This window comes from Papaver somniferum, chromosome 5, assembly GCF_003573695.1.
Source record: "Papaver somniferum cultivar HN1 chromosome 5, ASM357369v1, whole genome shotgun sequence".
Classification (NCBI taxonomy): Eukaryota; Viridiplantae; Streptophyta; class Magnoliopsida; order Ranunculales; family Papaveraceae; genus Papaver; species Papaver somniferum.
In genome coordinates this window covers 82,710,412-82,771,363 of record NC_039362.1, presented here as the reverse complement: position 1 = coordinate 82,771,363, position 60,952 = coordinate 82,710,412, and the positions used below count along the sequence as shown (strand labels likewise).

At 36.0% G+C, this 60,952-nt stretch overlaps 2 protein-coding genes across 2 annotated transcripts; one reads left to right on the top strand and one right to left on the bottom strand.

Annotated features, from left to right (window-relative positions):
• Positions 1-1,323: 1,323 nt before the first annotated feature.
• LOC113282040 lies at positions 1,324-14,685 on the bottom strand. The gene is made up of 42 exons (XM_026530967.1): positions 14,337-14,685; positions 13,775-13,850; positions 13,586-13,654; positions 13,424-13,504; positions 12,970-13,046; positions 12,830-12,884; positions 12,661-12,709; positions 12,241-12,378; positions 11,964-12,045; positions 11,167-11,245; positions 11,036-11,076; positions 10,733-10,927; positions 10,117-10,192; positions 9,899-9,979; positions 9,741-9,821; positions 9,256-9,332; positions 8,970-9,024; positions 8,822-8,870; positions 8,552-8,689; positions 8,032-8,113; positions 7,869-7,947; positions 7,686-7,732; positions 7,163-7,374; positions 6,836-6,923; positions 6,581-6,700; positions 6,360-6,478; positions 5,847-5,919; positions 5,632-5,751; positions 5,413-5,481; positions 5,158-5,328; positions 5,027-5,074; positions 4,717-4,858; positions 4,296-4,393; positions 3,743-3,887; positions 3,559-3,647; positions 3,341-3,451; positions 3,060-3,134; positions 2,746-2,811; positions 2,405-2,593; positions 2,193-2,303; positions 1,903-1,983; positions 1,324-1,689 (listed from the first exon to the last, which is right to left on the bottom strand). The coding sequence occupies exons 1-42, from the start codon at positions 14,433-14,435 to the stop codon at positions 1,507-1,509; spliced, it is 4,116 nt and encodes a 1,371-aa protein (XP_026386752.1). The 5' UTR covers positions 14,436-14,685; the 3' UTR covers positions 1,324-1,506.
• An 8,730-nt stretch (positions 14,686-23,415) lies between these two features.
• LOC113279237 lies at positions 23,416-24,237 on the top strand. Its single transcript, XM_026527938.1, has one exon. It carries the CDS (start codon positions 23,416-23,418, stop codon positions 24,235-24,237), a length of 822 nt encoding a protein of 273 aa, XP_026383723.1.
• Positions 24,238-60,952: the final 36,715 nt, after the last annotated feature.

Below are 60,952 nucleotides of genomic sequence, written 5' to 3'. Positions count from 1 at the left end.
TTTTCTATTTTTTTTTTTTGAAGCATTCAAAACTTCATTCATGTTCCCATCTTACTTCACCTGATCTAAAAAAAATAAAAAGCCGATTTCTTTTTGTCCAAAAAAAATATTTAACAATAAAATAAATATTCTGGCTTTAATCTTTTTGGCCTTTTTCTTCCGTTTAGGAAAAGAAAATTTTAAATTCAGATAAGAAACAAAGTTTTTACCGCCTTTTTTTCATTTTTATTTGAAGTTTGGCGCCTTCTTTTTTTAAAACCTGTGTGAAAATGTGATGGACAGCACATGGCATCTTCTCTGATGTTATTAAAGAAGAATTTGTAGGCACTGGGGAACTGGGAATCGCAGAGTCGCAGACACGCCAATTTTGGTGAGACAAAATCTACGGAAAATGGAAACCAAGATTCCCGGCTTGGTTTTACTAATTGTAATTGCAATAATGTAACACACCCAGAGCCAAAAGAATAAAAATGACATACGACGGACAGCCGAAAGATGCTTGCAGAGTAGGGATGGTTTTCGCGAACTGCATCTGGCTCTCTTCTAAACTGATGTAAACATAAGAGGCCTAATCCAGAAATGTATACAATTGGGGGGTAGTTGCGCTGCCGCTGTTTCAGGGGGCATTGGGATGGAACCAGTAGTTACCGATGGAGTTCTCTCGATAATGGTTTATTTTATGCCAGTTAGGGTCGTTCTTCTCTTGTATCATTATAATACATGTTTCTGATGTTCATTTCCATTTTCAAGGATTATACTGTCCAAGAATGGCTGGGATGACGGTTCAAAATCCCCCAGCTGTAGGATAACTGTTTCAGCGCACGTACCTCATGACCACACTTGGGAAACCGGTATGGAAGTTGTGTTTGGTACTTTTGATGCTCATAAAGAATATGAAGCGAATATGGTGGAACAGGAACATGAAGTTGGTAGTTGTTAAGATTATAATGACTAAAGAACAAAATATGGATAAACTTATGAAGTTTAGTTCCTCGCTTTGTCTTCCTCGCCTAAGAAAATCCTTGGAGGCATTGTAGATACTTTCAGTTCCATGAAACAATCAAGGATTTGGGTCCTAGCAAAGAGGTTTGGGTAGAGGGAAACGAACCCCTGTACTCAAGAAGAAATTCTAAGAACTGGACTGTCTGCGGGTGTTAGGCTGGTCCTCCTGTTGTGAGCAGTTGTTCTCCTATTTGTTATTCTTGCAGCTTGTGTTTTGGGTCGGCTTTTCGCCTTCTCTTGTTATGCTTAGGCGCCCCTCATCTTGTACTTCTTTTTCCCTTTTTAATAAATTTTTTAATCTTTTAAGAGTCAAAAAGAATGTGGTGGAACAGAACAAGAAGGGAACATCTTATTATTGGAATTATCATTGTTATTGACAGATTGAAGAATTAAACACAAGAATAAATTGCAGAAGGCTAAAGGAATGGAGCCACACAATGATACAGCGGCTATAGAAACGATAAAGTATGCTCAATTCAGTTTTGGTTCTTCAGAAATCTCAGATCACCATGCTTTTCCTGATGAACCAAATAACTGCATCTTCTCTGCAACAACAGCTTTCATAGCTTGCTTAGAAGATTCCATAACATGGACAAGATCTTTCTTAGGGGTAAGAAGAGACTCCATGTAAGCTTTCCTTACTTCCGTGTTAACATTGAATTTTCTAATACCGAGCTCTATGCACTCCTGTTCAAAATTCAACATCGGGTCAAGGCAAGGTCACTCACTTGGTAAGTCTAGTGTGAGCTTATTGACTATAAAATCAGGTCAAACCTGGTTTCTACCTCAGTTGATCCATGTGATGTGGCAGCTTATGTATATACATGCCTAACCAAGAAATATTTTCTGGAAAGTAAAAAACATGATGATTCTGAAATTCTTGAAGATGAGTAGATGTACCTTTATTAGTTTCTCAGGCACTCCTGAGGCTCCATGCAGAACCAAGACAACCCCTTTTTCTGAACACACTGCGTGCAGTTCCTGGGAGGAATAAAAGAACAATTTCGTATTTGAGTCGTTTTGAAACAAAAATGAATTCCTTTTATTTTAGTTTACAGGATACTTAAATTTTTTTCTGATTTTTAGAGGGAGTACTAGTGTCAGATGCGCGAAAGCCATTTATTTCTACTGATATATACGTGCATTCAAGAATCAAAGTTCAGTATTATTTTCTACTCTGTATACTCGACCTTAAGCAAATCCAGTCTGAGATTTGGGCCACTTGCTGGGTATTTTCCATGGACATTCCCGATACACACTGCTAAGGCATCAATTTGCGTCTTATCGATAAATTCTCCAGCCTGATGTCCATAGGTGAAAATAGAAAAACTAAATCAGTGAAACCTTGGAACTCAACAACTAAAACAGATATCAGTTTCAAACGGGTATGATTGAAAATTACTTGAGTAATGTCGGTTAACTTTGCTTCATAGTCTTCAACAGTCAAATCATCTTCAGTTCCTGACAGTCTTCCTAGTTCGGCTTCCACCAACATCATTTTTGAGCGCGCCAAATACCCTATGTGCTTTGTAAATGCAATGTTTTCCTCAAAAGAAAGATGTGAACCATCTACCATGAGTGAGTCAAATCCCTGTACCAGGTGTTTCAAATTAAATATTTGGCGGATAAATTATATTTGGAAGTAACTGTTTAATTAGTATAGTTTGCGCGCACATTAGATTCATTCAATAATTTAGCAATTGGACAGTGGCAGAATAAAAGAGCAAGGGTAAAAAATAATACCATCTCAAGAGCTCCCAATAATTCATTTTTGTCATTTCCATGATCAAAATGAACAGTGATTGGCACCTGTAATTCATGTGTGCAACTTAAAACCATCAGACAGAAGATTATGTTGCAAAGAAAGAGAAACATTTTGTATGAACTGGGACACTTCCTTGCTAAAGAAACTACAGTTTTCGTGTTCACATGCACATGAGAGATTACAAAATATTCCATGCTCCAGACTTCAATAGGATTTAAAGAAATTAATCTGTTACTGGAATATATCAAGTCGAAATGAAGTATGATCTGTTCTAACCGTGTTCACCACTTACGTTGGACTGTTCCGCAGCGGCGATGCAACAAGCAATCAGGGGAGCTCCTCCGTGCTTTAAGGAACTAGGATGGATCTGGAAATAGGATCAAACATATTATATTCATGAACTATGTGGAATTTTCATCTAAGATACTTAGGGAGATCTTCTAGCACCTATGCATCCCTAAGCAAGTGTCCCACAGCGGAAGCTAACACAAGCAGTTGCAAAATAATTTAAGCATTCCACTAAATAGTAAGTAAGAGACATGATACTCCAAACCAGGACTAACTTCACTTTACCTGCAAAATGGCAGGACTTTTTTCTTCCTCTGCAGCAGCAACAACGGCTTCAACTCCTTCCAGATTATAAACGTTGAAGGCTCCAACAGCATATCCACCCTTTTCCGCATTCTACAAAATGAACTCTTGTTATGGTGATACCATTTAGGTGACGAAAAATAAACTTTTCTGCCACATGCAGAAGAATTAGTTATATAATATCAGCAACAAGGTCTTACAAGCAGGAGATCCTTCGTGGAAGCTAGTTTAACAGGACAAGCCCACCTTTTTACCACTTCAGCGACCGCACTACTATCACCAACATTACCTAAGAAAGGCAAGAAAAAAGGTCTCAAGTCTAAACTGAAGTATGTTTTCCCACTAAAACTCGAAAAACAGAACCATATATTAGTAATCACTTACCTGGAAAAACAATGTAGGGAACACCTGGATGCCGACTTTCAGGCCCTAGTTGCCACAAGGGGACACCAGCCAAGGCTTGACCAACAACTTTCGCATGCCGTGCTTCCAAGGCTTTTGTAGCAAGATCAGATGAGGTGATGCCTCCCTGGATAATTGATCACATGTTATATGGATAAATACATATTTGATCTTACGGACAGCAGAATCAGATATAGAAATTATAAGTGACTAAAAAAAAATAGCCAAGTCAACACACCCAAGATAAAGCTGAATAATCATAAATATCATGGTATATTTTAACAAGATCATATGAGATATACAATTCTACAATGCCAACTTTAGCTTTCCAGTTATGAACATTTGCTGAGTGAACACATTATCGGAGAAATTAATTCAGATGGGGATATAGTTTTCCCAGCCAAAAAGAAAAAAACAAGCAGAGTAGAGGAAAGGAGTGACATGTCTTCTATCATCTCCACATTAACTGGGACGAAACAACACTTAATTATTTAACTTAATAGTAATACCGGGAAAAAAAAGAAGTAAAGAGTACCTTCGCAAGAATATATCTAGGACGAGTAGTTATCCGTCTAACAATTTCCACCAAGGCAGAGCTAACTTTGAAATTTATTTCTAAACTTTCTGAAGGCGCTGAAAATGAAAAGGGCAAGTTTTTTAATTATAACTTATTAACAGCGACAGAGTTGAGGAACCCCTCCAGAACTTAGATCAAATTATAATACCTCCATAAAGCCAAAAGTTAAATATCTATTTATTTTCTCCTTCAGATTTAAAAATTGCATATTTAAATAATATAGGTACCCATTGACTAGATAATACTAAGAAAATCAATTTAGATGCTTATCTTCCAAACTAGTTCGATGTGCCCATACTGGTAACAGAAAGCCTTTGTAAAATAAAACATTCATCTAAGCATGCTAAAAGAAAGCTGAGTGAAGGAAAAGAAGACTGACAGCTTCCTGTTATGAGCTCTCTACTGGTCATTATTAAAGTGTCTTTACGAGATCTGAGAAACACATCTGCCATTTCAGCTGCCTGACTGATCTCCTGCTCTCGCTCATCTAACGACCTCATTGCAAGTTTAACAACAGATATCTAATGAACAGAGCAAAGAAAAAATAGAGTTTAGTTTCAGTAGGTAACGCTTTTTGAGTGCCAAATGGTGGAGAAACTACCACCAAAAACTGATCATTTGTGGACTTCAGTACAAAATTGCCGAATATCTGTAAAAAAAAAGGGAAATATAAGTGATAGTAGTATCACCTCTATGGTTCTTATTACGTGCCCCGGTTGTGCTTTAAGCTCTTCAACCTGCAGAAATTCTGACAACTTAGCGAACCGGAAAAAAAATAGGAAAAAGAGGGATGAAAAAAATTTAAATTACAACTTCATACCTGCTTTGTGGTCTTGGGAACATATGATCCTACAACAATGAGACCACCATTCCTTTCTGTATTTGTTCCTAAATCTTTTGGCACGATTGGAGCCTTTGGTCTTATTCCGATACGAGCAGACACAAAACTTGCAGCAGTTCGACATAAGAATCGCTTACCCTTCAGTTCTGCCTGTCAGTTAGATAAAGACTATAAATTGGATTACCTGTGTCAGAAGAAAATTAATGGCAGAAAAAGGTTAAAATCGTATCATGCCTGAATCATTCCTGCTGCAAATACTGCCATATCCCTTTCGCTGGCTGCATTGACTATACATGTTGATCCCTATTGACAGCACAAAAAAGAAAACTATTAAGACTTCTCTAGTCTTTATACCATCTATTTTATGTTGCAGATAGTAATAGTGATGCCCAGTACAGAATTTAGAAGTTTGGACAAATGTCAGCTTTTTTCTTAATATAAAAAAGAACTCACCTTTGGCAAACTGCAGAGATGGTCACAAACAGCAGTAGGTCCTCCTTTTCGCAAAAGCTGGATAGAAATGGATGCTACACTACTAGAAGATACCCGACCTTTAGTCTTCTCCTCTATCCACTAAAAATTCAAATAACACACATACGGTCAATCAAATCCCCTCTGGAGTGTTGGCCAAAGATAACACCACATCATTCCCATGTTAAAAGACAAACCTCGCGGAGATTCGAAGACTTATATCCGAAGGAAGCATCTTTAGCAAACTCAGTCTCCCCAGCTGGAACAAGCCTAGAAAAAACACCAAGTTTTATAAGTGGAGTGTAATCAACAACTCCGTACTTTGATATCTTAATATCAACTAGTAAGCTACTTCTGCTGTGTAAATATTGGCATGCCTTCAGACAAAGCTATCAAACAAGACCAGACATCAGAAATTTGGATTCAGGTAGAGACCCAATATGTTGAGCATACCTTAAAACTAAATTTTCGGCAGAAACAGTCTGGAATTAAGCCTAAATAAGTATCTAACAAGATTGTAAGGGACAATACTTTATCTTTGACAAACGACTTATCAAATCCGAGTTTGTGGGGCTAGAATAATTTGACAAATAAATATAGTAAGCTTAGTTTCTCATTGTGGCATTTTTAATCGATGACCTTCTGGAGAAGGTAGCCTAGGCACATGAATCAGTAGAGCATAAAAAGTTATTAAGAATGGACAAACATACTTATCAGAATCTGCAACGTAGTGTATATCTTCAATTGTGTAGCGTCCTCCTTGAAGAAAGAAAGGGCATATGATCCATGCATCCATTTCACCAAGTACTGAAACAGCTGCATCGGCTTCCTAGATATGTGAAGCACCCGAATTTGAGTCGTGGTCACAAGTCTGGATCTAGTAGGATACGAGAAACTTAACAGTAAACGTCTGGAGGGTTCATATACTTGCCTCTGGAAAGTGGCCGCGTAGTGTTGAATCACCCCTTAGAACAACTGTATAGCCAATGTTCTGAACTGACTTTGCAGCAGTGTCTATGTTTATGCAGATTTCTTTAGTCAACTCAATGGCCTAAATAAAACAAGGTTTTACTTAGGATATGGTTCTCAAACCAGTAGACCATAAGAACACAATTCTGTTTAATATTGAGCCAGTGTGGAGCTAAGCAGATATGAATTTGGTGTAGATGGCCTGAAAACTGTTTACCTTATCAGAACTCATTGAACGAGAATTAGTCAAAATAAAAAAGCAACTAGGCCTTCTGCTGAACTGGTCAACCAGAGACTCAACGCTCCTACACAGACAACATTATGCAATGAGTAATAGGATTATAAAGAAAACCGCAGAGTTCAACCTTGGTTGCATGGGAATTATTTTTAAGATAAACTCTGCCAATCGAAAATATATAAATAGTAGTAACAAATAGCAAAAGGTACAGGATACTGTCTGTAAGTTTTGATTAAAAAAGTAAGAAAATTTAAATGCACCGACCATGTGATGTAGAAGTCCAAACAGGAAGCATAAAAAACTCACCACTCTGTTAGCACATCTATGTCATGAACAGTTTGGGTTCCTGTCGGGTCATCATCCAGAACAACCAAGACTTTGGATGCACTCTGACTTAGTCTCTGAATATCTTCAATAGGATCCAATGGCCATTCAGAAGGAAGAGATTTCAAGACATCTTCCTTACTAGGAATTGGAAGTTTCCCTTCAACTTGTACTCCAGCAATGGTCTCATAAACCTGCAAACCAAACAAGAGTAAATATTTGTTTATTTGACACTAAACAGCTATCTGACTGACAAGACCCCGACGATTGAAAGGTAATGTGAACATGCAGAACTAATATATCCGGTTACAAGTGCATCCTTTGCACTTAAACTCAAGGATTATTCTTCTTATTTGATAAGTGGATGGTGCTTGAAGCCATTAGTAAAATTCAAGTTGAAATAGTATACACGCAGTCGGTCTTAGTAAATAACATCCTACGTGTGGATGACCATATACTTTCACTGTTAGATGGGAAAAATCAATAGGAACTTTTCTGTACATACCTTGACGACGGCAGAGTCATCCAACCTACCCCAACCAGCAGCAGATCCTGCAAAACGACACGTCATAAAGCCTTTTATGATATGAAACCAATATCAAAATAGCTATACAAAGCTATGAAATCCTTCAGTCAGATCCCACTAACAAGATGAAGAGTATGACTAAGAGGTATCATGCTACTGCACCTGATAGAAATTGCTGGTGAGCAACTGTAGAAATATGAAGTGGAAGTTTTCTTTCCGAGCACTCATGCGAAACAATACCCTGCAAAGAGTTACAACATGTATTGAAAGACCCAAGTTTTGTTCAATAAACTAAATGGCCCTAAGTCAAAGAAGTGTAACATACCAGATCCTTCACAAATATATCAAGTGCAGAGTATGGTGTGTAATCGTTGTCTAACATGTGTGGTACACGATTTCCAAACATCCTGCAAACAGTGAGTCTCTCTCAAATTATAAGTTACACTTCAAATGACCAATTTGTAGTTTTATGAGATAAATTTTCCTCAACTTCTAATAGATTGTAACTTAAAAAATGTTTCTGCAGCAGGCACTTTCTAAACTTTTTGTTTTTAAGCATCTCTTCATGAAGAAAAATCTTGGAGCTGAGTCAGCTGACAACTGAAACTATCTACCAAATATTAAGTGAATGATATAGTGGATATTCAGTCAGCTTCTTAAGTTACAATTACAAGATTCTACGAGCAGTTAACTTCTTCAAAAGATTAAAGAAAAAAATGGGTGGTTATTTGAAAAATGAAAATTTCAACGATCACCGGACAGTGATCAGTAACAAAATTTCAACATTGTAAACTGTAGAAGGATGAACGATATGACAAGATATAGTGATGCTATATGAGACATACCATGATGCTCCTTCACTGTTCATGATGACTTCAAATAACAATCTTGTATTAAGACCCAGCCGAGCCCCAAACGCCATTGCTTCAGCTGCCGAGGCTATGTGAACTCCGGCAAGCAGTTGATTGACCATTTTCACACAACTAGGGAACAAAAAACGCAAAATGCAGTTGAAACGTTTAAGAGTTGATAGAGTGAGCTGGAGATCCTGTAAGCCTAATTACACCCTTCACACTCCAAGGAAGAAAACAAAAAACAAAAACTTATTTATATACCTTCCAGCTCCACAGCCGCCTTTTATGATATAAAGCTTCTCACTTAATGCTATGACCATGTAAAGATGAAGCATCAGTCAGCTGATACAAAATTTTGCAAACCAAGAAAAACGATAGCAACTTAGTGTCTTTGTAGTGCATTCATTACCTGAGAGAACTGAACCAGTAGACATCAATGCATCATTTGTACCTGATGCCATTACCTAGTGTAATTCAATAGCAAAAAAGTTAGAAGACATTTAACAGTGCGTACCATTAGTAAAGAAGTTAGAGGATTACTAAAAGTCTAAAAGTGAAACTAAATTAATATTACTCAGAAATTTATGGGACAGTCAAAATATCTGAAAACCTCTCTTTAAATGGAAGGAAGTTCAAAGATTAACAATAATGGGAAAGAGAGAAACCAAGGGGGGATTAAAGAGTTCAGTGCATACTGTAAGTTCTCCAGATGCAGCTTTTTTAACACCACCAGATACAGGGGCATCCACCAACTTCAAATCCTTGTTTTCACCTATGACACATATACCAAGTCATATGATACGAAGCCATCATGAACAGTAAGCTACATAAATCATAGAATAACACATGAACACGTAAAAGAGCTAGAGTTTTCCAAACAGGCACACAATTAAGCAAATAACAATAGTAAGTAAGTGGCACAGTTGACTGTTTCTTGCTTTAGTATCTCCATGGCCAGACTTTGTGAATATTGAAATGTTTGATTCACTTATAAAAACAACTAGAGCTAATACAAAAGAGATTGAAAGTTTTGTGGTTATGCAGTAATGAATGAGCTGAAATCATATGGCCTAACAAGAGCCATTGAATGTGAAACAAGATTAAGGCTCCCAATATGGAGAAAGCTATATCCCTAATTCCCTATACGCTGCATGACAAGTGGAGATGATATAAGCAATACCTTTTAACCTTCCCTCTAACTGGGTAATGAATCCAGGAGAGACAGTTGATGAAAGGATAATCGATGCACCAGATGAAAGAGCTACAAGACAAACAGAAAATATAAGTATGAAATTGAGACAGAACAATAACGTGCTGTAGTGGAGATATTCAAGGTACCTGAAACTGCACCAAAGTTGCCATATAAAACACTTTCAGCTTGAGCTTCATTTGTAACCATGACAATAAGAACATCTACATCTGTAATCAAGCAAGTTCTAGAAATGATAAATTTTGCGCCTGAGCAGGAACCATTTTGCGTAAAAAATAGATGTTAAACCTATAGTCCTATTATCCAGCTCTAGTTTCAGTATTGGAGGAAAAAAGTACTGATTTACCACTTGCAACTTTTGCTGGAGAGTTCCCAACCAAGCCACTAGCACTCAAAAATCGTGCTAATGTGGGCTTATAAACCTGCAAGCAAAGCAAATTCACAATCATCACATAGAAAGGTTTTATAAAGCTATAAATTCGACTTCATTTCAAGGTACACTTAAAAATGGATCCTATTTTGAGAACTCCTACTTCCAGTACTAGACGTAAATTATAGGGAAAACAATAATGGTCATTCCTCTTTACTTCAAGCCCCATCTATCCCGCCCCAAAGAAAACACAAGATTCTTAATACCACAAGGACCTTTTTTTCAACACATGCTGGGTAGTTGATTCCTTGCACTTTCCACAATGACAAAGTCTTCAAACAAAAGCACAAACCAGTTCAGCAAGACCACATTTTCTATCAGCAGAAGACTGGTGGCCCTTGCCACATAAAAAAGCCATGTTGTAGCTTAGTGCAAACAAGGAAAAGGAAACTGACGAGGAGATTCACTCCAGGACCAAATTAGTGATTAAGCAGTGAAAAAACAACTCAGTAAGAGACATTTGTACATTATCAGATCTTTCTGTTCTTTTTCTATCTAGCAATTAGAACAAAGGTGCGTTTTGAAATCTTACATCAAAACCAATAACGCAAAAGTTTGACTTTATAAGATGAGTTGCCATCCCAAATCCCATTGCTCCAAGACCAATAAAACCAATTCGCTTCACACTAGATGATGTAGAAGTAATTTCATCTGCTAACTTCTCAGGACTGTAAATTTCTTCATTACTAGCATCTATTATACGCTTCCCAAGTACAACTTCTGTAATCTATCCAAGATAAACAATATAAAATGTTAAGAAACATGTGTTTAGTAACATCCATAAAACCCTACTTAAAGGAACTTTCATATGAGAGAACTTCAGACGGAAAATAACCTGTACTAGCGAAGCCTTATCATCATCTCTACGCGAACACCCTGGAACAAACATTGGAATAAAGGGGATAAATATAAGTCAATATGGATCTAAAAACTATATTCCTATAGCTTAGGCAGTAGATTCAGTACCATAAAGAAGTTGTTGATGAGCCACAGCCAAAAGAGGGAGAGGGAATGGAAGCGATTTTGCCACATCCAAAATGTACCTCTTATATTCAAACAAATCAGAAATAAAGAACAAGAAACCATAAGACGCAGGTAGATACAAATTATTTGATACAGATTATATTATATTATATTGTGTTACTATTCCCATGAGGTAACTAGAGAGCTTCGGCGTATGAAGGGAACACATAGTGAAGATGTGTTAATCTATTTGGTTCCAAAATAAAAGGCATAAAATGAAAATTTCTGTTTAAATACAAACGATAAGGATAACATCACATTTTAGCTTTAAATTGATATAGGATTAGAAGTCCACAAAGAAATTCTCTTAAACCCATCATTAGTCATTACAACTAAAAAGAAAGATGAAAAGCATTTCATGATCTATTAACTTTCAATTTCCCAGACCGACATACCCTTTCCTTACAACTCATGAATATGGTTATCATACATGGCAAATAAAACAAAAGAGTATGAGAATACTCCTGGAAAACCATGACGGGTTCAGAACCAGTTCAAAATTAACCAAAACACAAGAGTAAAAAAATACTTTGCGATTTTTAGGCAAGGCTCGTTAAGTGTAGGGAATGATTCTTAGAATCAGCTCTGACTTGTGTTATGGGTGTCTTTAGACAGATTGCTATGTGGATAAAAAATAAGAAAGTTCAAAGTTTCTTCTTGTGGCTAAACAGGATGAAAAGCATTTCTCACATGAGCAAGCTTAATATACAACAAAGAGATATCATATTAGTAGAAGTTACCAGATTCTGGACAAAACTATCCAGGGACAGATGTTTGGTTTGACCAGCCTTCAGTATTTGAGGAACATGATTTTTGAACACCCTGCATACATTGCAAATAAAGTAGCTGATACAACAAATTCATTTTAAGTATGACCTAAATTTATTTTTCTATGAAATCTGTTATGCTAAAAGAATGCTGCAGAGTAGTGGAAGCGAAAGAAGAGTTCTAGAAACATATTAAAGAAGAACTTTACATCAGAAGAGACTCGCAAACTGGTTATTTAACATATATTACCATGAGTTTCCAGCAGCATTGGAGATTATATCGTACAGTATCTGTGGATGAATCCCAGCTTGAACACCGAGGAGAATAGCCTCCATGGAGGCAACGAGATGAATGCCCTCAAGCAGTTCATCTACAATTTTAACTTTGCTGCAAATTATGCATGTGAAACTAGTAAGTAAAAAAATTTAAAATTACAATGACCTTTATTACTTGTTGGGAAATAATTAGTTCAAACATTCAGGTAAATAAACTGATTATAACACTTCATCAGTAGCTCATTCATTTCAAGACTTCAATTCCAAGCAGAAGCTTCTATTGAATCTATAGAAATATTCTTTTTTTACGCTCATATCATACCATTAAGACCAAAATAAAAATGAAAGCAAGAAAAATAAATAAATATAAATAAAACAGAACAAAAAAAAAGACCTTCCAGCACCAACTTTTCCGTCAAAAATGTAAAGCTTATCGCACATTGCTGTCAGAGAAGCACATCCGTTAGATTGAAAAAGCAAGTAATTTGGTAAAACTAACAGGCCTCCACAATCATCCATCACGAAAGTTTTCCCATCTGAGAAAATTTAAGTATAGATTTTACCAGAGAGAACAGGTCGCGCCTTTGCAATTGCCTCGGAACTTCCAGAGGAAGTAATCTAACCAAATAAAGAAAATCCAAATATTCAACCTTTATTGTAAGTGTTCAAAGAAATTTATGAAGGGTGTAGAACATAGTGTTACCATTATTTTTCCTTCTAAATCCTCAAATGTGCCTTTAGAGATATGTGCATCTACTAGAAAAACTGCCTTGTCGTTCTCTGCAACATAAGCATAAAGAATAGACTTCACTAAATATCCACATTTGAGATTAGTGAATTGTAATGATGCAGTGGTTAAATCTGGGGTTTCTAAAACTTTACAAGGCTATTTGAACATTGTAGGAATTTAGGATAATTAGGCTATTTTAGTTGGGATTTTAATTCAGCTTTAGACGTCGTTTTAAATGAAGTTATCAAGATATAGTAAGCATATGGCATATATAGACTAAGCAATGATTTAGTCAATATAGTAAGCAAATGGCATATATATTCGTACTCACAACTAGTATAAAGGTTACAAACACGGAAATGCTCCCACACATGTACAGAACAAAATATTGCATGTCAAGAAAGTAAATAGAAGAAAGTTAAGTTACCTGAGAGATGATTGTCTATCTTTTGGACCGTTGCTAGTGGTATAGTTGAGCGAAGTATGACAACTGCACCTTTTCCCAGCCCTACAAAGAAACACCACATTAATTTTCAACAAAGTGATGCTAGAATGCATTTATCAATTGCCTGAGACATAATATGAATACCTTTCAGAACACCCTCCTCTCCAAGAATTTCGTCTGCATTGGAACTCAACAAAATTGTAGCTGCAGTATCTGCAACCAGGTAGAAAAGCACAATGTTAATGATATTGATACTGAGTATGACCATCACCACTTTCCATAATTCGAGTTTTTAATAACAAGAGACAATCTCAATCAACAGCAGATTTTTACCTTGCCCGGCCTCCAACAGGTTGGAACATTTAACTCCACCTAATTTCAAAAACTCAATAATCAAAGGCTCGGAAACCTGCAGACATGATTCAAACAATTGAGCAGAAACATACAAATCCAGATAGGCAGAATACCGGTTGTCAAAGAATTACATATTATTTTGAAAACCAGTGTACATTTAATCGACACAGGATGCATAAACTGTGAGACAGTGAAGTCATTGCCGAACACTTGTACACTTTGTCAAAGAATTATAAATTGATTTCTGAATGAAGTTTGGTTGAAAATACTCAAAACTCTAACCTAAAAACAACTTAATCCTACTGCATAGAAAAAAAAATCGGATTAATTTTTCTTCGGATTTTAAGAATGTCAAACATGTATAGTTCTGTATTTGATCATTGGATTTTATTTATTTTTTCTTCTTTTCCTATCCATCAGAAAAAGAATGAATTGAAAAAAGCTGATCATGAAGAACTAAAATGAAACATAATGAGGATCAATTGATGAAGAGAAAAAAAAAAAAGTAAAAACTGAGTAGAAGAAGAAGGAATAAATATACCTCGAAAGCTTTGACATGAAATCCAGAGGTAATAAGAGAAGCAGCTAATTTCAAGCTCAGTTCATCCAACCCAACAAAACTAACTGTGATCGACGCCATTAATGAACCTTTTTTTGAGTAATCAATCCCTCACTACCTGAAAGTATTTCTTTTTAAGAGAGAAAGGGAGAGCGATTTCTTCGGAGTGGAAAAAGTGGCGGAAATATATACTACTATGAAATGGTTATCACACACGCGATATAATACGCGCGACGTTGACGTGAAATGATCATTTTATATTCAGCATATAGTCATTAATTTTGTACATCTTGGTTGGTACCAGCGGATAAAAAAAATTCATTCAGACGGGCAGAAATTGAGCAGCTTCTTCGAACTAACGTGGTGGTGGCCGGGCCGTGAGAGAGAGATTAAGTTGAGATCTAGTTGGCTTTATTGCTTGCCGGTGTTATCCACTACCGATTACGAAAAAATGACAGAACTAGTTTTGGAATGAGCGGCGTTCAGTGTACACTTTTGTTACCCGTTTTGGTAACTTTCGTTTAAGTGATATCCTTCTTTGTCTGCAGTACAAGTTGAGGTGAGCCACACAGTCATGATTTATAAAGAAGGTTATTATTGGGGCGTCACATTTCATTAGAGGGGCGTCATCTAATAAGATAAAAATGGGTCACCCACAAAAAATATTAAATATCCCTTATCTCAAATAATTTTGTAATGATCAAACAATCCCTATGTAGTTAATTTTAATTTAATTAGATAATAATTAATTAAGAAGATGAATTTTGTTAGATGGTAGAGAGGGTTTAACACAAAGTGATGATGAATCTCAATCAATTGAAGAAATAAATCAACAAAGTGAAGAACCAATGGTTGAAAATCAACAGGTACACCTCTAAACAATCTCCCATGAGTTCAGTTTCACTCAAAACTAGCTTAAGTACGTAAAAAGTTTGAGATTTTTAGACTTTCATGGAAAATTACGGTTGGGTTGAGCTTCGTTGCCAACCGTAATTCAATTTTACGTCTGGGTTTGGAAGAACTCCAAACTGTAACTGGTTTCCAATAGGACAAAACCTGAATTACGTCTAGGTTAGATTTGTCATCCAAACTCAGCCGTAAATAGTTTTTGCATGGGTATTTATTACTTATTTTATGTCTAGGTTAGGTTAGCGTCTGAAAAAAAACATTTAAAAAACCCAGACGTGGGAGAATACGTCTGAAAAAAAATTTCACGAACCTCGACGTAGTATATTACGTTTGGAAAATTTATTTTGCGAACTTGGACGTAGGAGGTTACGTCTGGAAAAGTTACTTAGCGAACCTAGACGTAGAAGATTACGTCTGGTAAAGTTGCACTACGAACCTAGACGTAATCCAATTTGAAACTTTTTCCATAAAACATACAGTAAGAATTACGTCCAGGTTGATCCTATAGAAATACAAACCGTAAAATTGAAATTACGTCTAGGTTTACAAAAGGAAAATTTAGTAAACTAACCTAGACGTAATACAACATTGGACGGTTTGATTCAATCAAAACCTAGACGTAAGACTACATGCAAATCATATTTTACGGTTGGATTGAATTCAACCTAGACGTAAGTTCTTCAATTTCAAATTTTACGTTTAAAAACCTAGACCCGAACCCAGACGTAACACGAGCAGATGAATAACTGAAACCTAATTTTACTCCGATTTCATTCAATCTAGCCTATTTTAAGCACAAAAAAGAGTAAACAAAGATGGGTTTGAACGATTATTACCTAACATACACCATGGGTTGTTGTTGTGGAGTTTGAAATTGTGATTCTTGAGATGCTTGGAGCAGAGGAAGAGAAGAAAGATGAAGAGGAGCAGTTTTTTTTTGTTGAATTAAAATAGAAAAGATTAGGTTTTTAAGTTTTTATTTTAGTTCAAGGGTAATCTAGACATTTTTTTTTGGTGTTAGGATAACCCATAACCACTTTTTTGGACACTAAGAATTCAAGTGAAGCCCCTCTATTGGAGTGTGACTCCCCAATAATAGTCTTCTTTATAAAGGGATACCAGTTTTACTAAATGTCGATACCGTTTCATATAGGATAAAAAGATCCCACCGATCCTGGTCGTTGGATCGATGATATGGTATCAGCACTTAGTAGGACTGGTATCCCCTTTATAAATCGTGCACACAGTGGACGAATAGTTTAATAGTACAATTTTTATCAAAAAAGATAAAAAGAAGAAGAATGGTCTAGTACACTTTCATTAGCTCACGGCTCATCGTATACAGTTGCTTCCACAATCGTCTTTCTTTAATTGATTCTTGTTGAGCCAAGAGCTTGATGTATTATTTTTCGGCATTGTTGAAAGTTCCACCATTTTTAGATTTCTATCATGGTAGATGCAAATTTAAGTTTATCCATCCGCTGAAGCTTCAAACCGAGCACACACGACATGAACGCAAACGACCTGCCCAGGTAAAATATAGCTGCACATCTGTTGACGGAGCTTTGCCATTTGTAAAGATTCGTAAGGGTCAACTGTTGGAATCAATATACATGCGTGGCAATGACAAGGAACGCATTGACTGCCAAGCTCATGATAGGTGCTTTTGGCCTTATCCATCTAATTATCGTACATTTTTATTCTAGTTTTGTCGACTTGTAGTCATCACGATCCGGGAAACAAGTCACTGCTACACGTTCTCCATCACCATCTAAAGCGGATATAGACAATGTGGGTAATTTTTTGGTTTTTATTGTAAATTAATGAATTTTTAGTATATTAATTAATCAAAGATGCTCATGGTGCTGGTATTAATATAGTTGTATACTGATTATAAAGAAACCAGTAACACTGTCTATTTTGTACACAGGAAACAGAAGAAAAGGTGCGGCTTGTATTGCTCTTTCTTAGTGGTATCTCTAATACAAAATGAGAGATCGCACAAAGCCTATTTGTAGGCTATGTTTGCATGGTACAACAAGCATGATAACAACACGTGTCCTATACTTGTACAAATAGGAATGCGACACATATTTGTCCATGGGAGTAATGTTTATCTCAAATAAAAGCCTCGAATGTCCTTGACCGGCATAATGGTGGGTCACTCATAGACAGACGTGTCTATATAACACTCCCCCTTGGACCACCATAACTTGTTAAACCTTTGCTGGTAAAAACTGATAGGACAGAACCCGAGTAAAATTTGTTGCCTCGTCAAAACCTTGTCAGCAAAAATCCAACTGGGATAAAAACTAGTCGAAGAAAAAGGAGTACAACATCGGTAGCTTTAAAGTGATGATGGTAGTCACACATTTTCTCCAATCGTCATGAATTTTCTCCCGTTGTTGAAACTGTGTCAGAAAAACCATTTAGGAAAAACCTGAGCTTAGAAAGAGGGTGGTCGCCGCCACAAAACATTTTCTTTGACAAGATTTACGCCAGGAAAACCACTTGGGATAAAACCTTAGCGCCGAGAAATACTTCCACCATCAAAAAATTGCGTTAGGAAAACCACTTGGGACAAAACCTGAACGCCTGCGTCAGGAAAACCACTTGGGGACAAAACCTGAACGCCTGTGCCAGGAAAACCGCTTGGGACAAAACCTGACCACCAAAATTCAGAATACTGCCGACATCGAAGAGCATGTTGCCTTGTTAAAAACCTCGTCTGGAAAACCACGTGGGACAAAACCAGACCAAAGGAAAAGAGTACAACGGACGTCGTCCAATGACAGTGCTGGATACGCATATGCTTCCTCGTTAAAACCTTGACAAGAAAAACCCCTCGGGACAAAACCTTGATGAAGGAAAAAGAGTACAGCGTGTTTAAGACCATCCAAAAATTCTACGAGTTTACTCCTCCTGAAGCATGACTTCTTAAAGCGGTTGGTGGTGTGGACATTTTACAGCCTTTATAAAAACTGCTTTACCATTTGCAGTTTATGGAGGATTGACTACAGGTCCTGCGCCGAGTGCACCACTAGAAATGTACACCTCACATTTAAATCCTCCATCATTGCACACCAAATTCAGTTTTCCGCTTTAACTTCAGGCATAACAATGAAAGTCCTTTTGTAAACTCATAAATACCATATAATCAATTTCAGCCTCTAAAAATGTAACGTATCAGATAGATCGATCACTTCCCACTTTTGGGAATCACATAGTAATAGTGTTAACTTTAGTAGCACAATAAGTATTACCAGTATCAAAAATTAGATACTCTAGTTTGTGCTAGCATATTCTCGAACTTCTGGCCGAGAGATATTTCAATTTCAACGAGATCTCATAGTTTTGTTCAAGCATGGATTTTAGCGCTACTAAGGGCTCTTTAAGAAGCCAAAAATGATATCATCAATCCATTCGGATTTTAACCTTATACCAAGAACATAAAATACACAAAGGATTGTTCATAAATTTCTCCTCTTCAAAATGGTGATTATGACTAAAATTTCAAGCCTGACATAATTCACAAGGTCAGGAGGCTGCCAGAGTTAAAACTAGAATCCTTCAGGGATTTAAATACAATCACCAATCATAAGTCATAGCTAGATGCAATTAGAATCTTCCAGAGACTACCACGCTAAAGTGCATCAATATTAGGAGAATACCATAGAACTAATCCTGGGATTCAGCAGGAAACCCTCAATCGCACTTAAAACGATAATACTATTCTCTCTGCGCTTAATCTCAAATACCAACCTGTAATTTTCAGGCCTCACAATTTTACGGTGTGAGTCGGATCCGAACTTTTGCGCTTTTTCGAGAGATTCCATCTTCTACCTTAGTTTGAGGTAACATGTCATATGCCTACCAATCACAATGTCGATGTTCCTCTGCGTAGGGGTACACAACCATTATTGTAAACAGTAATCGACAATCATATATGATTTAGCACATTCTCTGGTGCATGCACATTCAAGAAAATTTTACAAACTGGTACCAGCGCCACTTCAGGGGCTTTATCATATCCTTATCTTCAATAAGGAGTTTCAAACTTAGAGAATGTGGATCATATTTTGATAGTCTCCACGAGCACTATCTGTGTCTCTCTTCAAGAGCACTACATATTAGAAAAGTGATTGGAATTTCTTTTAAGAGGCATATATGAGGCAATTATTCAGGCCTCAAGCGTGTTTTAACACACGACTTTGTCACTGCGAGATGCATGATTTAACCTGCTGAGACAACTTCCTGTGTCTGCATCCTCAAGCAAGTGACGAGCAATATTTTCCCCCGAGCTACTGCAGTTATTTGTTTTAATCATGAGTAATATCCAACACCTCAATTATATCCAATATCTTGGTGTGAGAAAACAAACTGAGATAGTTTCACGCCAATATATAGCGGCATCCAAACTTTGTTTGATCAGGATAATTACTTAATCAGATAACCTTTTGAATTGTCGACATTGCTTACTACAACCTTTAGGTGGTGTCTGTCATCTCTATGACTTCAAGGAAAAAGTCCTTAAATTTGTCGACATAATTCGTGCCATCTTCAGGTGGTAGTCTTTCTCCCCCTGGTTAAGGCGGGAAAACCTTTTAAGTTATCATAATTTGCACCATCCTTTTATGGTGGCGTTTCTCCCCCTGACTAAAGTGGGAGAACCTTAAAGGTTATCAACCCTACTCTTGCCAAACTTCTGGTGGCGGGTTGTCATGCCAACTTCTGGTGGCATTTTAATTTTCCTGATCATGGCGGAAACATTACTATCTCATTTCTGGAAACTTCTGGTTCCATAATTGTCTGATTTTCAAAGGCAATTCTGCTCATGATAGATTTTGGGTTTTAATTTAACTACACAATAGGTATCCCAAAAACAGCTGCAGGATCGACAAGAGATGAGATATTTCACTTCGTTCCTTATAACGGTTTACTTGCTCCCCCTAACGGCGGGAATACAGTCTCATCTTCAATAAGACATTACCAACACATGGTTTTAAATGTCTTATGAATCAAAACCAACATATATAGCTAGGTGACGTTATGGAACAAATACGTAAGTTGTAAGGTTGCTTCCCAAGATGTAATTGATGGTAAATAGTTGGTCGAGCAATAAGCTAAAAATGCTTAAATAAAGAACTCAACTAGACCATGTTGAGTGCGCACGTGTGCTAACTATATGCTCAATACAAAACCAACTGAAAGCAAAGCATCAAAGCCTATCAATTTACCACCAAGATAAATGGACTTAAGTGGAAAGTCCAAAAATGGATACGCAACCACAAGATTTGCACAAACAGTTCGGCAAAATCTAACATTACGTGTTAATATAACAAGAGACCATCTAGTAGATGTGTCTATCAATACATTAAAGTATTGAAATAATTTTCCATATTGCAGGGTGAATAAGTCCTGCAATTTCCACCTTGAATCCTTTCTAGGATTTAATGTTGGTGATTCAGTAATGGGTTACCATAATGTTAATGATAATGCAATTTAACAACTAATTGTCTCAGGGACCAATAACACAATTTACATCCTTATCTAATGGAAGCTTCAGGTTCTGTAAAGGATGTCCATGAGCATTTTGAATCGTCTACTCATCTTGGTAGAACTTTTGTGTCCATACTGATCATGCCTAAGCATGAATAATTCAAGAGTCATTAAACTTCTGGCTAATGACAATGTGGAATTCGACTGTTCGAATTCTCCTATGGCACACCCCATAAAATAAAGCCTTACGTTTCTTTACGATGTGCTTCTGGCACAAAAACAAATGAAGTAACAAAATACTCCATAAAAATGCTCGTTTGTTGTTTCAAGGTGGTAACGCCAAATATTCTCAAAAACTCAACAGATTCTTCAGGAATCCGGAATATTATAAGGCGTTAATAAAGATGACTGTTATACCTCCAAAATGATACACGCTCTTCCGGAGCCGTCTATCATATTATTCGAACCCGAAATGGCATTTCACATTTCCCAAAACCTCTACAAGGTTACAAAAATGTATCTAAAAAATTTGTGTTTGTTGTTCCCTAGTTTAGAGACAAATATCTCTATCGTCTATTTAAAATGGATAGATTACTTCAGGAATACATATCCGTTGTCACAGATAGACGAGAGACAAATATTAATAAATCATTAACAAAATCATTACGTAACCATGGGCTACTTCGGGAACCCAAAAATTCGTGGCTAATTCCTGGAATCCAACTATTTCGATAGACCACTTCTGGAGTCTATTTTATGGATTATTATAGGAGACACAAATTGCATGTTGGACTGCTCCTGGAGTCGGCAACGTCTCATGGATTGCTTCGGGAATCCATTACTTATAAAAATAAGCAAAGAAAATAAATAAAACTTAAAACAAAGGATAAACATCAAAACACATATAGTACTAATACAATATCAACAAATCTCCAACTTCGTCACCTTCAAGGTCAACGAAATATTAATTTACAGGTGTGCAAATGGATACACTGTTTATGGCAAAGTTACCTAGTTGGTCACTTCAGGGACCACCGATAGGAATGGCTATCACTTTTGTAACGGGTCACTTTTGGGACCAGCGGGCTAGCGAAACACACATTTTGCACCCATATTATGCCACACGATGTTCCATCTTCCGGTGGAACTATTTCAAAGTTTCCTGAGATTATCAAGGATGAGAATATCAAATTTACGCTATCCTTCAGGGATGCGATAATTTCTCACTTTACCAGTATTAAAACTGTTAGTACCATAATTAAATGGAAATGAAAATTATCAAATTTTCGGGATCGCAATCCTTACCTTTGTGACGAATACATACTTACCAAAATTATTAGCATCTGTCTTTAGAAAAGATAAGTATATTAATGGGTCCTTCACAGAGGTATGATCTAACAGTCATCAACCCGTGGAAAAACTAATACCTCTTGTTCACAGTAGAGAAGATATAAGTAATTAGTATTAGCTTAATACAAAAGCTAAAGATTAAAATCATAAATTAACAAAAATTAATAGAGGGGAGAAAAATGATGATCTCTTCCGGTCGTCGGCATCGTTGCATCTCCTCTACTCATGATTTTTGATCATCGTTCACCACCAAATGATCAAATGAATCGACCGTAATTACCGAGAAATTAGTGCTGATAACGTATTGTAAATTAATGAATTTTTAGTATATTAATTAATCAAAGATGCTCATGGTGCTGGTATTAATATAGTTGTATGCTGATTATAAAGAAACCAGTAACACTGTCTATTTTGTACACAGGAGACAGAGGAAGAGGTGCGGCTTGTATTGCTGACTCTTTCTTAGTGGTATCTCTAATACAAAATGAGAGATCGCACAAATCCTATTTGTAGGCTATGTTTGCATGGTACAGCAAGCATGATAACAACACGTGTCCTATACTTGTACAAATAGGAATGCGACACATATTTGTCCATGGGAGTAATGTTTATCTCAAGCAAAAGCCTCGAATGTTCTTGACCGGCATAATGGTGGGCCACTCATAGACAGACGTGTCTATATAACAGTTTTTATATTCTTTCTTAATACGAAAATAATTCATTAATAGTGTTATGTAAGCATGAGATAAAGGATGTCCCATCATTTTATCTCCACCCAAAATTACTTCAGTGTATTGTAGAGAATTCTCACCTCCTCAACTCCTCACCTCCTTTGACTATCGTGAACATTCCAGTTTTTATTGGATTACTTTGCGGCTAAGATAAAACCGCCTAAACTTGTGATAAGTATCAATAGCCTCAGCTCTAAGTACTGCTAGCACGTGTCCATGTATTAGCCCTTCATTTGCTATAAATAGCCGAGCAGCTTGTACTTTTTGGATGTAAGAAGAAACAAAATGTCAGAAATGAAATGTTTCCTTTGCTTTCAACCTTCACTTTCAAAGTTAGTAGTTAGTTCAGTAGCTTGTGTTAATTAATTAGTAGTGTATACACTTTTCATACCGTATCCTTACTATATCAGTACAGTGAGTTAATATATAATAGTGAGTTTGGTTAGTAATATCACTTCATAAGACGTTATCAGCACGAATCGCTCGCCGGTCGACGGTCAAGTTGCTGCCGTTCAACAACTAAAACTAAAGGGAGTATAGGTAGCCGTTGTTTCTTTTACTACTTTCCGTAAATGGCAAATCTAACTAAACTCGAATTCACAGCTCTCGATATCTCAGGAAATAATTATATTTCTTGGGCACTTGATGCCGAGATTCATTTGGAAGCTAAAGGTCTCGGGCATACCATTACGGAAGGAAACAACGCGTCCAACCAGGACCGCGCTACGGCTCTAATTTTCCTTCGCCATCATCTTCACGATGATTTGAAAAGGGAATATTTGACAGTTAAAGATCCATTTACTTTATGGAACTGTCTGAAAAAACGGTCTGACCACCTGAAGTTGGTCATACTTCCAAAAGCTCGGAATGATTGGTTGAACTTGCGGCTGCAACATTTTCGATCAGTGGAATCTTATAATTCTGCTCTGTTTAAAATTACCTCGACATTAAAATTGTGCGGGGAAAATGTCACTGACGAACAAATGTTAGAGAAAACATTTACAACCTTTCATGCCTCGAATGTGCTCCTGCAGCAGCAATATCGAGAGCGTAAATTTACAGAATATTCCGAGCTAATTTCCTGTTTGTTGATTGCAGGGCAGAATAACGAGCTTTTGTTAAGAAACCATGAAGCTCGTCATGTTGGTTCCGCAGCGGTGCCTGAAGCACACGCAGCTACGCATTTTAGACGAGGAAATAATCATGGTAATAAAGGCAAACGTGAACATGGTAAAGGAAACCAACGTGGGGGCCACAAAAATGAACGAGGAAAGGGTGTCCGTTACCAGCCGTACCAACGGCCGCTAAAAATTGCGGAACCAAAGGAACCGAAGCAAGAAAAGGGAAAGGGTTCTTCTAGTCAACCTCCTCAGAAAAGTATTTGCTATCGGTGAGGCTTAACTGATCACTGGCAGCGTACCTGTCGTACGCGGAACATTTTGTTAGGCTCTATCAGGCGTCCCTGAAGCGACCTGCCGAAGACATAGAGACAAATTTAATTGAAACTAGTGCCCCCAGTACCAGTGATACCCACTTGGATGTATCTGATTATCTCGTCGACCTTGAAAGTGGCGAGCCTAGTCAATTTTCTTTTGATGAGCTGTAGAACTGTTTCTTCCTTATGCCCTGTAGTATATTTCCTTGTGTTTTCTGTATGTCTTTTTTTTCTTTTGTTGTAATTTTGGGTGTGTTCTTTTTGGTGATGTATACCACTTTTTTTTTTTGGTGTAATATAAGTGGACATTTTGGTAGTATTGTTGTTTAATTTTCTCTCGTCTATTTGTGTTGAAGGATATGGATTCCAGAAGTAATCTATCCTAAATGGACGATGGGGATGTTTGTTTAGTTGACAGTGGAACAACAAACACAATTTTTCGAACCCATAAATATTTTATAACCTTGAAGTGGTTTAAGGATAATGTGAATACCATTTCGGGTTCGAGTAATATGACAGACGGCTTCGGAAGAGTGTGTATCATTCTACTAGGTGGTACAAAATTAATTATTGAAGACGCCTTATATTCTACCAGATCCCAAAGGAATATGTTGAGTTTTAAAGATATTCGGCGTAATGGTTACCACCTTGAAATAACGGATGAGCATAATATGGAGTACCTGTATATTACTTCATCTTCCTCGTGCCAGAAGCACGTTGTGGAGAGGCTTAAGGCCATCTCTTCTGGGTTATATCTTACGAGAATTCGAACAGTCGAATCTCATATTGTCATTAACCAGAAGTTTAATGACCCTGAATTATTCAAGCTTTGGCATGACCGGCTTGGACAGCCAGGTTCTACCATGATGAGTAGAATAATACAAAATGCTCATGGACATCCGTTACAAAACCAGAAGCTTTTGTTAAGTAAGGATATGAATTGTGTTGCTTGTTCCCTAGGAAAACTGGTTATAAAACCATCCTTAACCAAAGTTATTATTGAGTCACCAACATTCCTACAGAGGATACATGGTGACATTTGTGGGCCTATCCACCCATATTGTGGACCATTTCAATACTTTATAGTATTGATAGACGTATCTGCTAGATGGTATCATGTATGCTTATTATCAACACGTAATGTTGCATTTGCCAGACTGCTTTCCCAAATTATTCGGTTGCGAGCCCATTTTCCGTACTTTCCTATTAAGTCCATTCGGCTTGATGGCGCTAGTGAATTTACATCTAAGGCTTTTGATGCTTATTGCCTTTCAGTTGGTATTGATGTCGAGCATCCTGTAGCACATGTGCACACTCAGAATAGATTAGCTGAGTCTTTTATAAAGCATCTTCAGTTGGTTGCTCGACCCATGCTTATGAGGACTAAATTACCAGTTTCTGCATGGGGAAATGCTATTTTGCACGCAACGGCTTTAGTCCGACTTCGACCAACTACTAGCCATCAATACTCCCCTCTACAACTTGTCTTGGGGAAGCAACCAGATATTTCGCACTTACGTGTCTTTGGTTGTGCTGTTTATGTGCCTATTGCACCACCACAACGCACTAAATTCGGTCAACAACGTCGCCTTGGTATTTATGTTGGTTTTTGATTCATCGTCCATTATAAGGTATTTAGAGCCTTTAACAGGCGATGTCTTTACAGCTAGATTTGCAGATTGTCATTTTGATGAGACACTTTTCCCGCCGTTAGGGGGAGATGATAAGCCGTCAAAAGAACGGCGTGAAATATCTTGGTACACACCAAGTCTGTCTCATCTTGACCCTTGCACTAATCAATCTGAAATTGAGGTGCAAAAGATTATACATCTGCAAAATATTGCAAACCAAATGCCTGATGCATTTACTGATACTGGTCGAATTACAAAATCTTATGTGCCTGCTAGAAATGCTCCAGCTCGGATTGATGTACCGACGGGACAAGTTGGGAGCTCAGCGGCAAACGAGTCATCAAAGCCACGCCTGAAGCGTGGACAACCAATTGGTTCAAAAGATTCTGTCCCTCGAAAGAGGAAGATCCAATCTTTCTCAATCAAAGGTAGTGCTCCTGAAGAGGCTACAGATAGTGCTCCTGAAGAGACAATCAAAGAACGATCCACTTTCTCTGATGAACCTCCTGAAGAGGATAAAGTCTCCGCTGAGACACATGTACCTGTGAATGAGGAAATTTCCATAAATTATGAATGCGACAGAGAAGTGTGGGATCATAATACAATAATTGTCGAGATATATTTTCATTCTCAGTAGCTACTGAAATCGCCACAGATAATGATGATATTGAACCACACTCTATAAAAGAATGTCGACAAAGAGACGACTGGCCTAAATGGAAAGTGGCAATCCAAGATGAATTGGAATCTCTCTCTAAACGCAACGTTTTTGGGCGCCCAATACAGACACCGGAAAATGTGAATCCTGTAGATTACAAATGGGTGTTTGTAAGAAAGCGTAATGAGAGAAATGAAGTCGTTCGCTATAAAGCACGACTAGTGGCAAAGGGTTTCTTACGGAAACCTGGGATTGACTATGAAGAGACATACTCCGTTGTTATGGATGCAATTACCTTTCGATATTTAATTAGTCTGGCAGTCTTTGAAAGGTTTGACATGCATCTAATGGACGTGGTCACTGCGTATCTATATGGAAAGCTAGATACATATATTTATATGAAATTTTTGGAAGGATTCAAATCACCTGAAGGGAAACCACGTCATATGTATTCACTAAAATTAAATAGAGATTTATATGGATTGAAACAATCCGGGCGAATGTGGTATAATCGCCTTAGTGAATACCTAATAAAAGAGGGATATGTAAACAATCCTATTTGCCCATGTGTATTTATTAAAAAGACAGAATCTGGAATTGCAATAATAGTTGTATATGTAGATGACATCAATTTGATTGGAACTCCTGATGAACTCTCCAGAGCAATTGAATGCTTAAAGAAGGAGTTCGAGATGAAAGATCTCGGTAAAACGAAATTTTGTCTTGGCCTCCAACTTGAGCATTATGAGAGTGGAGTTCTTGTCCATCAATCCACTTACACAGAGAAAATCTTGAAACGATTTAAGATGGACGAAGCATATCCTCTTAGCACCCCAATGGTTGTTAGATCTCTTGATCTTAAAAGAGATCCATTTCGTCCTAAAGAGGAGGATGAAGCACTTCTTGGTCCGGAAGTACCATATTTAAGTGCAATTGGGGCTTTATTATATTTAGCTCAATGTACCAGGCCTGATATTTCTTTTGCAGTAAATTTACTAGCCAGGTATAGTTCTGCGCCAACAAAAAGACATTGGACAGGGGTAAAACAGATTTTCCGTTACCTTCGTGGTACTACTGACATGGGATTGTTCTACTCGAAAGATTCTTTAGACTGTCCACAGATAACAGGGTATACGGATGCTGGATATTTATCAGATCCGCACAAAGGAATCTCTCAGACAGGGTACGTTTTTACCGTTGGCGATACTGAAATATCATGGCGTTCCTGTAAGCAGAGCATCCCAGCTACTTCCTCGAATCATTCCGAGATAATTGCTCTCCACGAAACAAGTAGAGAATGTGTATGGTTGCGGTCATTAATCGAACACATCAAAATCTCTTGTGGTCTGGCTTCCATAACCAGTGTGCCAACAACAATTTGTGAGTACAACTCGGCGTGCATCGCATAAATGAAGGAAGGCTACATCAAGGGTGATAGAATAAAGCACATTTCACCGAAATTATTTTATTCTCATCACCTCCAGAAAAATAACGAGATTGATATCCAGAAGATACAATCATGTGAGAATTATGCTGATCTATTCACCAAGTCTCTGCCGACTAAATTTTTTCGAAAGTTGGTATATGGAATCGGAATGCGCCACATGTACAAGCAGACAAATTAATGGAGGTTTTGTTCAGGGGGAGTTTTGGACTATAACGCGCTGTACTCTTTTTCCTTCACCAAGGTTTTGTCCCACTGGGTTTTCCTTGTCAAGGTTTTAACGAGGCAGCATACGCGTGTCCAACACCGTTCTAAGACTTTTGTTGTACTCTTTTTCCTTCGTCCGTGTTTTGTCCTACTGGGTTTTACCGGCAAGGTTTTAATGAGACAACATCTTAGAAATGGTGGTCCAAGGGGGAGTGTTATGTAAGCATGAGATAAAGGATGGCCCACCATTTTATCTCCACCCAAAATTACTCCAGTGCATTCGAGAGAATTCTCACCTCCTCACCTCCTTTGACTATCGTGAACATTCCAGTTTTTACTGGATTACTTTGCGGCTAAGATAAGACCGCCTAAACTTGTGATAAGTATCAACATCCTGAGCTCTAAGTACTGCTAGCACGTGTCCATGTATTAGCCCTTCATATTTGCTATAAATAGCCGAGCATCTTGTACTTTTTGGATGTAAGAAGAAACAAAACTTCAGAAATGAAATGTTTCCTTTGCTTTCAACCTTCACTTTCAAAGTTAGTAGTTAGTTCAGTAGCTTGTGTTAATTAATTAGTAGTGTATACACTTTTCATACCGTAGCCTTACTATATCAGTACCGTGAGTTAATATATAATAGTGAGTTTGGTTAGTAATATCACTTCATAAGAAATAGCTTAATTAGGTAACATGTCAAATTGGATTCTGATTCTTTATAGCACCAGTGGCCTGTTGCATCCCAGTCCTTTGAAACAAGTAAAATAAAATAACTAAATGTTTTTGTAGCATATGAGCAATATGATTTATGTTTCAGAATTTTTTTTTACTCGGTCAATAAAATTAAGTAAAAAAAAAATAGAAACCGTGACTTAGGCCAGACTAATTGCTAGTCGTAAAGGCCATCTAGCAGTCTAGCCTATTTGAAATGATAATAAACTACGCCAGACCATTCCACGAACAGAATAAAACTTGGTCTACCTTCGTAAAACTCACAAATATCCTTAACCAACAAACATGCTTGCTTGGCCAAGGTGCCTGCAGAAAAATTAGTTTCTCTATAGCTATGAGCATAGCATATATTATTGTAGTAATCTTTCGCTAACCTCCACTTCTGAGCAAGCTGCCAAGGCAACTCACCACTTTGAAAAGCTTGAATACAACTCATCGAGTTTGATTGAATGCAGATATTCCTAACATTCCAATTCTTGGCTAGCATCACACCATAAATAATAGCACAGACTTCTGCATAATAATTAGTTTGCCAATCAAGGCCAACAAAAAGTACCAAGTATTGTTGCATTGGCATCACGAAAAATAACACCAGCGCCTGTCTGGCCTGGGTTTCCAAGAGACGCACCATCGCAGAAAATTATAATTTTACCTTGATTAGGAGGGGACCAACTAATCTCAATAGGCGTGGAATCTTACTCAATCTATGTTGCACCTTGAAATAATTTAAAATGCGCAAATCCTCCATATTGTTGAACAATGACCCTTCATTTTAATAAAGTTATCACGAATTACCTGATAAACCCTTCCTTTGAAACCAAGCCAATTGACTGCAACACCATCGAAAAAAGCTTTATTGCGCAACTTCCATAATTCAATGACAATTGCAAGATTTGCAACTTACCACAAGTCTTTTATCATTCTGCTACGCCCCTTTGCAGCCTTATAAGAGGCCACAGATCTTCATTTGGCTGTAACTTAAAAATTCCAACATCCCAGGCCCAGATACGCTTAGCAATTCTGCAGTGCCAAGTAATATGGTTGAGGGACTCGCTATTCTTCTTGCATAAGCTACACATAATAGGCATGCTTATTCCCATCTTCTTAATCACATTATCTTCAGTTGCACAACATTCCTTACGCCAAATTTTCCAATACTGCACACCGAAGGTAGGATGCACAACAGACCGAGAGAAAAGCACAACACTCGGTTGCACATAATAAGACGTTCTAATAGAAGCCTTTGCAGACTTAACAGAAAAACGCCTTTGCTATCCAAATCCCAAATTTTATAATCTTTACCACCAGCAATGATAGGTAAATTTTCAACATCAATATTGCACTGAATCATCAAATTACGCGTTCTTGGAGGAATTATTCAAGTACCTTCAACAATGAGATCACTAACCGTGGACTTAATATCATTTGGGCCCAAAGAAGTAATCCTAAGCCTCCTTGCCATCGAAAAATCACCACACCAATTATCAAAAAATAATGAAGTACTCATGTCATCCCCAATAATAGAGCGAGTATGCCTTTGAAAAAAATTATAAATCCATCTAATTCCTGGGAAAACAGTGGAACCCAATTTATAAACAATCAAATTACCATTGATTTCGAAGTATTTGGCCTTCAAAAATCTAGCCCAAGTCTTGTCAGAGTCACGGATAGTAACCCACGGCTTCATAAGCATGGCCTTGTTCACCACTGCCAAACAAAAAAAAAGAGTGATAGGATCAGCTTCTCATGGAGTGTATGAGCACACACCCAAAAATCAAAAGAAGTAAAAGCGGTGTTGTCCCACGCTATAGAGAAGTATGAGCAATATGATTTCGAGCTGAGATTAACTCGCTTACATATTTCTCGAAATATGTGTTGGTAAGATTTCGTTTCAACCAAGTTCATCTTATATTCTTGACGAAAGTCAAAACATGATCATGTGAAAATCACCGAGTAACATCTTACATGGTTTGTGTGATACAATCATTTGGTGTAAACTTGGAATGTTTCATTATAATTATTTCAATAACTTGAAAATTGCTTTGATACTAATAGTGTGTGAAAACGGCTATTGTCATCCTCTAAGAAAGTTTCAATGATTGAAATAAGAGTTTAGAATACTTAAACATCATTGGATTATAAACATAGTGTGCATTCTTGCATGTACGTGATCCATGACCGGAACTAAAGTATGCATAACCGTATGCGTACTTGAAATTGTGAAATTCTGTGTACCAAATACACATACCGTACGCATACTTGCGTAAGGTATAGGTCCGGGAATTTCTGTTGGGTTTTGGAAGTGTACTAAGTATGTGTACCCGTTCGCATACTGGCGAACCCAGACTCAGACCGGCTACATAGGTATGCGTACCCGTATGCGTACTTGAGTGGTTAAAGTTCTAAAATCGGTTGGCTCATGAACTAATACATTTATATATTAAGGAATGCATTATTTGCAAACCGTGGCTATAATGTTCATAAATTGATTCGAGTGAATCAAACCGATTTTGCTTCAATTGTGTTCTTGTATACTTCTATGAGAATATAGCAATTGAAAAACTCTTTAACTAGTTTCATTTCAGTCATTTGAACTAGTTATGGTTAAGATGAATAAGGTTGAATGAGAGTGTTCATATAACTAACCTTGGTTAACTACGGTTGAGACGACATGGTGTACACGTTTAGGTACGATTACTAAACCTAAATGAGGGTACATATCATTTGTGTATAACAAGCTAAGTTCGATCTAACGGTTGAAATATATTAGCTTGAATCTAATCAGGTTTTCATCTAACGGTGAATATTGAATTCTTTGTTACCAAGGTAACTTAGATTGCAAACCCTGATTTGAAAACTATATAAAGGAGAACTCTAGCAACTGGGAAACCTAATCCCCACACCTCTTGTGTGATACTAGTTGTATAAGCTAGAGTCGGTTCTCCTTTAACCTTAGGTTTTTCACGAAACCTTGTAGGTTAATGACTTAAAGACTTCATTGGGATTGTGAAGCCAGACCCAACTATTTTCTCTGTAGTTGCGTGTTCTGATCTTACTTCTTCTATCGTGTTTGAGTATTATCTTCTCTAAGATTTGCTCGAGATTATATCTCCGATAGGTAAGATTAAAATTAGTCACAAACATCTTCGTCTCATCGTTTGTGATTCTACAATATCTTGTTTCGCTACCATACGATTAAGATTATTGTGAGGTGATTGATTATGCTAGGCTGTTCTTCGGGAATATAAGTCCGGATTATCAAATGGTCCTGTGCACCTTGATTTATCAAAAGACAAAACAAAACTCGTATGTATTTCTGTGGGAGACAGATTTATCTATTCCAATAGACTTTTCTGTGTGAGACAGATTTATTTATCAAGTCTTCGACTTTGGGTCGTAGCAACTCTTGGTTGTGGGTGAGATCAGCTAAGGGAATCAAGTGCTTAGTATCCTGCTGGGATCAGAGACGTAAGGAGCACGACTGTACCTTGAATCAGTGTGAGATTGATTTGGGTTCAACTACATTCCATTCCGAAGTTCATTGGTAGTAGGCTAGTGTCTGTAGCGGCTTAATACAGTGTGGTGTTCAAATCTGGACTAGGTCCCGGGGTTTTTCTGCATTTGCGGTTTTCCTCGTTAACAAAATTATGGTGTCTGTGTTATTTCTTTTCCGCATTATATTTTGTTATATAATCTAAATATCACAGGTTGTGCGTTGAATCGATCAATTGGTAAATCCAACCTTTGGTTATTGATTGAAATTGATTGATCCTTAAACATTGGTCTTTGGTACCGTTCAAGTTATTTTTCTTATATCCAATCGGGCTCGCAAATTCCTATTTGCTGATTGCAGATTGAATTGAGAGATGGAGATATAAAACTCTTAGATATACTTTTCTATAAATTGAGTCTGACTGTCTAGTTAATTCTCTTGAAAGTACATTGGAGTTTGTTTATTCGGATTGCCAAATGAAATATTGGGTGTGGTTGTTAGACCCATGCTTTTTCAATTGGTATCAAAGCAGGCAAACACATTTAAGACCTTATAAGTTTGTGTTTGTAACGATCTGAATATGGACAGAAGTGTTATCTCTGATAAACGCATTACCAGAAACAAAAGGTCTGTTTCTATAAATCTATTAAAGAGAAATATTTGTCGATCTCGAATATAGACGAACCTAGTGTTCCTATGAAACAGACTTCCATTGACAAGTGTTACCCAGGTTACCTTACCGACGAGTCTGTCTCTGAAGTTGAAAGGGAAGCAGCCAAAGAGAGTGCAGTGATTCTAAAACTTGTTAGAATCCAGGATGATGATGTCAACCGATTGAAACACAAAGTCAATGTCCTTGTTGGTATGGTAAATGAGCGTGACTTTGTTCTAAAGGTACTTCGTGAGAAAAACGCCTCAGTTTGTTCTTCACAAACTCAGCTTGAGGGAAAACTTAAAAAGGATGCTTTGGAAACTGAACTTCTTTTGAGTAAACTTTCTATTCAAGAATGTTCCAAAGATTCCACTATACCAATTACTTCTGAGTTAACTGGAAAAAATTTTGTTCCAGAAGCAAAATCAAAATCCCTTCCAGTTGGAAAAGATGTGCATGTGTCTTCCTTTAATCAAGGAATATCCACATCACTTGGGAGGAAGATATCTCCCAAGATGGTATTAAGACTATTCTGTCTAATCACTCAGGTGATCAGAAAGTGTGTCTCTTTTGTGATTCAAAAGGACATGGTGAGCAAAAGAGGAAGTCTAGGTTGAATGACAATTCTATTGTTCGTCTTCAACACACCTTAGATGGTGTAACTGACATTCGTATGTCTAAACCAATTGGTTTTAGTACTCACCCTGTGTACCCCACCAGGAAAGTCAGTTCGATGTGTTCCTTAAATGTTCAAATACGAAACAGTCTTGCTAAACCAATTCGTTCAAGAAGAACTCATGGGTCTTCTTCAATCAAAAAGGGAGATAATGTTGTTCATGATGTGAAAAAGGTACCAGAAGAAGGAAGCAAAAATGGAGAGATGGAAGACAACCTAAAAATGGTAATTAGAGGTTATAAAGAGATTATTAACAAGCTGTCAATTCCCTCTAGTCAAAATTCTTCAGGTAAGAATACATAATATGCGTTGTCTTTTGATGATAATAAATTTTATGATAACTTTTCGCATCATAACGGTTTTCCTCCAAAGATCGGGAGAAAGGGGTTTATCCGAAAACAACGTTCATTTGATGAGCTCAAGGCTCATGCTTGTGCTAATTAATCACAAGGTTGAAATCTCACTAACAAAAATCCTGGTTGGGTGAGATATATATAATCAGGTATACTTGATGGCAAAGTGTTTCCTGATTCACTAGCTATTTTCTTATCGTTCATATCCGGATTATCAATCACAAACATTTTTGCATAAGTATGTGTGCTTTAGTTTTTGTCAAGCTTTTGATTTTTAATTTCTTCTTGAAATTTTGGTATGTCAAAATGCTACTCTTATGCTCTAAAATTTTCTCTGATGAGAATGTAAAATTTATTGAGCTAAAATGTGTGAAATTATTCACGTAGCAAAACATTGGTGTGCAAACAGTTTTCCAGTTTTTTTTCTTTCGTTTTTCGCTACTTGGGTATTTTTCGGCTTTGGGTCAAGTTTGTGTTCGTACAGGTACTCATGCTACTTGTCACGGACCAACTTTGGAAACCCTAAACTCTGTTTCCTTGAGAAACCATTTAAATACCAAAACCTTTTGCTTGAGTACGCATACTCCAGGTTTTGTTGTTCTAGAATGGCTGCTCCTCCGTGCTGTTGGGATTTGCCGGAAGAGTTTGTTGATAACTCTATTTATTTCGAGTTCGAAGTAAAGAAGAAAAGAACCATTGTTAAAGCTAACAATTTTCATCCTGGTGCATCATGCTTTTATGCATATTCTCATCAAGATCGAGAAAATGCCGAGATGGTTTTTGCTGAAATGGTTCATGGTTTTCTCAATGATCTCGGAAAAGCAAAACTGAAGCTTGGAAACTCTATGAAGGATCTTGATGTGTTACAAACTGAGTTGAAAAACGTTAATTCCGACCTTGTTCTCATGAAATCACATGTTAAGAATCTTCTCAAAGAGGATATCTTCTCAGAAGAATCTACCATCTGTCACAAGCTTGAAGGCCTTGAAACCCATGAAGCTTCCGTTCATGAACGCTGATTTTAGCTTGTGATATTTTTTCTTTTAGAGTTGCTTTTGATTGTTGTCTAGGAAACTTCTTATGAGAATTTATTCTTGTGTTTTTAAGAAGGATAACTAGGGTTTGGAATAGCCATTATTGTGAGTACACATAGCTATTGCCAACGTTTTCATCTTGCATTGTTTTTAGATTTATTTGTTTAAATTATAAAGTTGATTTGGAAGATGATTTTTGCAGTATTAATCTTTGTGGTTTTATAGCAAATTGTTATGGGATGTGTTGTTTACGTCCGTGAACCTTGACTGTCCCATATTTGTTCAAAAGTTAACTCTATTATATTTCAGCATGAAAGTATTGATAAAAGATAGAATGAACTTTTGATTACAAAAGTTAAGACTTTTATGTCATTATGAAAATATTGATGGAAGAAAGGATGAACTTTTGTTTACAAAGATTAAGTCTATTATATGTCATTGTGCAAATAGTGATGAAAAATAAAATGAATCTTTGATTATTTCGCAGTATTGGTCTTTCCCTGATCCACATCTTTGTGTATGTCTTGTGTTGCTTCGTAAGTTCTCTTATGTTGAGCATGACCAATTGAATTGATCATTTTCCTTGTGGTTAATTCAATTGAGATTTTTGGATACAAATTCATGTCATGTGATTTGTTAATGTCCAAAGAAATCCTTCTTTTCTTGTATAAGTAAGGTCACTCTTGTTGTTCTTTCGGAAATGACATTTTATGGGGGAGAGTTGGTATGTTGTTCTCTTTTGGGCATGAAGTATCTCTTTGAAAATTTCATGAGAACCCCACTAGTTTTCGTACCTTTGCCAATTTATATTGACAAAAGGGGGGAGAATTAATGTGCAGTTCACACTACAAATACATATGGTTTACGGATCATTATGTAAGGGGGAGTGGTTTTCATTGTGAGATGAAGTATTGACTAAGGGGGGTGATACATATCACCATAATATTATTGTCAAAGTTGTGATACAACTGAACTTTGATTTTATGTAATGATACTATGACATTGTATAACAATGATTGAGAGTAACTGTTTTCTCATTGTTATTGCTACACATCTTCAACAACTATGATGTTGAGTTGAACACATTTGGAATCATGGAAGTACTTGGAAGTGACGAAGATTTCGATTAATGTTGAAGAAACAAGGAGATCAAGCATTTGGATGAGAATCTACAATGCTTATTTATTTTGTAATCCATGTGTATTGATAGTTTTGTCACTAAAATTGACAAAGGGGGAGATTGTTAGAGCAATGCTCGGTCGAACTCGCAAGCGTTGCTATCTCAAGCTTGTTTTTCAGTGTTAGTGATCAAAACTATAAGTCTTGATTTCTAGTCTACTTATAGTGGTGTCTCGGACTAGGATAAATTGTGTAGTTGAGCATTAGACTTCACGACGTTCATCAATTGAAGAAGAATAACTACTAAGGAGAGCTTGTGGAACTTCATCAACAAAAGGTATGTGGAGACTAAAACTCATCTATCACTTGGAAAGTCTATTTATCCTATATCTCCTATATTGAGACAAAAGTCATATTACTATATAGTTGTCGATTATACACATTTGAGATTTCGAGATGAGATTAACTTGCTTACATATTTCTCGAAATATGTGTTCGTAAGCTTTCGCTTCAACCAAGTTCATCTTATATTCTTGACGAAATTAAAAATATGATCATGTGAAAATCGCCGAGTAACATCTTACATGGTTTGTGTGATACAATCATTTGGTGTAGACTTGGAATGTTTCGTTATGATTATTTAAATAACTTGAAAATTGCTTTGATACTAATAGTGTGTGAAAACGGTTATTGCCATCCTCTAAGAAATTTTCAATGATTGAAATAAGAGTTTAGAATGATTAACCATCATTGGATTGTAAACGTAGCGTGCATTCTTACGTGTTTGTGATCCATGACCAGAACTAAAGTACGCATACCCGTATGCATACTTGAAGTTGTGAAATTTCATGTACCAAGTACACATACCGGTACGCAAACTTGCATAAGGTATAGGTTCGAGAATTTCTGCTGGGTTTTGGAAGTGTACTAAGTATGCGCACCTGTTCGCATACTGGCGAACCCAAACTCAGACCGGCTACTTAGGTATGCGTACCTGTATGCATACTTGAGTGGTTAAAGTTCTAAAATCGGTTGGCTCATGAACTAATACATTTATATATTAAGGAATGCATTCCTTGCAAATCGTGGATATAATGTTCATGAATTGATTCGAGTGAATCAAACCGATTTTGCTTCAATTGTGTTCTTGTATATTTCTATGAGAATATAGCAATTGAACAACTCTTTAACTAGTTTTATTTGAGTCATTTGAACTAGTTATGGTTAAGATGAATAAGGTTGATATGAGAGTGTTCATATATCTAACCTAGTTAACTACGGTTGAGCCAACATGGTGTACACGTTTAGGTACGGTTACTAAACCTAAATGCGGGTACATTTCATTTGTGTATAACAAGCTAAGTTCGATCTAACGGTTGAAAGATATTAGCTTGAATCTAATCAGGTTTTCATCTAACGGTGAATATTGAATGCTTTGTTACCAAGGTAACTTAGATTGCAAACCCTGATTTGAAAACTATATTTAGGAGAACTCTAGCAACCGGGAAACCTAATCCCCACACCTCCTGTGTGATGCTAGTTGTATAAGCTAGAGTCAATTCTCCTTTAACCTTAGGTTTTTCACGAAACCTTGTAGGTTAACGACTTAAAGACTTCATTGGGATTGTGAAGCCAGACCCAACTATTTTCTCTATAGTTGTGTGTTCCGATCTTACTTCTTCTATCGTGTTTGAGTACTATCTTCTCTAAGATTTTCTCGAGATTATATCTCTGATAGGTAAGATTAAAAGTAGTCACAAACATCTTCGTCTCATTGTTTGTGATTCCACAATATCTTGTTTCGCTACCGTACGATTAAGATTATTGTGAGGTGATTGATAATACTAGGCTGTTCTTCGGGAATATAAGTCTGGTTTATCAATTGATTTCTGTGCACCTTGATTTATCAAAAGACGAAACAAAACTCATAGGTATTTTTGTGGGAGACGGATTTATCTATTCCAATAGACTTTTCTGTGTGAGACATATTTGTTTATCAAGTCTTCGACTTTGAGTCGTAGCAACTCTTGGTTGTGGGTGAGATTATCTAAGGGAATCAAGTGCGTAGTATCATGCTGGGATCAGAGACGTAAGGAGCACGATTGTACCTTGGATCAGTGTGATATTGATCAGGGTTCAACTACATTCCATTCTGAAGTTCATTGGTAGTAGGCTAGTGGCTGTAGCGGCTTAATACAATGTGGTGTTCAAATCTTGACTAGGTCCCGGGTTTTTCTGCATTGGCGGTTTTCCTCGTTAACAAAATTATGGTGTCTGTGTTATTTCTTTTCCGCATTATATTTTGTTATATAATTGAAATATCACAGGTTGTGCATTGAGTAGATCAATTTGTAAATCCAACCTTTGGTTGTTGATTGAAATTGATTGATCCTTGAACATTGGTCTTTGGTACCGTTCAAGTTATTTCTCTTATATTCAATTGGGCTCGCAAATTCCTATTTGCTGATTGCAGATTGAATTGAGAGAAAGATATATAAAACTCTTTGATATACTTTTCTATAGATTGAGTCTGACTGTCTAGTTGATTCTCTTGAAAGTATATTGGAGTTTGTCTATTCAGATTGCCAAACGAAATATTGGGTGTGGTTATTAGACCCCCGCTTTTTCACTTATCATTGATGATCATGATCAAAAATAAAGATACGTTGAATCATTAATGTAACTGCATAAATCAATCAAATGAGTTCTCCAAAAAAGATACAAATGAGTCATTAATATCATTTTATCCTTTTTATTATTAAAGTTATAGCTCTGTGAATCGTCTTCTTTGAGTTAACCCCTTTTCAAAATCGAAAACTTTCAGAACTTCGATGTTTTGATATTCTTTTTCTATCCATAATTTAGCCTTTTGTAATCTTTATCATTATTCTGTGATTCCTTCTTAGCAATTTTACTTAAGTTTTATTGTTTATGTCTAGAAGTTCCTTTAATCTGCTTGTCTAGAAAGTTCTATTTTCTTCTGGTCTGCTAGTTTTTATCTTGTGTTCATAGTACAGTAGAACCTTTATATAAGAATATCCTAGGGACTACAAAAAAATATTCTTATATAGAGGTTATTCTTATATTGAGGTCTACCTAAAAAAGTTCAAGAAATTTTTTTTATAAGTGTACCTAAGAAAAATACATAAATTCGCACAACAAATGTCAAAACATACTTAGGAAATACAAATACTAGTTAAATTTTGTTTAGTGTCACATGTATGAATATATGGAGTTTGCTATGTAAAACGATCCACAAAAAACTCAACCATGATATGGAAAATTGACAAACGAAATCATATGCTCAATGGTAATTGTATGAGTCATGCAAAAGATAACATCATGCCTGCTTAAAAGTAAAAAGATCTTGCAAAATGGTTGAAATAATCTCTTCATCTTAAACTTTGATGTATGATAAGACCTATATTATTTATGTTATATAAGGTCACATATTCTTATATGGAGGTAAGTTCTTTAAGACAGGACCAGAAAAAAATATGACTTATTCCAATATGGAGTTTATTCTTAAATATAACTGGCCCAAGCCGGGACCAGAAAATTTTATTCTTGTATGAAGGTTATTCCTAAATGGGGTATTCTTATATAGAGGTTATATTGTATATTATCTTGTTTTCTTTGTTTGCCAATGGAGTCTTAATTTGTTTGCAGGTTTTTCCTGAGTTCTTGAGTGGTTTACCAAGTAGTGGTGATTTGAGAGTTTCCTGAATCAGTCAGGCAAGTACTCATAACCATCTCCTAAGATTGTTCATTTCGGCAAGTTGAAATCTTTAGTTACTCAATCTAAACATCCTTTCATTACTCATATTCATCATACCCCAATATTTCACATATCCAACTTTCATGTTCATCTTCAAGGTCGATGTTCTCAAATCCATAAAATTCAAAATCCTATTCTGGCTCGCAACGTAGTCAACAAAGATCACCGATATAAAAGGAAACTTTCCCATAACAATTTCTTTAATATTAATGTGTCCACAATATCTTTCTTTTTCTCTATGTTAAAGATATTCATCGATATTACATGAGCCAGCTGCAGATTTCTCGTATCCTCCTCCTATAAAGTATCATGTGAAATATCCTGATAAACCTTCAAACCCTTAACATATATTCTTCCTTAGGTATAAGATCGTCAATTCTCTATTTCACCAACAAGATTTTACAGGAACTATGGCACCTAGCACTGAGAATCATGTTTCGACAGTCACTAAGCAAATTCAAATCACCTCTTTAGGTAACCAAAGAGCTCTTCTTCAAAGAAGAATTGTAGGTTCTGCTAAAACTGCTAATGAAGAAGCTAATGAATGGTCTAACACTATCCTTGGAAAAATCATGTCTAAGGATAAGATGGAGATTAAAAAAGTGAGGGTTGGTATCAAGACACTTTAGGGTAGATATAGGAACAAAGAGGTCAAACTTATGAGTCACAATCTTTTTATTGTCATGACTCAATAATAAAGATGCACAGGAGGATGTTATCAAAAGTGTTAGAGCATAGTTCGGTTGAACTCACCAAGCGTTGGTATGTCAAGTTTGGTTGTCATATTTAGTATCAAAACTCATCTAGAGTCGCTTGATTAAATACTAGAGTCAACTTCGTTTAGGTTAGAGTAGAAAGTCTAGTAATATTGAGACGTACAAGTATTACTCCGAAGACCTAAAGAATGTGAAGAGGTAACGACTACAACAACGACATCATCCTCCCACTTGAGGTTAATAATATTGAATTTATCTTGTTTCCATTCCTAACATATCTTTCAAGTCGTGTTATATTGAAAACATAGCATGCGAAGCTGTATATATTATATATAATACTCTAGTGATGTGACTTGGTCATAATAGTATGATCAAAGTGTCAAGAAAAACATATTACGAAGTATAAACACTTATCTTTTGGAACTTCGTAAGTACGACATCGACATAATCTATTGTATATAGTTATTTGATTATGTGTGCATTATATAGAAATGATTTCACCCTAGGAAACAATGCTTATAACATTTGTTTAAAGGAAGTACATTTATGAACTTGTTTCATAATCGAAAGGAAATCATGATTGGCCTTGAATATCTTTTGGATGACCAATGGAAGATGACTTTGGTATAACCTATCTTAACTTGTTGAGATTTATGGTATAACCATTCATAGCCTATATAATATAGTTTATTGTAATCGTCATGAGCTTCATTGTAAATCTAGTTGTAACCGATCACAAGATACATGAGCTTCATTGTAAACCTAGTTTAACCAATCACAAGATATATTGGAACGCAAGTTGTTACCAGTAACAAGTTACTTTGGGAACCAAGGTATAACCGGTCACAAGATGAATTGGGAAGTTAGTTGTAATCGATCACAAGCTACCTTTGGGAAGCAAGGTGTAACCGATCACAAGCTAACTTAGGAAGTAATGTGTAACCGATCACAAGCTTCCTCTGGGAAGCAAGGTGTAACCGGTCACAACCTGGTTTGGGAAACATGGTATAACCGATCACAACTTACATTGTAAGGTTGGTACAACCGATCCCAAGATGCAAAACCGAGTTTTCAATATTCACATATCTCTGTATGTTTTATGTGAAGCTTGGAATTAGGGTTGCTAAGAAACTTCTAGATGTCTACATATTTGAACATGTACATAACTCTTATCATTAATTGTTCAAAATATTCCTTGATACTCAAGGTGATCCCTAATCCGAAAAAGTGAAAAGCATCTAATTATGATTTTCATCATATATGTATTAATTACCAGCATCTAAAACATATCCTCTGGAATATATTATTAGTTAATGTGCTAGACTAATAATAGAAGTTTTCCATGAGATTTTTCGGAAATATTAGTTAACATATATTGGGAATAGGAAAACCGAATTTAGGTACTTTAATGCATATCTTGAGAATATTTTCGGTTTTGGAATTTCCTCGTTGTCCAAACAACCCTGGTCTATAAATACTTGAGTTTGCATTTCTTGCAACCATCCTAAGATCCAGGAAAACTTCATTGCTTGTTGTTTCTGGTAGAGTCGTTCATCTGGAGAGGAAAGTACCCAAATTAGGCGAAATCTCTTACGACCGCTCGTTTAAAGACTTCTGTAGGATCAAAAATCTCTACGAGTACCGTTGGTGGGAAACTAGATAATTACAGTATTATTGTTTGGATCCTTATTAGTTGTCTTAAAAGATTTTGGTTCCTTATCAGAAACTATATTAGCAGTAGATGCAGAATCTAGGGGATATACAAAATCTGTTGGAAGTTGTCTTAAAAGATTTTGGTTCCTTATCAGAAACTATATTAGCAGTAGATGCATAAACCATACAGTGAGATAGAAAATCTGTTGGAAGTTGTTTTGCTTTTGAAATTCCACTTTTAGATCTTGTGTCAATAGAAGTATGAGAAGTAGTTGGATCAATATCTGAAGTATCAACAATTGAAGTAGAAGTAGTATGTTTGAGACTCTGTGATAACTTGTGAATCTTCAACACCTTCATTCAATAACACAGATGAACTGAAATGACTTAAATCACCTTTGTTTTCTCCAAAAGGAAAGTTTTCTTCGTTAAAATTTACATGCACATAAATGTAAGTTTTCTTGGTTGACAAATCGTAACACTTATATCCCTTATGAATGGGACTATTTCCCAGAAAAATACATTTTTAAGACTTTGCACTAAGCTTATCACTTATATATGCTTCTAGATTGGGATAGCAACAACATCCATACACTTTAAAGAAAGAATAATCAAGAAAAGTATTGAATAAAATTTCATATGGAGATTTGAAGTGTAATACCCTGGATTATAATCTATTAATGTTGTAAGTTGCTGATAAAAAAGAATCATACCATAAATGTTTAGGAAGGTATGCCTTAAAACTCAGAGTGTTTCCCATTTCTGTTATATGTTTGTGTTTGCGCTCTGCTAAACCATTCTGCTGATGTAGATGAGAACAATACGCTCTACAAACAATCCCACATTCATCAATATAATTCTTGAACTGACCTTTTACTAACTCAAGAGCATTGTCATACTGAAAAAAATTGATGGAAGTAGATAACACATTATCTGAAGTAGACTCAAAGTGTTGAAAACATGCAAGACTGTCATATCTACTCTTCATAGGATAAATCCAATGATATTGTGAGAAGTCATCAATGAACAAAATGTAATATTTGAAGCCAAGTGTATAAGTAACAGGTGCAGGTCCCCAAATATCACAGTGAACTAAATGAAGAGGTGAAGTTGTAACTCTCTTAGCAAATGGTAGTTTATGATTTTTTCCAAGTTGACGTGCATAAACATCAAAGGGAAGTATCCAGCTGAATTAATGCAGTAGAAGCAATTTTTTTCAGCACTAAAGATGAAGTACGTCCCAAACTTTGATGGCAAAGAGAAGTCTTTGATTTAGTTTGCGTAGAAGTAAGAGCAAAAGATATAAGAGTTTCCACAGGATATAGGTTATTCTGAATTTTTCCTTCAGCAGGAACTTTCCTAGTCTTCACACACTTAATCTCATAACCCCAATCAAAAAATTCAACAAAAACTTGATTGTCCTTTGTGAATTTAGCAATGGATAAAAGATTATGTTTAATGCTTGGAACATATAATACATCATCTAAGTGAAACTGACAAGAATTGGTATCTAAAATTATATTACCAGTTTTCTCAATAGGAAGCATAATACCATCACCTACCATAACCTTGTCAGAACCATCATAAACTCTAGAATCACCAAGAATATCCATATCCTTTATCAAGTGACTAGTAGCACCAGAGTCAGGTAATTATATGGAACCAACATTGAATTCAGAAGTATGAAGTACATAATTAGCTTGAATAGCTGAAAAAGCTTGTTGAAGACCATTAGAATTATCACCACTAGTGGATGCATCTTGATTGTGTGAAGTACTCTTGTTTAGTATATCCTAAAATGGCACCTATTTGCAGTATGACCCTTCTTTTTACAAATCTGACATTCAATTTGTCTGAAATCAGTCACATGTGTAGCATTATTTGTATTAGGCTTAGTATTTGTAGATCTAGAAGTAGAAGCTCCTGAAGAATTCTTTGAACAAAAGGCTGAATTATGATTATCAAAAACTGAAATAGATTCTACTTCCTCTGCCTTAAGCCATTGCTCATGATGTAGTAATCTTGATTTAACATCACTAAATGAAAATTCAGTCTCTCTACTTTGAGTAGAAATTACAAATTGCCTATATTCTTTACCAAGACCCATTAAGGCATACATAACCATATCAGATTCATCTACCTTCTCTCCAATAGCAACAAGAGAATCAGTAATGTTCTTTAAGTCATCAAAATAAGCTGAGATTGATTTATTACCTTTCTTGATTCCATGAAGCTGACTTCTAGAGATTTCCTAGCAGAGAACTTTTGTAGAAATTCTTTTTATAGAATGACCCAAATTTTCCTAGATGTAGTAAAACCAATAACTCCTCTCGAAATTGATTAATCAAATGTATGATTCATAGTAGACATCACAAATCGGTTCATTTTACGCCAATGAAGAAATAAAGGATTTGGTACCATCTCACCTTCAACTTCTATCAACTCAGATGGAATTTGACCAAATACGTCAACAAGATCATCAAGATATATAGTCATAAGAATAGACTCAAATTGATTCTTCCATATTCAGTAATTTGAACCATCTTCTTTAAGTTTGACTGAGACGAAGTTTGTGATATTTTGAAAAGGTAAAGCTGTAGCCATTGTTGATGTTGAAATCAAAAAGTAATGATTTTCTTTATAATACTGATCGGAAAACAAGAATCATTCAGAATTTGAATATCAAGAAATGTTTAGTTGTTGATCAATTATAGTGATTTTGAGTTATTATAGGTTTTGAAACATGTATTTTGAGAGATTAGAGATAGTAGAAATTTTGAGTGATTGTAGATGCGGCGGAAATGATCAAAAAACATGAAAGAATTAAAAATCTTCCTTAGAAGTCTGATACCATGATAGATTTTTTAGAGATAAAAGAGGAATTTTATTAATGTTTTTGATAAGAAACAAATACAGAAGAAGTGTCTTATTTATATGACACAACAAAACAAAAGGAGAAATATAAAGCTGTTATCAACGGTTGTAATAAGAGAACAGAAAAATATATGTGTGATTAACACACTTACAGTACACATATATGAGTCACACACTCATATTCTCAAAATTCTGATGTTTGATTTTTTTAGGTTTTATTTTTGTTATATCGACATATTTCTGTGGTTGTGTCAGGGTTAGTGAAAGTTTCAATTTAAGTACTGTTTCATATCTTCATACGTTCAGTTTTCAATCGATATAGTGGATGTAGCTGCGCTCTTTCCGATTCTTTACGTTATTAGTTTCTTCACAAGATTTTCAAATTTTTTGTTAATTAAAATTGTTTGTGTCAAATTCAATTCAGAATCCCCCTCCCATCTCTGCAGTTCCGGATTGTGTCTCTGATGAACAACGTAATACCAATAATGAGGTAGACTTTAATTTTTTTTTTTTTTGTCATCAGAACTTCTCACCTCATACAAATTCATGTGTTTGGAATCTTCGTTTTTTAGGGTTTATTCGCTCTTGTAAACATCTTATTGAATACACAGATTCCCGTGAGAGTTGACGTTAGGAGGTCATCTGCTACTGTACCGGCGATCACATCTGGTCGTCATACACATGTATTTTTGTTTTTTCTGATCTGGTTTTGTTTTTGATTTTGTATATCAAAAATGCATTTCAGAAAACTTTATTTTTTAAACTTTCAGAGAGTACTTCCATCGACGGCACATGTTTCAGACCTATCGGTTCTGGTCCTAGTCTAGATGTGCCTGGTTACAATACACAAGTAAATTTTATTTTGTGTTTTCTGAATTTTTTTTGTTTTAGTTTAATGGGTTTAGTTAAATGCAGTTCAGAAACTTATTTTTTATTTTGCAATTTCAGAGACATATTGCCGTTCCAAGACCCGTTGTACCTGTGGCACCTGTTTCTAGAAGACCGGGCCTTCTGATGAATGCTTTGGTAGATACATCGGTGGAATGCAGGTAGTTTTTATAACTTTAAATTCTTCATTTTTTTCTTCGGATTTTCTTGGTCTATATTTATTTATTATTTGCAAACTTTTAATATGTTTTTTATTTTCTTTTTGTTTCAGAACTATCCCTTGTACCCATTTAACAACCTGGTGGAAATTACGGATCCTCCAGTTGGTATCTTTCACCCATTTTTGGCTGAGTGAAGAGTTCAGTACGGATTGCTAGCAGGCGCAAGAGTTTTTGATGTTGTTGGCCCACCAGCCCTGCCAGTACCTGCTGACCCACCAGTTGTGGAAGAAGATATTCTGGGATTGACTTTATCTCTTGGCATACCTGCGGGTCCAGTCCCACCCGTTTCTTTGAAAGTAGCGGGAAGTTTGAATCTTAATTTGCCTTCTATTGAGGCTGAAGATGAGGGAGTTGATCTGAGCTTATCTTTGTCGCTTCCAGGTGGTCATAAAAATTAAGCTTTCATGAGGTTGAGCATTGAATTGTAACTAATAGGGTAAAAATAGTGCTAGAAGGGTTAAACTTTTGTGGGTTTGTTACATGAAAAAAGCCTCTTGTCTTTTACTCCGTTCTTCAGAATTTTATTTCATGAGGTAGAGCATTGAATTGTAACTAATACAGGTAGAAATAATGTTAGAAGAGTTAAACTTTTTATGAGTCTGTTACATGATAGAAGCATTCTTCAGAATTTTATGAATGATAGGATTTCTTTAGTACTTTTTACTTCAGTATCAAAATATTTTTTTACCACAAAAGTGGTTTGACTCACAATATTTTTTTACCACATACGTGGTTTTTCTAAATCGGAGGACCAGATATAATCAGAGGACCACTTGTTAGCTGCCACGGTTCTAAAATGGCTAGTTTATGTGGCAGGTTTGAGTGGATATTTAGCATACACGTCAGTGGCCTAAGTGATAAACCAAAGGTAATATCAACCGTCCATGCATTTTCAACGGTTTGGATGTAGATTTTCAAGTTTTGGGCCTAGGTGATTGTTGCTTGTCTTACTCCCAAATCGTCTTAATTGTATTTTTTTGTAAAGAAACTAGTTCTTAACCCATGCCGTAACATCACGAGACTTATTTCTTACTGATAAATTTTGCTAAGTAACAATCAATTTGTTTTTGTTTTTTTTTGCCAAAATCATGATCACACACGTTAGTCAGTATCTAAAATGTCGCACCATCTATAATTGTTTTCACCAATTGACATATTTCACCAATATGTCTCTCTTGGGTACCCATGATTTGAATATGCAAATAGCATCTTCACTTTTGTATTTCAATCGGTGAGATTAAGTTTAGCCCCAAACAACATTATTCAAATACATATGAGAAACAAGTAACATATATTACAACTTACCATAATGAGATAAAGATATCAAAAATTCTATATGACCCTCGTGTAAAAAAACCACGAATAAACCTCCCACTCACATATTCATTTGACAAAATGGAACCACATGTTTGCTTTTGGGTAGCGGTGCCCACATGCCCACTCATGTGTGTGTGAACGGTTTTGGATTAGTTCACACACTGTCCGAAGAGAACTACTGTAAAGATATATGGTTCATGACTTTTTTTTCTTTCATAAACACGTTAACCGGAACATCAGATAATGTCCCTTATTCGTATATATATCTTTATATCTCTTTGTGTTTGAAACAGTTCTGAACCAAAACTCTTCTGAATCACGACTGTTGTTGCTCGTATATTTGCATGTAAGTATCAGATAGAGAAAACATCCAAGGAAGTTCGTCTGCAACATGAAGATCATGCATGGCATACCTATAGACATAATCCACGGAACATGAGTGCATTAAAGATTTGCACTTTTATTTGATGATGCGTCCAGTTACTACACAGTCAAGTTATATTACCTTCCTCTGACTTCCGATGTTCAGATACTCTATAAACCCTTTATTTGGGATCTTCATCATGGAAAATATTTGCAATCAAATCACACCCTGAGCGCAACTTTTCATTTTATTTCGTTGCAGGTAATGGAATGTAGTCCCTTAGCTCGAGATTCTTCACAGTAAAGTCAAGTTCCTGCCATCGATAAGAAAAGTTATCAATAACCAAAATTATAATAATTCATAGATTGTTATAAGAGAATGAACGGTTTAATCATAAACTTGGTATACATGGATAATTCTACCACGATTTCATCATAATCTTATTAGATGTGAGTAATTCTATAAATCCACAACTAATTTCACATGGGTCAAGAGCTAGATTAACCATATGATTAACGGAGACTTAAATATCCTCCTACATCGTCACTCACTGATTTAAGAACCCTTATAAGTTTACATAACCAAACATAAAATCACATTGTCAGATATATTTCCCACATATTTATCTCTCTGAAACATCTATCCTACATCGTATATTTCCATTCAACTAACTTATCCTCGTAACCTCTTTTTTAAAATGAATATTTTCTTCAAAAATGACAATCCATGTCAATCATATCGACTATTAACCAAACACAACCATCAAAATGAGATTTAGATGGTGTAAGATAAAAACGCATGGTTGTCCTGGGTACCAAGGGTCGAAATGAGGGTCAAGGTCTACTACTGGCCATTTTCCCAAGATGTTAACGGTCTCAATACCGTCAACTGACAAATTTTTGAAAGGCAGAGAGCTAATGTAAGTTGCACAATATATTTGGCAAGGTGATGACAAATAAAGTAAGTCAATGTATAACTTTACTATATCTAAGAAAAGTTAAGACTTATATAAAAAGTAGCATTTTCTCGATGAAGAAATTGCTTTTCGTGAACATGTGCATATGGGGAATAATATGTTTAGGAAGTGTGGTTACCTAATACCATATCCTTCATATGAAAGGCCTAACAACCTTTGTGAATAGCGTCACCATCTAATTTCTTCAGCATGTTATTGATGGACCTGAAATACAGATAACAGTTTAAACAATATCAGTAAAATGTTGGAAGCTGAAACCCCACTCGTCTAGTTGTTGACAACAGACGTAGTTATTGAGCCACACACCTGTGTGGTCCTATATTTTTCTCCATTACATCTTCGAAAAAGGAGGATGTGGTAAATCAAGTCCAAGCATTATGAAAGGTAATGAAAATGAATATAGCAATGATCATTTTAATAGTTTTCAGGTTGATTATTATTGTTCCGTAATGGTGAATCCTCATATTATGAAAGTAGGTAGTATAGCGATGACCCCGTTTGTAAGAAGATGCACTGAAATTCATTACATTCTGAAAGATATTTCTATACAAATTGAAAATTACTAGTTACTATAGAAGCTCCGCCACCATGTGCATTTGATTCCACTTATTTTTAACCAAGTTCTTCTAGTTCCTATCAAAAACATCAAAAATTAATTTATTTCTCTAACTGTTACCTTTGTTTCTTCATCAAATTTCGATTAGAAATTTATTTCACAAGCCTGGAAATTGTCCCACCAAAATATTGATACCCAAAGAGGAACAAAATTAGCAGAAAACAGATATTAGAATGATTCAGTAACTCTAATCAATAGAGGTAAAACAAAACCGTTTTATTAAATATTTTGAGGAGAAGAAATATGGCAAATCAGTATGAGAAAATAAAAAGGCAAAATGATACATGTGTGGAAGTTTTAATCCTCCAACATATATTGGCGAACACCACATTTATCATCATCTATAAGGGATAAACCCATTTTGAGATCCAATAGCTTTCGAATATACTATGTATACCCAAAACATAAGCCTAAAAATGGGTCGTCTATCAGATATTACAAATATTAATCTAATAAACAACATAATAAGTAGAAATTTTAAAACCGCTATAAATAGTTTGTGGTAATACAAACGATTATAATTTACCTATACCACCATATTAAGGAGAAACAAAGATAGTAAAACCTCTTATCGAATTAAATATAGATACAATTACAATATGATTAAAAGGAAAATCTAACAAAACTGTGACCTTTGTGAAAAAGCGGGGGTCTAACAACACAACCCAATAATTCGATTAGCAATCTGTATCGACTAACTCCGAAATACTTTACTAGAGAATCAACTAGACAGTCAGACTCAATCTGGATAAAAGTATCTCAAGGAGTTAATATCTCTCTCTTGATTTGATTTTTACTCAAGCTAAAAACAATAGCGATTCTTTATCAAATACAAGGAATAACTTGGATGGTACCAAAGACCAATGTCCAAGGATCAATCAATATCAATCAACAACCAAATGATGGATTTCCAATTGATGATCACGAACGCACAACCTGTATTATTTCAATTATATAAAATATAATGCGGAAAAGAAATAAGACAGACACCAGAAATTTTGTTAACGAGGAAACCGCAAATGCAGAAAACCCCCGGGACCTAGTCCAGATTGAATACACACTGTGTTAAGCCGCTACAGACACTAGCCTACTCCAAGCTAACTTCGGACTGGACTATAGTTGAACCCCAATCAGTCTCCCACCGATCCAAGGTACAGTTGTACTCCTACGCCTCTGATCCCAGTAGGATACTGCGCACTTGATTCCCTTAGCTGATCTCACCCACAACCAAGAGTTGCTGCAACCAAAAATCACAGAATTGATAATAAACAAATCTGCCTCACATAGAAAAGTCTATCAGAGGATAAATATGTCTCCCACAGATAAACCCTAGGTTTTGTTTCGTCTTAAGATATAAAATCAAGGTGAACATGAACCAATTGATAATCCGGTCTTATATTCCCGAAGAACAACCTAGATTAATCAATCACCTATCTACAATCCTTCCTGACTACACAAGTGGATTGTCGAGGAATCGCAAACAGTGAGACAAAGATGTTTGTGACTTCTTTATCTTGCCTATCGGAGAACTCTCACGATCTCAAGTCAATCAATCGATTGTACTCGTACGATAGGAGATGCAAGATCAGATCACACAACTACGATAAAAGTAGTATCGGTCTGGCTTCACAATCCCAATGAAGTCTTTAAGTCGTTAACCAGATTTTAGAGAAGAAAATCAAAGGTTAATGGAGATCGACTCTAGCGGGCACACTAGTAGCACACAGACGTGTGGGGATTAGTTTTGCACAATGCTAGAGTTTTCCTTTATATAGCCTTCAAATCAGGGTTTTGCCTTAGGTACAAAGCAATCCATATTCACCGTTAGATGAAAACCTGATTTAGGCTCAAGCTAATATTTCTCAACCGTTAGATCGAAAACTTAGCTTTTCACACACACTTGGGTAGACGTTTACTAGGTTTGTGAAAACCATGCCCAAACGTGTACGTGTATGTTGGTTCAACATAGTAACCCAAAAGGTTAACCATATGAACATTTCATATTAACCTTGTTCTTCTTCACCATAACTAGTTCAATTGTCTCAAATGAACTAGTTAAAGAGTTGTTCAATTGCTATGAGATCTTATGTAACTTCACAAGACACAATTGAAACAAAGATGATTCGATTCGATTGAATCGTCTCATGAACATTATAGCCACGTTTTGCATAAAGCATTCCTTAGTAATTTAATGTTTCATGTTCAGAGCACATCTTTAGATCATAACCTCTTAATTTCACAAACAAGTTCGCGGACTTAAGTTAATCGGTTGAGTTTTCCAAACTCAGCAGAAATTCTCGGAAAGGGAACTTCCGCCAGTTCGCAGACTAAGTTCGCGGACTTAGCACACAAACGAGTTTTGGAAAATCCAGCAGAAATTCTCGGTCGAGAACTTCCGACAGTTCGCGGAATGATTCTGCGGACTGGGTTCGCGGACTTGGCAAGCCAATTCCACAATCCTCCCGATTTCTCTTGATCAACAAAGTTCGAAATCTTCGGTTCAAGGAATACATGGTTATGTAACCTAAACTCTCATTTCAATCATTGAGACATTCTCAGAGGACGCTATGTAGCCATTATTCACATACCGATTCACGTCAGAGCAATTCTCAAGGTGATTGAAACTTTTCATGACTTTCGTCACTAGGTGAAGATAAACTTGATCAAAGCGAAACGCTTTACCAACACACGATTTCGAGATAAAAGATAAGCAATGAATGCTCAACTCGAAATGTGTATGATATAGTCTATATAGCATACGACTTTTGTCTCATAAGAAGTAGGAGATAAAATAGATAGACTTTTGAGTGATAGATAAGTTCAAGTCTCCACATACCTTTTTGTTGATGAAGTTCCACGGTTCCTTGTATAGATCTTCGTCGTTGTATGATGAATCGCCATGAAGTTCTTGAGCTCAACTACACTTTTCTATCCTAGTACGAGACTTAGCTATGTAGGATAGAAATCAAGACTCATAGTTTTGATCAATAACATTGACAAACATGCTTGAGATAGCAACGCATGCGAGGTCGACCGAGCTATGATCTAACAATCTCCCCCTTTGTCAATTTTAGTGACAAAGCTATTAATACATATGGAATACAAAAAAGATAAACTTTAGTGGCTCCTATTCCATAGTCTAATCTTTAACGTTCCCTAAAATCTTCGTCCTTACAAGTACTCCAATGATCTCAAAGGTTGTATGTTTAGCATCACCGTTGTTGAAGATCCGTAGCTATAACAATGAGAGAAATCGAGATTCTCGGTCATTATTATACAATGTCATAGTATTATTATGTAGTATCAAAGTCCAATTGTATCACGACTTTAACAATAATACTACGGTGATATGTATCACTCCCCCTTAGTCAATACTCCATCTCGATCATGGAAACCACTTCCCCTTACAAAATGGTCCGAAAACCCTATGTATTTGTAGTGTGAACTACATTATTTCTCCCCCTTTTTGTCAATAAAATTGGCAAAGGTACAAGAACGGGATCATAATGAAATTTCTACAAGAGACATTTCATAGACTAAAAAAAAAATACATACCAACTTAATTTAGATGCAATCATAAAGCCGGGGCTAAATGCATTCATCAAGGATTTTTAAGATAAAAGATAACCTCTATAAAATTCCACATCCGCACACCCCGTAAGATATTACCATTAAGCACAAGTTCAAAAGAACTCTCCCCCATTTGATGTCATTCCCGAAAGAACAACAAGAGCGACCTTAATTTTGAAAGAAAAGAAGGATTTTTTAATTGGACCTCAAAAACCATGGAAATGATTTTCTATATCCAAAACTCAACCAAATTAACCACAAGTAAACCCATGATTAATTTAATTGGAATACACAACTAATTCAAACCACAAAAGTGATCAATTTAATTGATTGTGCTCAACATAAGAAAACTCACGGAGCTACGACTAAGATAACCACACGGATATGACTACCTTAATCGTTCAAATACTCAACATAAGGAAAACCTTACGGAATATACGACTACATCAACCAATAGAGCATGATTAGTATAGCCATTCATATACTCAACACAAGAACTTGTGGAATATATGAAAAACTCAACTAGATTAATTACAAGAGAACCTATAATTAATCTAATTGGAATACACAACCAAACTAATCACCGAAGCAATCAATTTAATTGTCAAAATATTTTGCTCGACAAAAGAAGACTTTCAGAGCAGATAACTAAATAACCAATCAAGATGATTAATTTAATTCAATAATGCTCAACATATAGCATGTCATGGAACAACCAACAAGGCCAATATTAATCGACATAGTTGTAAGGTGCTCAACATAAGATACACAATGGAGTCTTCACGGTAAAACATAACAAAATGGATCAATGAAGATCAATATTGTGGATAACAGACAAGGATCTATTCTATTTTCCATCACTATTTGCATAACGACATAATAGACTTTATCCTTGTCAAACAAAAGATTTCATCCTATTTTCCATTAAATAAATGACTGCATAGGCATAACTTTTGTAATTGTCAAAAGTCCATCCGTCCTTTCATCAATACAAATATCAATATATGAACGACTTTACTTTTGACAACATATGAGACATTCAAGCTCACGGACGCAAACAATACATATCCCATAAAATATTGCAATACTTCAGAATCAAACAGATTAATACTGCAATAACATCATCCTTCAAATATTTTTAGAATTTAAAAACCAATAAACCTAAAAAACATGAAGATGAAAAAGTTGGACATAGCTATGTGTAATCACAATAATGGCTATTCCAAACTCTAGTAATCCTTCTCAAAAACAAGAATAAATTCTCATAAGAAGTTTCCTAGGCATCAAGACAAACTCGTAATGCACATATAAGATGATTTGTCCTTAGAGGGTAGAATCAATCTTTTTCGCCCAGATTTACACCAAGAATAGCTACCAAAGGCGTATAAAAAGATTTTCACAAAGAAGAACATACAAAGTCACGAACGACCATGCACCATAGTTCACAAAGGATGATTGTGAACATTCAAGAATCCCATAGCAATGCGTACTAATTTCCATTCTTGAACTTCCTTCTTTGTGATTCACCAACAACATTCTAGTAAAAGCTACAAATTATCTTAGAAGAGTATTACTCCAAGAATCAAAGTGTCCAAGTCCAAGAGAAGTGGAACAAGTGCGACGAAAAGGAGCAAAACACTCAAAAACAAGAGACAGGACAAATACCAATTTAACTCATCCAAAATTAATAATTCTTATCTCCATTTTGAAGAGAATTCAAAGAGGAAGAGAATGCAAAAAAAAAATGAGTTCATTCCGAGTTCGGACGAAGAAGTTACGGCCAAGAAAGGTTTACCGAATATCGACGTCAAGTATGCATACGGGTTTGCGAACTTAAACCCCTGGATTTTGATTTTGAATGCTGTTATGCATACTTGGTATGTGTACCATGTAGTCCAAACATCCCGAACAACTATTTTCAAACCTAAACATATAAGAACCTTAAACACAGATCAAGTTAGGTAGAAATGGACGATAAGCAAGATTATTATAAGTATTCTAAGCAAATAAAAGTACAAATCTTGCTCAAGATTATAGACATACCTTTTTAGATGAATCTAATCGAATTTTACCGCCTTACTGTATATAATTTGTGTGAAAAAGCGGGGGTCTAACAACACCACCCAATATTTCGCTTAGCAATCTGTATGGACTAACTCCGAAATACTTTTCTAGAGAATCAACTAGACAGTAAGACTCAATCTAGATAAAAGTATCTCAAGGAGTTAATATCTCTCTCTTGATTTGATTTTTACTCAAGCTAAAAACAATAGCGAGTCTTTATCAAATACAAGGAATACTTGGACGGTACCAAAGACCAATGTCCAAGGATCAATCAATATCAATCAACAACCAAAGGTTGGATTTCCAATTGATGATCACGAACGCACAACCTGTATTATTTCAATTATATAAAATATAATGCGGAAAAGAAATAACATAGACACCAGAAATTTTGTTAACGAGGAAACTGCAAATGCAGAAAAACCCGGGACCTAGTCCAGATTGAATACACACTGTATTAAGCCGCTACAGACCCTAGCCTACTGCAAACTAACTTCAGACTGGACTATAGTTGAACCCCAATCAGTCTCCCACCGATCCAAGGTACAGTTGTACTCCTACGCCTCTTATCCCAGCAGGATACTACGCACTTGATTCCCTTAGATGATCTTACCCACAACCAAGAGTTGCTGCAACCCAAAATCACAGACTTGATAATAAACAGATCTGTCTCATACAAAAAAGTCTATCAAAGGATAAATCTGTCTCCCACAGATAAACCCTAGGTTTTGTTCCGTCTTAAGATATAAAATTAAGGTGAACAGGAACCTATTGATAATCCAGTCTTATATTCCCGAAGAACAGCCTAGATTAATCAATCACCTCTCTACAATCCTTCCTGACTACACAGGCGGTTTGTCGAGGAATCAAAAACAGTGAGACGAAGATGTTTGTGACTTCTTTATCTTGCCTATCGGAGAACTCTCACGATCTCAAGCCAATCAATCGATTGTACTCGTACGATAGAAGATGCAAGATCAGATCACACAACTACGATAAAGTAGTATCGGTCTGGCTTCACAATACCAACGAAGTATTTAAGTCGTTAACCTGATTTTAGAGAAGAAAATCAAAGGTTAATGGAGAACGACTCTAGCGGGCGCACTAGTAGCACACAGACGTGTGGGGATTAATTTTGCACAATGCTAGATGTCTCCTTTATATAACCTTCAAATCAGGGTTTTGCCTTAGGTACAAAGCAATCCTTATTCACCGTTAGATGAAAACCTGATTTAGATTCAAGCTAATATTTCTCAACCGTTAGATCGAAAACTTAGCTTGTCACACACACTTGGGTAAACGTTTACTGGGTTTGTGAAAACCATGCCCAAACGTGTACAGGTATGTTGGTTCAACATAGTAACCCAAAAAGGTTAACCATATGAGCATTTCATATTAACCTTGTTCTTCTTCACCATAACTAGTTCAATTGACTCAAATGAACTAGTTAAGGAGTTGTTCAATTGCTATGAGATCTTATGTAACTACACAAGATATAATTGAAACAAAGATGATTAGATTCAATTGAATCGTCTCATGAACATTATAGCCACGGTTTGCATAAAGCATTCCTTGGTAATTTAGTATTTCATGTTCAGATCACATCTTTAGATCATAACCTCTTAAGTTCACAAACAAGTTCGCAAACTTAAGTTAATCGGTTGAGTTTTCCAAACTCAGCAGAAATTCTCGGAAAGAGAACTTCAGCCAGTTCGCGGACTTAGCACACAAACGAGTTTTTGAAAATCCAGCAGAAATTCTCGGTCGAGAACTTCCGACAGTTCGCGGACTGATTCTGCGGACTGGGTTCGTGGACTTCGCAAGCTAATTCCACAATCCTCCCGATTTCTCTTGATCAACAAAGTTCGAAAACTTCGGTTCAAGGAATACATGGTTATGTCATCTAAACTTTCATTTCAATCATTGGGACATTCTCAGAAGACGCTATGTAGCCGTTATTCAGAGACTGATTCACGTCGGAGCAATTCTCAAAGTGATTGAAACTTTTCATGACTTTCGTCACTAGGTGAAGATAAACTTGATCAAAGCGAAACGCTTTACCAACACACCATTTCGAGATAAAAGATAAGCAATGAATGCTCAACTCGAAATGTCAAATGTGTATGATCTAGTCTATATAGCATACGACTTTTGTCTCATAAGAAGTAGGAGATAGAATAGATAGACTTTTGAGTGATAGATAAGTTCAAGTCTCCACATACCTTTTTGTTGATGAAGTTCCAGGGTTCCTTGTATAGATCTTCGTCGTTGTATGATGAATCGCCATGAAGTCCTTGAGCTCAACTACACTTTTCTATCCTAGTCCGAGACTTAGCTATGTAGGCTAGAAATAAAGACTTATAGTTTTGATCACTAACATTGACAAACATGCTTGAGATAGCAACGCATGCGAGGTCGACCGATCTATACTCTAACAATCTCCCCATTTGTCAATTTTAGTGACAAAACTATTAATACATATGGAATACAAAAAAGATAAACTTTAGTGGCTCCTATTCCAAAGTCTAATCTTCAACGTTCCCTAAAATCTTCGTCTTTCCAATTACTCCAATGATCCCAAAGGTTGTAAGTTTAGCATCACCATTGTTGAATATTCGTAGCTATAACAATGAGAGAAATCGAGATTCTCGATCATTATTATACAGTGTCATAGTATTATTATGTAATATCAAAGTCCAATTGTATCACGACTTTAACAATAATACTACGGTGATATGTATCACTCCCCCTTAGTCAATACTCCATCTCGATCATGGAAACCACTCCCCCTTACACAATGATCCGAAAACCATATGTATTTGTAGTGTGAACTACATTATTTCTCCCCATTTTGTCAATAAAATTGGCAAAGGTACAAGAACGGGATCATAATGAAATTTCCACAAGAGACATTTCATAGACTAAAAGAAAAATACATACCAACTTAATTTAGATGCAATCATAAAGTCGAAACTAAATGCATTCATCAAGGAGTTTTAAGATACAAGATAACTCCTATAAAATTCCACAGCCGCACACTCCGCAAGATATTACCATTAAGCACAAGTTCAAAAGAACTCTCCCCCATTTGATGTCATTCCCGAAAGAACAACAATGTCGACCTTAATTTCGAAAGAAAAGAAGGATTTTTTAATTGGACACCAAAAACCATAGGAATGATTCTCTATATCCAAAGCTCAACCAAATTATTCAATTAAAAACGCAACTAAATCAAACTACAAAAGTGATCAATTTAATTGAAAGTGCTCAACATAAGTACTCACGGAGCTACGACTAAGGTAATCATATGGAGATGACTAACTTAATCGTTCACATACTCAACATAAGGAAAACCTTACGGAATATATGCCTACATTAACCAATAGAACATGATTAGTATAGCCGTTCATATACTCAACATAAGAATTTGTGGAATATATGAAAACTCAACTAGATTAATTACAAGAGAACCTATAATTAATCTAATTGGAATACAAACAACCAAACTAATCACCGAAGTAATCAATTTATTTATTTTGGGCTCAACATAAGAGAACTTATTGAACCCCGACTAAGTTCATTATAGAATATGACAAACTTAACCGTACATGTACTCAACATAAGAAGGAAAACTTATGGAGTACAAACTAAATAACCAAACTGGTTGATTAATTTAGTTCCTAATGCTCGACATATAGCATCTTATGGAACAACCAACAAAGCCAAGGTAAATCGACTTAATTGAAGGTGCTCAACATAAGACACACAATGGAGCCTTCACGGTAAAACATAATAAAATGGATCAAATGAAGATCAATATCGTGGATAACATACAAGGATCTATTCTATTTTCCATCATAACGATATAATAGACTTTATCCTTGTCAAAAGATATCATCCTATTTTCCATCAAATACATGACTGCATAGGCATAACTTTTGTATATGTCAAAAGTCCATTCGTCCTTTCATCAATACGAATACCGATTCATAAACGACTTTACTTTTGACCGCAATATGGGATCTTCAAGTTCACGGACGCAAACAATACATATCCCATAAAAATATTGCAATATCACAAACCATTAAAATACTGCAATAAACATCATCCTCCAAATATTTTTAGAATTTAATAACCAATAAACCTAAAAAATAAACATAAGAAGATGAAAACAAAAATAGCTATGTGTAGTCACAATCATCGCTATTCAAAGCACTAGTTATTCTTCCAACTAATCCAAAAAGAAGACATCCTAGGCAAATAAGAAGATGCATTACTCATCACCTTCATCATCAAACAATTTCCAAGTAGCTTGAATTGAATCCAACTCTTCCCTGAGCTCGGGACACTTGGTTCCAATTAACGACACTTGATCTTTTAAGAACTTCACTCTTTCATTTACCTTGCACACACACTTGTAAATTTTTTGAATAAGCCTCAAGGTGGTAGGGTCTTCAACATCAAGAAGAGTACCTCTTTGTCGCTTGCGAACATTTTCCCTAATACGTTGAAAAGTACATGGACGAACAAGTTTGGGAAACCCAGGAGAATTTCCAATAAAATCAAGTCCACGATCACAACAAATTTGGCTAATCAAACAAGGATATCTTAACATCTTGATGTGAGAAGTCATCGTCATCATTTGAAAGATGATAAAGCCACAAATATCAAGATCTGTATTGCCGGATGTAAGGAAGAAGACCAATCCCGCAAACTCATAACTCCACCAAGAATTCTCAATTGTGGAGGGATAAAGGTTAGAGATACCGAGTTTTCCAAACGCTATTAAAGCAATACTAATATCATTAGTAGGAAACTTTCCTTGACTCCAAACAACCTTCTTTCCACAAAGTCAAATAGAGATATCATCATATGAAGGACGTTCATCACTTGGTCTAGGTAACCGTACGTTGCCCAACGGTATTTTGGTGACCCTTGAAATTAACTCTCTATTAACAAGAAACCTTTTTCTATTTATCAGGATTTGAATTCCATCTTCTTAAAATAAACATCGTGAATGTTGGCATCGAAAATCCTTGTTAGAGAATCAAAACCTTCACCGAGGCCATTAAAGATATTCCCAAGATTGAACTTTTTGAAGCAAGCTAAATCCTCTTCATATCCACTAAAGGTTTCCAATTTCTTTTCTAGAATAAAACCTTTGGAAGCAATCCTATCAAAAGTTCTAGCACAAGAATCATTCACAAACCTAATTCTAAGAGAATTTTGATCACAAGGAGGTTTCAAGCTAGAGGATTTTGAGCTTTTAGAACTCATTTTAATGCTTCTAGAAATCATCATAAAGAGATACACAAGAGGATATTACTTACTTTAAGAGAACCTCAAACACCCTTCCTTTTGATTTCTTCAAAGAAGCTTTAATGGTGGAGAAGCACAAACCCTAGTTCACGTACGCCGACGGAAGATGATAAAGGAGAAGGTTCGCAGACCACCAACATATATATATATATCCCTCATTCATGGGCTTGGGCTGTACACGAACCGTGATCCACAAGACTTAAGGAAAAATCTTATCCCTTTCCACATAAGTGGTAAACAACCAACAAAAAGGTGGAAGAAAACAGAGGTAATAAAAAGTTAACCAAACAACAGCACAACTGTACACAACTCAAGCCAT

What these genes read in the sequence shown, in the direction of transcription:
- LOC113282040 (XM_026530967.1), bottom strand. Translation starts at nt 14,435, where the DNA reads ATGGCGTCGATCACAGTTAGTTTTGTTGGGTTGGATGAACTGAGCTTG. An exon ending in ATATATTTGTGAAGGATCTG is followed by an intron (nt 7,948 to 8,031) that starts GTATGTTACACT and finishes AACTCTTTGCAG; the next exon opens with GGTATTGTTTCGCATGAGTG. An exon ending in AGTCTTCGAATCTCCGCGAG is followed by an intron (nt 5,752 to 5,846) that starts GTTTGTCTTTTA and finishes TTGAATTTTTAG; the next exon opens with TGGATAGAGGAGAAGACTAA.
- LOC113279237 (XM_026527938.1), top strand. Translation starts at nt 23,416, where the DNA reads ATGGCAAATCTAACTAAACTCGAATTCACAGCTCTCGATATCTCAGGA.